This window comes from Alligator mississippiensis, chromosome 1 (assembly GCF_030867095.1).
Source record: "Alligator mississippiensis isolate rAllMis1 chromosome 1, rAllMis1, whole genome shotgun sequence".
Taxonomy (NCBI): Eukaryota; Metazoa; Chordata; order Crocodylia; family Alligatoridae; genus Alligator; species Alligator mississippiensis.
In genome coordinates, this window is record NC_081824.1 from 457512985 (window position 1) to 457585073 (window position 72089).

Below are 72089 nucleotides of genomic sequence, written 5' to 3' on the forward strand. Positions count from 1 at the left end.
CAACACACTGTAATTACACTGTGTAGGAGCAGACTTGATTAATTAACACCAGATTAATCGAGTCTGCTGGAGCGCTCCAGCCAGCCTCCACATCTTGTATATCAGCATCCCCAAGGTTCAAAACACTGTCAGGGACACTTTAATTCAAGATTGTTTGATGAGTTTTAGATAAAGTGCCCCTACCTCCATTTTGACGTGCAGGGATGTTGATACATAAGACACTCCAGCCGCTTTAATTGGACCAGCTCATGGAGCCTCTCTAATTAAAGTGCCCTCCTCCCCCCTTCCCCCACTCCCATTCCTGAAGGATGTTTTAAAATGTCCGTAAAGACTAACAGTATGTAATAAAAATACATCAGCATAATAACCTTTGATATTTGACCAAGGAAACAAGTTAGTAGCCCCCTCCCTGGATTACTGAAGACATTGTTTGGATCCTCACCCAAGTGTCTTCTGATAAAGGTAAGTTAATGAAAACTTAAACAGATAATAATTTAATCATGGGAGCACTACTCCTATGTTTGATGAGTCAACAGCCATTCTTAGGTATGTTTGATGAGTCAATAGACATTTCTGGCTAAAGAATGTCTTCATCAAAAAGCATTAGGAATAGATAAGCAATCAATTCAAATTTACTAAATATTTCTTGTCTAAAGAGAAAAATTAATCATAATGCACTGTTCCCCTAAAACAATATATTTCTTGGTAAAAGGATGTGCCAGGTGTGAGTAATCAATCATCCCCATAGTCATGTCAGTGAATGTACTGTTACTTAAATTAAAGGAATACTTTTCAATAAAGAATGCCTTCCTTTTATGTAGCATGCTAGCATTATTAAGTTACATCATAATAAATAAACCGTGATCCGGAAGTTCAGCAGAAGTATTGGTTTTAAATTTCTATATCAAATTATCTTTACAATAGACAACAGTATTGTCCTGTGTCAGGTAGGTTTTGTAAAAAAATTAGTCGTGCAAATTTGTGCCACTACTTTTTGTCACTGTGCACATTGGCTTTGGTGCAGGGCAAAATGCCCTGCTTTGGGGAAATGTCGATTTCCCTGCTCCTCCCAGGTCCGGATTGCGGGAGGAGCCGGGGCAGAACTAGAGGAGGGGAGATGCTCTGGCCAGCAGCCAGAGCATCTTTCAGGAGGACTGAGCCTTTGTATCTGCTGGCACACACACCTGTGGTGTGCCTATACCACTTTTTTTCAGAATGGTGGTGTTTTTTGCTACTGGGATTTCCTGGTAGCAAATTTTGCTCCCACGCTGCAAATTTGCAGTGCGAAGCATGTTTTAACATGCCAGGCATGCCCTTTGTGGCACTGCAAGGAAGCTTATTCCTGCACATCTGGATTTGGCTCAAAGGTGCACAGAAACCACAGGTGATCACTAAAAGTGAGAAAGTGAGAAAAGGAATTTATTCGTCCTAAAACAGACATAGCAAAGCAAGCGATAAGAACACATGGTGAACGGGTTATGGAATGGTATGGATTACAAAAATAAGAGAACATAAGAACTGATTGTTGTTGTGTATAAAAATGATATTTGCAATAGTTATTTGTATTGACATTATCTTAATTAGACTGTATGAGTTTACTAAAGAAAATGTAGCTTCTTAAAATTTAAGTACCAAAGTTCCAAATACTTGGATGCTTTATGTACAGTATGCTTGATTCCTTGTGTCTAATAGAAATGCATTAATGAATTAGTTGAAATACGTCAAATGAGATAACTAGCTAACAATAGAAAAGCTTGTCTTTTAGATAATTCATGAACTGGAGTTAGGACTATGGCTTCCAATCACCAAGATATGTAAGCACATGTTTAATTTGAATTATGCAAGTAGTTGCACTGGAACCAAGGGAAACTCTTGGTGCTTTAAGTTAGGCCTATATTTTAGGCCTTGATGTCTCCAGATGATGCCTAATCTGCAGTTAGAACACTGTGCTATGAAGTCACAGAGGTGACCCAAACAACCTCTGAGTGAGGGGAGCACAGGACCTGGGTCTCTCACTTCCTGGACAGGTGCCCTAACCACTAGGCCATGTCGCAAGTTGGTATCTCTACCATCAGTATTGACTTCTTGGTGACCTTGGATAAGCCTATGTGGAATTCATTCCTATAGGATGTTGTTGAGGCCAGGAATTTAGAAAGAATCAAAGAAGAATTGGAAATTTATATGCATAACAAGATTATCCAAAGTTATTATAGTAATGCTAACAAAAACTTTGGAAGGGATATAAAACCTCATGCTTCAGGATTTAAACCATTCTTTAACTATTAGCAATTAGAGTTAGATTTTACTTCAGGGGGGAAATATTGCATGTCTGCCTAGTCAGGTGTTTCTTTCACCTTCCTTTGAGCATCTGTCATTGACCCCAGTCAAAGACAAGATACAGGGCTGGCAATTCCTATGCTCCTAACTTATGTTTGCCTGTGTCTTCATCTGTATAGTAGGGACACTTAATACAAGTGTACTGTAAACACTTGAAACAGAATCCGATTTCACTCATGTACCCAGTTGCAATCAGCAAGCCATATAACTGCCATTTTTAGCACTTATGCACAGTTTATTATCCTCTTATATATGTGCAGTATGGACACACAAGCATCCTTCTGGCTACTAAACATATGCAGTAGGTTGTACTCTGTTGAAGGAGGTGCAGGATTTTGACCATTGGTCCTAAAATTATAGCCTACCATATACAAGAAGAGCCTTCCTGCCTTTCAGCCCAATGGCCTAGTGGTTAGGGCACCTGTCCAGGAAGTGAGAGACCCAGGTCCTGTGCTCCCCTCACTCAGAGGATGTTTATGGACTTCGGAGCACAGTGCTCTAACCAGCACACCGCAGACTAGGCATTGTCCAGTCCCTCCTCCAAACCTCTTGGAGTTTGATTATTCTCATTTTGGCCTGCCTGGCTGTTGTCTCTATTGGGGTTTTCTTTCTGAACAGAAAGGCTGCAGACTGAAGCTCACCTAATTTTTCTGAGAAAGTTTTTGTGTGTGTTGAAAAATTACTCCCTTTTTAAAATGAAGAGTTTCGTGGAAGACAGTCATCTTTTCCAAACGTTCTGTTTTCACACATTTTAAGTTCTGTTCCTCCAGAATATTATCAAAATGGTTAGTGGATTTTTATTTATTGCAAGCCTATTTTTTTTGGTAAATGAAAAAAGTCAGTAGATATTTGAATATACATTTGGATTAAAAAAGTTCACTGGAAAAAAACATTGCTAAAAATGTAAACTCCCCCCCACCCCCTCCCCAACTTAGTTTCCAACTCAGAAAAATGGAAACCAATTCAAAATGACCTTGAAATGAAATGTTTGCCATTCATTTATTATAAATATTCTCAGCCAGCATTAATGCTATTTTGTCTTCCATTCAAATTGTCTTGTTATGCCATCACTATGATCAATCTCAACCAATATACCAGCCCTTATCCTGCAGCAAGGACTAACTGACTTTCTGTAAATTAAGCAGAAGCTTAAGCTTTTGCAGGATTGGAGGTCTTTAGTTTTGGAAGAATAATGTACCATCCTCGTCTATATTCTGCACAACTGTCTTGTTTTCCCTCAGGAAATGGGGTAGTGTCAGTAGAAAAATTGGATAGCTCTAGTCTAGTTTCTCTCTCATTTCATTTTTAGATTCCAGTTCTATGAACAGGAGCAACAACAAAATGGGCGTTTCCTAAATTTATGGCGTGCTACATTTTGTAGCTATGGGACTATTCATACTCATTTGTTGTACTGGTATATTAGCATAAAAACAGTTTAGATCAACATAACCATTCCCATATGGGAAAGAGGAAAAACTACTCCAGTGTCACATACAGGTATAACTGCTCTACGGCTTTTACTGATTTGGGGTTTTAAAAAGAAATAAACAAAATGCATGCCATGTTTCTAATCAAAATAGTTACGTTGGTATATTCTTTAAAGTATAAACTGGCCTTTAGTCAGGCAGTAACAGTCTAGAAGGAGAGTTTCTTTTTCTTTCTCTCTTTCTTGGGCTGATTTTTCACATGCTTCTTGAACCACATAAGAGACAACTAATCCATTGCAGAAGGGAGAGAGCTCCTAAAACAAATTATAAAATGAGGGATTCTCCCTCCAGCTGAGAGTGAAACATGGGCAGGGCTGCCGTTCAAAGCCTTCAGCCCCTGTGGTATTGCTGATCCTACAGACATAACTTCACACTGAACTTTGGAGGAAAAAAAAACTTTTGGGAGATACTTAAAAAAAACCTCAAGCCCATCTTTCACTATTGCCTCATCTTCCAGCTGGGCTGGCTGCTGGGCTTGGGTGTTCCTCCTCTTGTGCTAGGGGAGGGAAGTCTCCACCTCCTTTCTCTCTTCCCTCCCTAGTTTTTCAGTCCCTCTCTCCCCCTCAGCCTGGCAGGAGTCCACGGGCAGAGCATGCGATCAGTTCACAGGGAACAGCAGCAGGGAAGATGCAGAAATCTACTCAGAAGGAGCATCTCTACAAACTCCTAGTAATTGGGGACCTGGGAGTGGGTAAAACCAGCATCATCAAGCGCTATGTCCACCAGAATTTCTCCCCCCACTACAGGGCCACCATTGGAGTGGACTTCGCCTTGAAGGTGCTCAACTGGGATACAGATACCGTTGTACGACTGCAGCTCTGGGATATTGCTGGTGAGTACAGAGGAGAAGGGAAATGATAGGAGAAGACTGAATTCCTTGGGCCCATAGCTTTCTGTGTAGTGACAGTACAAAATAATAGCCCCAAACTGGAACTAGTGATATCTTAAAAAGCAATGGGGGAAGGACTTAGTGAGAACGCATAAAAAGCCCCAAACTTCAGAGTCTGACCAACGGACCACCCCAGACAGCTCTTCTATCTGGTGTCCCCCACGTTTTCCCCACCCATATCCCCTCACATGGTGACACAAGCATATTAACAGTCTCCTTTATAACTTGATTTTTTTCCTCTCATTTTAAATGGTTTCCTTGCCTTGTAACCCTAACAGGGTGTGTATAATTGCTTTTTTCTGGTTGGGGAAAGGAATTACCATCTTCATTTTCTGAAGAAAAGAGCCGAGTAGACTTGCTATATTCAATACCTAGAGGAAAAGTTATTGTTAGATTATTCTGGCAAACTTAATTTCTCTTTTTTTTATTTTTGTTTTTAACACCATAAAACTAAATGTTGGATTGTCTAGCACCTTAGTTAAAAATATATATATATTTCTGTTTAAGGAATATGCCCACTTGTTAAATATGTGTTTACTTTTCTAGACAGCTACTGTAATATAAAGTAAAACATGGTGAATTACTCTGCATCAGGAAAAAAGACCAAAAAAAATCATCCTGTCATGCTTGTTTAATTTAAGAAATATATAATAATTCCATATTGCTAAAGCAGATACTTTGAAGGGGAGTGCATTGTCCTATATTTGCTTCTAATTAAAATGAGAAGTTTTCATTCTCACAGGCTCCTTTGTAACTATTAATTAGCTGGCTTCAGTGCACAAAATATAAATGTTTCTCAACAGCATATTTAGCATGAGGGCAATAGCCATTTTTCATTTAGTGTATTTAAGAAAGGAGCCTGAACACCACCATAATTCAAAACCTTTACAGCAGAAATGGAGGTCTCTTAATCCAAATGAATTAAGTTAACTTTTTGAGTAAGAAACTGAAGAGAAATTTTTATCCACTCTCAAGCTAGTGTGCTAACTTGTGACCTATATTGTAGAATTAGTGCCTTACGCTAGAATTACACTTGTTGAGGCCAGTGAAATAAGAAAATTCTTAGCATTCTTTTGGAGTAAGAAGATTGTATTTACTTGTGTGATTGGCATGGACAGACAAGCTAGCTCAGACCTGAGCTCTGAATTTGGCACCGAACTACCAAGAGTTATGCAACAAACACCAGACTGGTTCATGTGAAATCGCAGAACCCTGGATATTTGTATCCATCTATATTGTCTTTTTGGTTTTATGATGCTGCATATATGGTGAGGTCCAGTGGTCCTCACCATAAGTTGAAATGGCTGGGATAAAAAAACTCAGTTTCTTGCAGTTGCAACAATAAAAAACTTAAAATCAAGATTTGTAACAGACTGAACAACACAAGCCCCTGAATTCGCTACAATAGCAGGATTTAAATCCTTTAAACAGATACAGTATTTCTATTGGGTGTTTCAAAACATCTTTTGCCTGCCTTGTTCCAGAGACTGTATTAGACTACTAATCATGTGCTGGCAGATCATATGATGTAGCTTTCCGTAAGGCAGCAGAATGAAAGTAATTACACCGAGTTGTAGTACTCATTGGCTAGAGCAGTCCCCACGATATCACACATGACAGAGAGAATTACAGTGCTGTGTTTGTGTGCATTCATCAAGTGGGTTTCTAATTTCAGACTCATAGCTAAATTTGAAACATCTCAAGGAGGGTCAAGACAGTGGTCAGTAGTAACAGAAGGTGCCATCTGAATTGTATCATCTGGTGTCTAAACACTTTTAACCCTTGATTGATATAAATAGAAAATAAGTTCTGTAAGCAGCACTATAAAGTCAAATCAGCATGATGCTCAATTAAAAGCCATCAGGAATAAAGCATCTGGCTGGTGTGAAAAACAAGCTGCTTGAAAATGAGAGGGAAATAAATTTGATTGGGGATATGCGGAAAACATAAGTGTTTTATTTTCCTTTTATCCTGTCTGTGGCCACTTGCATAGCACAGCTAGTAAAATACAAAAATGAAAATATAAGAGAGAAGTAAATTTCCAGAGTGCTCAAGGATGTGCAGTTAATCTCCTTTGGAAAAATATCTGTATAAGATAATGCAAATTTGCAGATCAAGTGCTGCCCTTTTGTCCTACAAAGAAGATACTAAGTTTGGTTTAGAATTAAGGACAGTATTAATTGGGACAGATTCTGCAGGGGTTTTTGAGCTGAGCTCTTCTATGCCCCCCTGCTTATATTGCCACTGAACTTTCTGCAAAGCATAGTGTTTATTCCCATGAGTAGCTCAACTGTCTGCTTCCCTTAGGTATTGCTTGTGGAGTGGCCCATTCTTAGCCTAGAAGTCTAATTAATATGGGGCTTGATGGTAATAGGTGCTGAGCACCAAACAGCTTCTATTATCATCACACCCCAGGGAATTTCAGAGATGCAGTACTACTGGCAATTCAACCCACTGGGATTGAACTGTCTGGTGAGAAGTATACTCTTCAGTTATGGGTGGCCCAAGATGCTTGCAGACTATATAGACTCAGGGAAGTAAAATGAGGAGAGAAAACTAGTTCATCTGGTACCATGTGCTGCCTTTAAAAGATTATTTTCTCAAGTATATTTTAGTGCTTTTTAATGTAGTAGGCAAAGACAATGAGAACTAGGGGGGAAAAAGCCCCCTTCCTGTTGGATAAATGATTCAGAAGATGAGATAGATTCTCCTTCATCTGATGTCTGCAAAATTAAATTGGATGTTCTTTACAAGCTCCCAAAGTTATGAATATGATGCAGGCATCATGGGCTCAAATTTCCCATGACCTTTTTATACTGGAGCACAGGCGAGGCCATGCTGGCAAGTGCTAAAAGGTTCAGAGAGCTGGGCTTCCCCCACTTCCCTTTGGTGGCTGTTCCACCACCCTAGAAATGAGAAACTTCTTCCAGCTACACAGCTCTAAATTGTCTGTCTTCATTTCATCCCATCACTTCTGTTGTGTTTCAGTCTCTCTCTCAAAATAAATCCTCTCCCTATTTGGCATTCATAATGTTCAAATGTTTGCAGACTGTTATCAAATCCTTCCCTGGTTGTTGATTAGCCACGGTATACAAGTTTTGCTCTTTTAATCTGTCTCATAAATCAGTCTCAACAGTCTCTTATCTTTTTACCTGGTCTTCCCTGACTAACCTCCAGTTTCTCAATATATTTTTGGAAGGTGGTGCTGAAAACTTTAAGAAGCTATGGAATGGAGTTTGAAGCACAGTCTTACAGACAAGTACTGTTATCTAAAGTAGGATGGCATTTTGCAAATGAAGCTCAAGACTGCTTTTGAAGCTGCCACATCCTACCATGCAAATGCATGTGTAATTCTCTCCCCACTGTCAAGAAGGCCTCTTTCAGTGCTGTTGCTTCCCAGGATTCTCCTTCCCACTGAGCCCATATCAACTGAATTATTATTTTCTCAGATAGGTTTGTCCAATGTTGATCTCATCTTATGTTCCACCCATGTTTATCCTTTAGACTGAAGACAGCAACACTGTATAAATTGTGAAAGAGTGGCTTTATTTTTCCATCTCTGTCATTTCACGTTCAGCACAGATATATTCAAACAGTTAAAAAGCCACAAAAAATATAAGAGCATTATGCTCTATGAGAAGTAACCAAGCTGTTCATTAATGCGTTTCACTACATCATCTCTAGTTTATGCCAGGAGCGGTTCATAATAAGATAGTAATAGTGATTTCTCAGGTAAGTTCTCTTGAAATTACTGCTCTATGATCATAAATAAGATGCCATGGGTGTGTCTACATGTTGCCCTATGGCAATGTAGGAACATGCTATGTTGCCGTACAGTGTGCTAAAGCAATGTAGTGATCACATAGGTATACCTATGATCAGCAGCTACATTGATGTAGCGGCGTGCTCCCCCATTTTATCATGCCGCTCTGGCAACATAGTGGAAAAATCTAACCACGTGCCATGTGCATGGTGCAGTATGGGTAGTTACTGTGCCATAGAAACATATAATCAGAGAAAAATAGGGTTGGAAGGGACATGAAGAGGTCATGTGGTTCAACCCCCTGCTCAAAGAAGGACCAGCTGCAACTAGATCATCCCAGACAAAGCTTTGTGTAGTTCGGTCTTGAAAACCTCCAAAGATGGAGATTCCACCATCTCTCTAGGTAATCTGTTCCAGTGTTTTACTACCCTCCTCATGAGAAAGTTTGTTCCTAATATCTAACCTAACTTCCCTTGCTGCAACTTGAGACCATTGCTCCTTGTTCTGTCATCTGCCAGCACTGAGAACAATCTAGCTCCATCCTCTTTCAAACCCCACTTCAGGGATTTGGAGGCTGGTATTAATTCTCCCCCTCAGTCTCCTATTCTCTATACTAAATAAGCCCAGTTCCCTCAGCCTCTGCTCAGAAGTCTTGTGCCCCAGCCCCTCGCTATTTTTGTTGCCCCCTGCTGGACTCTCTCCAATTTCTCCACAACCTTTCTGTAGTGGGGTGCCCAAAACTGAACACAGTACTCCAGATGTGGCCTCACCCCTACTGAATAGAGAGGAATAATCACTTCCCTTGTTGACCTACTGGCAACACACCCACCAATACAGCTCCAGATGCCCTTAGCCTTCTTGGCAAGAAGGGCATGCTATTGACTCATATTCAACTTATTGTCCACTGTAACCCCCAGATCCTTTTCTGCAGAGCTGATGCCCAGCCAGACAGCCCTCAACCTGCACTGGTACATGGGATTGTTCCATCCTATGTGCAGGACTTTTCACTTGTCCTTGTTGAACCTCATGAGATTTCTTTTGGTCCAATCCTCCAATTTGTCTAGGTCACCCTGAATCCTAGCAATACCTGTGCATCTACTACTCCCTGCAGCTTGGTGTCATCTGCAAAATTGCATTATGCACTCTATGCCATCTTCCAGGTCATTGATAAAGACATTGAACAAAATGGCCCCAGGGCTGACCCCTGGGCACTCCATTTGATACCGGCTGCCAGCTAGACATCAAGCCATTTATTACTACTCTATAAGCCCGATGTTCCAGCCAATTTTGTATTCACCTTAATGTCCATTCATTCAGCCCATACTTCCTTAGCTTGTCTGGAAGAATATTGTGAGAGACCATATTAAAAGCCTTGCTAAAATCAAGGTGCACCACATCCATCGGTCTCCCCACTTCCACAGAGCCAGTCATCTCATCATAGAAGCAATCAGGTTGCTCAGGCATGACTTGCCCTTAGTAAATCCATGCCGACTGTTCCTATTCACCTTCTCCTCCTCCAAATGCTTAGAAAAGGATTTCTTAAGGATCTGCTTCATGATTTTTCTGTGGATTGGGGTAAGGCTGACTGCTCTGTAGTTCGCTGGATCCTCCTTTTTCCCTGTCTTAAATATGGGTACTCTTTGCCCTTTTCCAATCATCTGGGACCTCTCCTGATCACCATGAGTTTTCAAAGATGATGGCCTATGCTTTAGTATTCCCAAAAGGAAGTACTAAAGCACAGCATCATAGCAAAGTTGCTGTATGGCCATGTGTAGATGTGCCTCCTGTGTCCCTAAATGTGGTGCTTTTTATTTCATGAGTCACACACATTACTGTTTGGAGTGTGATCTGTGGTCTGATCTATCTTGCAGCTTGTGCAACTCGCTTTCTGAGCTGCTTAAGCCCCATACTGCAGCAGATATCAAATTAATTGCAGGCCAATGGCACCCAGCCCTGAAGCTAAACTCCCACTGACTTTAATGGCATAGATTCTGGCCCAGAACCAGGGAAAGTGTTTTGATATGGAATATAAAAACCAAGCTCCCTATGAAAACCTACTCAGTAGGTGCATCTACACATGCACTTTACTGTGCAATAGACTAAATAGCTCTGCAGGAAAGTGTCAGAGTCTACATGTGCACTGGTATTAGGGCATGGTAAACTAATTAGCCCCCTACAGTGCTATCTTATGGTGGAGTCATTTACTACACTGAAATGCACATGTGCACAGTAACTGAGCTGAGGGCCAGATTCCTGAATGCTACCTAGCCACACAGCTATGCATGTTCAGCACTCTCATGCCCCAACCAGCCCCTCTGCTCCCCAACACTGCTACCCAGAGCCTGGGGCTGACCCCCCAAGCCTGGTAACTGCCCAAGCCAGCTTGTCCCAGCTCAAAGTGCTGGTGTCCTAGGTCCACATGTAGACACTGCACCTGGGAGCAGTGTGCTCCAGCATTTACTGCTTTGCATAAATTGCACATGTAGTTGCAACCAATGTAAGTGGATTTCAGAGCTACCCTTGTGAAGGAAAGCTGTAGACCTGCCCATCTATGTAATCTTTGTAGCTTTTGCTTGGTAGGTGGATGGCTGTGGCCTTCTCTTGGGCCTGGATTACTGTTTTAATACTTACTTGGAAGTGGAGGGAGTGGGAGGGAACCTGTACCCGCTTATGTCTCATAAGAGAATCTATGCAAGAAAGGGAGTCCTGTTTCAGTTAGCTCCAATTAGGGATTCCTATTTCATTTAATTGTCAGACATTTTATTTGAAAAAGAACAGTGTCTTTGGTCAGTGGGACCCTTATGTCTCGTGAGATGACAGGGACAGAGAATTCAGCCTAATAAATCCAGTGGGTGGCCCTTTAAAATGATCTACTGACTTTCTGTTGAATTGCTCATTAAAATAGATTTTCAAAGGGACTTCCAAAAGGTTTGAAAGTCTACCATTGTAGTTTATAGGAATTGGATAGTGTCCAATTCCTGAACTCAGAGAGAGCACCATTAAAGGGCTTACAGAGTATTTAAAGGGATAATACCCAAATCCTGTACACTATAAGTGCGCTTTCCCTTAACTATGTATGTATGAGAGACATTTCCCAGGCTGAAAGAACACCCAAAATGAGCATAGACGTTTCTCATGAAAATCTTTTTTTAGAAATTTACTTAAAACATTATTATTCCCAAATCTCAATCTCAAAACAGTCAGACCTTTCACACTGAAACCATCTAAAAAACTTCAGCACATACCTGGTAGAAGTAGGTTAGTAGAGGTGGTTAGTCTTGTTATTCTGAAGTCAGGCAGAAAGTCAGGCTGAGTGGCCCCTTGGGGCATTTATACACCTACTGGGGGGGGGGGGGGTTGGGGCACTTTAATTAGAGCAGTTCCAAGAGCCACTCTAATTAAAGCACCCAGAGCATTTCATGTATCGGTGTCCTTGTGCTTAAAAATTATCATGGGGCGCTTTAACTAAAGCTCACCAAATGTGCATTATTTAAAGAACCTCCGTTGCCATTTTGAAGTGCTGGGAAACTGATACACGAGACGCTGGAGTCTGCTGGAACACGGTCATCACCACGCTCCAGCAGACTTGGTTAATTACGGCTCATTGGAGCAGCCTTGCTGCTCATGTATGGGCTCCCTTAGAGACTAACTTGATCAGAGAGGCATGAGCTTTCATAGGTGACATTCCTCTCTGAACCAGTTAGTCTCTAAGAGGCCACCCTGCCCTACTTTACACCTCTATGGGGAATTTCTGCAAATGTATGGTCAAGTCTGGTATTACTGGTGGAGCAGAAAGGATGAGGGGGCAATGCAATTGGTAAGACGGGACCAGCTGAGAGGAACACATTTATATCCAGCCCTGAAGGCAAGGAAATAATTACACGTTGATGTGATGAAGCCAGAGAATGGGTTCAAAGTTGTGAGTGAGGTGATCAGAGTAACAGACATGGAAAATGATCTTAACAATGACATTTTACAAGAATCAGAAGGGAATAAAAATAGAAAGTGTCTGTCATCCAAATGAAAGGAAGCGGGTCTGAAAGAGTATTTGGTCATGGGGATAGAAAGGCTGGATTTTATAACCATTATGTAGGAGAAAAGTAACATCATTTAGTGACATCCCAGAAGTGAGACAAAGAAAGGATGAAGATGATGGAGGATGGCACAAGTGAAAGAGGAAGGGTTGAGTAGGGCTGGTTTTGAAGGAAAGAGCAGGAATTCAATTCCCTTGTGATCTGAGTGTTAATTTTGAACATTATCCTCTCCAGGATCATTACTGGTTGGTTTTAGCTTATCAACAGAAATGAAGCAAAATCTGCTTGTTGCAGGGCAGTCTGCACATTGTTGGCCAACAGACTCCTTGCAAGATTGTCCAGGGTAGGGGTCATGCTTACCAATGACATGATGATTTAACAAGGGAAGCCTAACACACATTTCTGCACACTTATTTCAGTTACTACTGGGAACATCCAGCTTAGCACTGTCTGGGCAAAGTGAGAAACATGTTTTAGATGCACACATGTTAGGTCGATTAGAGGACCCCTCTCAGGATGCCTCCTGTTGTGACACCAAAAAACATTCAGTGTTAATATACCAATCTTTACTAGACTCTTGATCCTTTTGCTCCCTGATGAAGGCACGCACTCCCCTAGAAATCCTCTAAGTCCAAATTGGGAACACATCCTCCCAAACTGTCTCTTTGATAAGAAATGTGTCTTTAATGCTGCCTTTCATTGACTCAGCCTCTGATGTCTCCATTGTCTGACTCACTGTAGAGGCAATGCATTGAAAGAAAATTCCAATGATAGTGAGCAGCTTATTACTCAACTTAGTCTGAAGAAATCTACTGAGTGTAGGGGGCAGGGTTCATTCACAAGAGTCTGAATCTGTGGTAAATACCTTGCCTCAGTTTTAAAGCAATACACAAGTTAAATAAATTGACAATTCATTGGGAATCTTGGCTCAAGGATCTTGCAGATTGAAATGTAAAAATTGGCAGAATAGAGACATCTTAGAATTACAGAATCATAGAAAAATGAGGTTTGGAAGGGACCTCAGGAGCCAATCTAGTCCAACCCCCAGCTCAGAGTAGGATCATTTCCAACTAGATCATTCCAGCCAAGGCTTTGTCTAGCCTGGTCTTAAAAACCTCTAGGGATGCAAATTCCACCACCCCACTGGCTACCAAGTTCCAGAGTTTACTACTCTTCAAATGAGAAATATTTTCTTAATATCTAACCAAACCTTTCCTTGATGCAACTTGAGACCATTGCTCCTTGTTCTGTCATCTGCCACCACTGAGAACAGTCTAGTTCCATCCTCTTTCGAATCCTCCTTCGGGTAGTTGAAGGCTGCTATTAAATCCCCTCTCAGTCTTCATTCTCCAAATGAAATGAGCCCAGTTCCCTCAACCTCTCCTCAGAAGTCTTGTGCCCAGCCCCTGAACCATGTTGCCCTCTGCTGGACTCTCTCCAATTTGTCCACATCCTTTTGTAGTGGGGGGACCAAAACTGGATACAGTACTCTAGGTGTGGCCTCACCCGTGACAAATGGAGGGAAATAATTACTTCCCTTGATCTGCTGGCAACACTTCTACTAATGCAACCCAGTATGCATTAGCCTTCTTCACAATAGGGACACACTGTTGGCTCATATTCAACTTAGTGTCCACTGTAATCCTTAGGTCCTTTTCTCCAGAGCTGCTATTTAGCCAGTCGGTCCCCAGCCTGTACCGATATATGGGATTATTTTGTCCTAAACGCAGGATTTTTGCATGTTTCCTTATTGAACCTCACAAGGTTTCTTTTGGTCCAATTCTCCAATTTGTTAAGGTCTCTCTGAATCCTAGCCCTACCCTCCAGCATATATACTACTTCCCCCAGCTTGGTGTCATCTCCAAACTGGCTGAGAGTGCACTCCATCCCATCTTCCAGGTGAAGATATTGAACAAAACCGGTCCCAAGACCAACCTCGGGGTACTCCACTTGATGCCAGCTGCCAGCTACACATGGAGCCATTGCTTAGTACCCTTTGATCCCAATGAGCCAGCCAGTTTTCTATCCATTTTATTCAACCCATTCTTTCTTAGCTTGCTTGCATGAATGTTGTGGAAGACCATAACAAAAGCCTTGCTAAAGTCAACGTATATCATGTCCACTGCTCTCCCAACATCCATGGTGCCAGTTATCTCATCATAGAAGGCAATCACGTTGGTCACACTTGCCTTACCTTTGGTGAATCCATGCTGACTGTTGTTAATCACCTTCTTCTCCTCCAACCACTAAGAAATGGATTCCTTGAGGACCTGCTCTATGATTTTTCCAATGGTTGAGGTGGGACTGACATGTCTGTACTTCTCGGATCCTCCTTCTTCCCTTTCTTTAAAGACGGGCACTAGATTTGCACTTTTCCAATTGTCCAGGACCTTTCCTGACCACCACAAGTTTTTAAAGATAATGACAGTGGCTCTGCAATCACATTAGCCAACTCCCTCAGTTCTCTTGGGTGCATACGGCCCCATGGACTTGTACAAACCCAGCTTTTCTAAATATTCCCTAGCCTCTTCCTTTACCACTGCATGTCTAATTGTTTCCCACAGAGAACCACTAATACGCCCTGCACCTCACCTGGAGGAAATCACTGTTTGTGTCAGCTTTTCTGGTGGGATGTAAGTCTTCCTGGAAAACCCACATCTAGACCATGCTGCCATTTCAGTTCAGGGTATGTCTACACTGCAGCCACTACCTCATTTAGCTTATAGCATTCCAGCTTGACTTCCAGTCATGTCACAGTACAGAATTGAATATTAGTGTAAATTTATATCTGGTATGTCTGCTTTACATTACAGTAAAAAAGTCTATATCTACCTTCAATTCTGGAGATTTCTATTGAGAACGTCAGATGTATTTCACTGTAAACCAGCACAGAGCAATACAGGGAATAGTTATGAATCACTTTGTGCTTTATGCTGCTTTTACATGTGGCTAATTTCTCTGAAGAACCAAGTGCTAATTTTTTTTTAAGTTCAAGTTCTCATTGATCTCTGGAGTCATCAAGTTCTTTGGTTTCCTTTCCCACTTGCCTTATCAGTGGAAGATCTCCATGTAGTGACAGTTAAGGCCATGCTATGGTGACTGTAGTAACAAACTATATTCAGACTTGGGAAGCAGCATAGCCCTATTCCTGGTTTCAGCCATGGGAGGAGAAATTATGGAAGTTGTAGTTCCCAGGGCTGGGAGGAGGTGTAAGCCTCACAGCAGTGAGACTGTTCATAAAGTCGTATTTTCCCCAGTGCAAGAGAATCAGGGGGCAGGATAGGATCAGCTGTGATTTTCTGTACAGGGATAGAAATGAGAAGAGGTCAGGAGCTTTAGATTTCTCTAAAAAGTGTGTGGAAAAAGGTCTGGGAGGGGATTTTGGAGATGCTGATGAAACAGTCTAAAGAGACATACAGAAGGCTGAGTAAAGTACCAAGAAAAAAGTGTTTATGGTAGAGTTAACCCAATAGCCTCAAAGAGACCAGAAGTGGAGTGAATTGGGGATCAGGTCTTACAGCCACTTTATTCTCCCCAGTGGAGCGTGCAGAGAATACAAACTTGTTGATCCGAGAAGCCAGTAGGAGCCGTTCCTGCAGTAATCTGAATTGGAGATACTTACAGACTCAAAAGGCAGGAATTCACACCTGGGAAAGGGACTGGGGAAGACTTGGATATTTGTTTTGGAAGTTTATTGCTCTGTGAGCAGCTGGAGCCAAGCATATTCTTTGTTAGAGGTTATCTAAGCCCTGACAGGAAAACTTTTGAGGCAGGCACGTTACCAGAGAGAAGGGAAAGACACTGTTCTCCCTGTTCTAGTAGGACAAATTGTGAAAAGTCAGGTTCCCCACGCAGATTTTATTAGCTCTATAACAGGCCTTGATACCATTGACTTGAGTATCTAAAGGTTAAATTTGATGGGGTTATGCAGCTTCATTAGAATTGTTTCAACCTCTCGTGTCAAGCTAATCTTAGAGAATGACAATGAATGACTGCTCTTGGGTCTGTGGGTTTCTGCTACCCCTTCTGTTCGTCATGTCTATGAGGCAGGTAGAAAAAGCAGTAAGACAATATGAGCTGCAGTCTCAACTGCATGCAACTAACTCTTACTATTCCTCTCTCTCTCTTTTAACAAAAATCAAAAGTGCATGGATTTGCAATTACAGTAGACCTTCTTTCCCAGTGCCCAGCAAGATAGGGACTTGCATATGGATAAAGTTAAGTTCATGTGAGATGGAAATGGTTTTAGTTGGCTGTGAAAAAGTCTCTGCCCTGCACTATTTGCCTTTGTTCTTGCTCCCCAGGAAGCATGAAACAGGTGCCCTGGAAGCGGGTCTCTGTGATCTGCTCCGGCAGTTGAGATCAGCAGTAGTGCTTTAGTTAGATTCAAGTGTTTGGGAACAGCTGATGGTTCATCTGTTGTGGGAAACCCTCAGTTCTGAATTAAATTCCCCCTCTGCTAGTAGAGTCAAAGTGCTGCCCTTCAGGGCAGGCACAAGCCTGTCTGGTTCTATAGGCTCTAGCCTGATGGGATGATGGATAGAGGTAGGAGGAAACTGAAATACCATCATAAATCTTAGGATAGAGGCTTTTTTTCCCCCCAAAATGTTTGTGTTGATATTTTATTTCAGAGCTGGAGCAGCTACATTGGTGATTTTTAATTATGTTGACAGCACTCAGATACACTGACATAGCTTCAGCTACCTGTATCCTAAGGAGCTTATGTAGGCTGTAATAACAGCTGTCAGTTTTTGATACCCCCTGTCTATTCATGTTGAATGAGCCCCATTGAGATCAACAGGTCGTTTGTATAGTAAAGCCATATTCAGATAGGGTTGGGGTTTTTTTTACATATTAATACTGTAATTATCTTACTTTAGTACCTAAGTCTCACTGCAATCATTTGCAGAGAGAGCAACCATTCAGCATATCTATTAGCAATCTGAATCTAGCACTAAATAAGTAACTAGTGTAGCACCTGTCATTCCACCATGGCATCCTTGAAGAACTTATGGGGCAGAGCAAATAAATGTATCCCATGTTCTGATTGGGATGTTATTTGGGATGAAACATTACATCCTGGTCTCCTTCAATACACATGCAGAAGGAAGCTAGTAAGAATCTAAGGTTCAAGACCACATGTGAAATACTGAGTGCACAGTGATTGTTTGCACTACCCAATAGGGCTCTGCAAAACAGCACCTGTTCTGCTTTGACTTCTGTTTTGACGGAACAGTGTTTTGTTTCGAGTTTTGTTACATTTCAAAAGCACTGTTCTGTTTCATCAAAACTGTTTCACTGTTTCAATGTTTTGCCCATAGGCTATTCCACAGCACCAGCTTCCTGTCATCTGGAAGGCAGATTGGGGGACCGCACCCCTGGGAGCAGTCCAGCACAGCCCCCACAGCTCTCCTGGGGGTGTGGGTAAGTCCCCAATCTGCTTGCTGGATGATAGGAGGCTGATGCTGCCGGTTGAAGCCAGTGGCAGCACCGATCTGCCCGGCATAGGCTGCACCCAGTGCCGGTCCCAGCCGGCAGCACCATCCTCCTGTCATCCAGCAGGAGGGCTGTTAGGGCTGTGCTGGGCTGCTCCTGGTGGTGTGGGCCCCTGATCTGCCTGCCGGATGACAGGAAGCTGGTTCTGCTGCCTGGGGCCAGCAGCAGCCAGGGCCATCCTGGGGGAAGGGAAGAGGGAATCAGGGTTGTTGTCCCAGGCCTTGCCCCTTGGGAGGGCCCTGCGAAGCCAGGTGGAGTGGCTGTGGTGGCTCTGTGCCACTGCTGCCAGCTTTGCATCCGGCCATTTGCTGCTGCCCCCCAACCCCTCCCTTTTTTCTGCAATGAAGAGCTTGCGCATCTGCAAAACCAAGTTGTGGATGCAGTGCCATGTCATGTGTCAGTACGTCACTGGCCCCCAGTGGCAAATGGAGCATACTTTAAGAGCCTTGGCATTAATGAATTGTTATAATTATTAGCAATGAATTACCTCAGCTGTAATTGCATTGCTCAAGAATATATTTTGGGAGGGTTATCTACATTGAAGGCTCCAAATTTAGCTCAAAACTTACTAAAATTATCTCAATAACATTTTGAAATGCATTCAGTGACTGGACTGAGCAAACAGGCCTTATAAAAGTATGTAAAGACCTCGGAAGTCTACTGTTCTGGTCCCCTCAGTCTTGCAGGGTACTTTTAAGTCTTCCATTATGATTCTGGACTGGGGCGATGGTGAGTACCAGAGAAGATGAAAAAGTTCTTTTTGTCACTGACTTAGAAGGCATTGGCTCAGCTAACCATCACTGTTATTAGGTTTTTCATAGGGAACTAGATGTTCTGAAGTACATTTGTAAAAAATAATTTATTAGTGTTTGGGCCTCTACAGCAGTCTCCAGTGCTTCCTTGGCTGAGAAGTGGATAATAATTATAACAATTAAAGCACCCAATTCAAAACAGAATGCTTCAAAATTGTCCAAATTTTCCATTTTTGTTCAAAGCAAAATTCTTCACTATCTACTTGCTGGAATGTGATCCCATCAAATTTTCTCAGGTCTAATAAATAGCATGCCTCCAATTAGCACCAGCAAAGTAGCTGATTGGAGGCATGCTATTTATTAGACCTGAGAAAATTTGATGGGATCACATTCCAGCGAGTAGATAATGAAGAATTTTGCTTTGAAAGAAAATGGAAAATTTGGACAATTTTGAAACATTCTGTTTTGAATTGGGTGCTTTGAGGTATTTTTTTCAAATGTTTCAATTAAAAAAAAAAATCAAATGATTTCACTCAGAATAAACTTTTGGAGGGAATTTCCTTTATGAAAAATGTCAACATTTTCATTTTCCAATTCAGAAGAAAGGAAAAATTTCGAATCTTGATATCCTTCATCAAATGGAGCATTCATTCTTGTACCAGCTTTAGCTTTTATGTAGAAATCAGGCTCAGCTCAAAGTAAGAGATAGGATGGAGTTGGGATAGAGTTCCCCACAGAGATGTAGGAAGGAGTATGCATTGGAGGCACAAGGCCTCCCCTATTTCCTTTGTGTTAAGGAGGATGCAAGTTACTTCTGTCTGTGCACTCATTAAATTATTCTGGCCACTGAGTGAAGGAAAGCAAGGCCAACTAGGGCTATTCTTATAGGGAACATCTGGTGGCCACAACTGCAGTTAGATCAACCTCTTCCAAGCAGGGAACAAATAAGGCAGGAAATCTCCAAGCTTTTATCCTTGGAGGGAAAGAGGCCAGGGGCTGCTGTAGTTTGAAATCCTGTTTGCAGCTTTGCCAGTGACTCCCTGTGTGACCTTCAGAACATCACTTAATGGTTATGTGCCTCAAACACCCCATCGGTATTAGCATTGTAAGATACCACCAACAAAACAGTATTGTAAGATACACTTTTATCTAGATCTTATATAATGCTTATCATAAGGGCAAGCACCTTGAGAGATGTGTAAGAAAAGTGTAAAACATTACAGAGATACAATATACATGAAAAAAATGTGGTTAACGTCTGTCCTAGGACACTGGTCAGAAGTTAACTGTTGTTTGTAGATACCTCACAGCAGAGGGGGAAAAAAAAACCCTTTCTCACAAGGACATTATTGAATACCATATGACTTAGCCTCTCATCTGATTAGCTCACTCAGAGAGATCATAAGACTCCGTTACAAAGAACGGTCATAATGACTCTTCAGGATGACCTTACGTATATCCAGAAATGATATGTTCCCGTTTTATTTTATCAATGGAGAGCAGTGTTAAGTTAAGGTATTAAAAAAACCAAGACTAATTACAAAAAGAGAGATGCCTACTCTTAGTTCCTGTATCATGTGAATGACATCCTCCTTGTTGCACAGAACATTAGCATATTAAACAAAAGATACACATCCTCAATCTGCAATATTGTCTACGTAAGCTGCATTCTCAGAATCCCATGGGCTACCATTAGTGCGGTTGCTTAGACTCATTTCCAAGAGTGGAAATAACGTGTGGGTTGGGACACGGGTCTAGGTTAAGGTTAGGAGTCCTTCAGTCCGAAGCTCTGAACTCTGTCTCCAGCTCTGAAACCCAAGTCCAGAAATGTCCTTAATGCAAAGCTGACCTTGTTTTTTCAGGAGCAGAGAGGCAGAAAGATCTGTACTGTCTCTCATCCTACACTCAGCATTATTCCCATGAATATTTGCTACTTTAATAGTAACTCTTTCCATGGCTAAATGTCTGTAAAACAAACTAAGATCTTTGATGTTTTCATATGGCTAGAAATACACTGGCTTAATTGGACTGGCACTACTAATGCAGAAGTGTGCTGGCATTACCACTTTGATAATTTCATAGATTTCATAGACATTAGGGCTGGAAGGGACCTTGGAAGATCATCGAGTCCAGCCCCACACCTAAAGGTTACCATAGTAAGTTATTACGGTTGCCTTGGACACTAGGCGTATCAAACTCAGTTTTCTAAATTAACCAGTATTTTCACATTAGTGAGTCTAGTGCTCTATTTATTATTGTTTAGATGCATTGTAGTTTTCCAGAATGACCACATTTACAACATTAATCCTAGCTGAAGTAATATTCTGATGGAAAACCCACTGGTGTGTGAAATACTGATTTAGCCCGGAAGTGATGATTTAAATGATTTTTACAAGCATGTTTTTTCCACCTTATCATCGCAGGTCAGGAAAGGTTTGGAAACATGACAAGGGTCTATTACAGAGAAGCCATGGGTGCATTTATTGTCTTTGATGTTACAAGACCAGCGACATTTGAAGCAGTGACAAAATGGAAAGAGGATTTGGACTCTAAGTTGATTCTCCCTAATGGCAAACCTGTGTCAACAGTTCTCTTAGCAAACAAATGCGACCAGGGAAGAGATGTTCTTACAAACAACGGCATCAAGATGGATCAGTTCTGCAAGGATAATGGGTTTGTGGCATGGTTTGAAACATCAGCTAAGGTAATGTTTCCGTTTCTTTCATTTGAAATAAAGAGAATGTTTGAAAAGCATTCCCCTGCTCCTGAGAAATTAGCTATAAAATAGCTTACTCAGTTGAAATATGTACCTTGTCTTATCTCTGCTGAATTAATGTAGGGTGAGTTGAAGCACTTGTAAATTAAAAAACAAAAAACAAAAAAAACCTTTAAAAGACTTTAAAATAGGCCTTTAATCTTACTTTGCAAGTTTTATACAACACTGAAATGAAGGTTTCTCTAAAGTGGCTGGCAGGAGCAAGATAGGTAACCAAGTGTCCTCTTTGGGGAGAAACTGTTTATCAAAGGTGCTACAATATCTTCATGGACCCACAAAAAAAGAGAAAGCATCTCTCTCTATTTATTTTGTATGGCCATAGTGTGCAGGAGCCTTTTTATGGACCAGAAGAGTGTCTTTACAAAAACAAAATAACAAGATGGTCTGCTCTGGCCGTTCTGAGATGCCCATCCTGAGACTTTCCTTCACATAGATCTTTTTTTCCTGAGGCTCCTGATACTCAGGTAGGTCCAGGGCTGAAGTGCTGACCTGTACTCTCCCAGTTTGAATTCCTAATTTGAACAGATTTTCTGGCTGACATTGACCTAGTCTTGTAAGGCTGGATTTTCAAAAGACAGCTAGACTGGATTTCCAAGTGTGTTGCATGAGCAAAATCAGCTCCCAGTGTTTGCAACATTCTTGATAACCCTTGCCTTGATCCCTCTATTCCTCATCTGTCAAAGGCAGGTTGTTATATTTATCACTCACCCTTTTTCTCTCATCTTTATTGAGAATCTAAGCCATTTGGGGTAAAAACTATCCTTTCCTGTGTTTCCGTACAGCTCCTCGTATGAGAGGAATCTGATTTCCTTTGGTGAGTCTCGATGTTACTGTAGTACTAACAATTAGTAATCCATAATAAATGGCAAGGTGCTCAAGTTAATTCACTCCAAAGGAGATCTGATTAAGCTCAGCCTGCTGGAACTGGGGTTTTCAGGAAATATAGGCATTTTTTACTCCTCCTAAAAGGGGCTCTTAATATGACCATGCAAGTGTGTGAAATACGGATTTCACTTGAAAATGGTGATTTAGCACATATCACAGGCTTATACTATTTCAAGCCTGTCAAGCCATGAGCTTAGGGTTGGTTCTTTGTTTCCCTGCAAAAGTTGGTGACTTGACTACAACATGAGTAAAGCATTTTATGGTGATTCATACATCATTTAAATGACTTCTAAAGAGTACATTTTTTCCTCTAAAGTTACTATAAATTGAGTAAAAAATACCCCAAGTCCTAAAAAGCTAAATTCAGACATTTGCTTCCTCTAAGGCAGTTATGAAATTAAGGATGCTGAGAATGTGCATTTCACTTTTCTGTATCTTGTCATCCAAACTTTTTCTGATATTTCAAACAAATCTCTTTGCAATCAGAAGATACATCAAATGGTGGATGACTAAAAGGGTTTGAAATTCATGCAGAGGTAGTACCCAGTACAATCAAAGTCTCAAGCAGTTATTTACATTCATGAAAGTATCTGCGTATTCAGTACTCAGGAGTCCTTGTCTTAACAACCAGGTTATAAAACCAGTTCCTGACTCAGCTGCTTTTTCAGTAGACCACTTTTAACAGAGGTGCCCAAAGACATTTTAAAGTCTGGCTTTTGGTGTTTAGGGCCAAACTCAATTCTGTGATCTGTGCAGTGAAATATGTTAAAAGTGTTTAGATCTATTTTAGGACTGCTTTTTCTCTGAGTGTTGTGGGAAATAAACTGACATCCTCAGTCCAGCTCTGAGCCTCTAGCTGTTGGCAATCTGTCCAGAGTAGCCAAGTCTGTCCTCGTAAGTCAGCCTTCAGCTACAGAGGTGCATGGTGAATGCATCTTTCAGGTCACAGAAGGTCTATGTGTAGCAGAGAGACTTTGGCAGGATTATATGGAGAAGTTGTTCTGGCTGGAGTCTGTAAAAGTGGGCTAAATGGGAAAAAATGGGGTGAGAAAAATGTACCCGCATTTCTTTAAACTAAAATTGCATTCAGTTTTGATTTATTTCAAATAAGGGAAAACAATTCTGTTACTATTTGGTTCTCAAATATCTAAAAGGCTGTCACAAAGGAATAGGTGCAACCATTTAGAGGTATGGAAGAACGACAGTATGAAAATGTTTGAGTCCTGTGGCTAGTGAATTTGTAATAGCTATGAAAACACAAGCCTATCACCTTCCATGATCTTTGAACCTGTGCACTAAAGAATAAAGATCTGTTATTCTGCAGAGTTTCCCCCCACTCCTAATTTTCAGCTAAGACTGGAAACAAATACCAAAATTATCCTGACAATCTATTTCCACACCAGTAGGACAGTTTTAGGTGGTTCATATAGTTCATAGATACTTCACAACCTGTCTTTATGAACCCGACTATTTTGCCTTAAGACTTCATCCTGAGAACAGTTGCTGCCATAAGTAACCCGATTAAATCCAGTGGGGCTACTGATAAGAGTAATGGTTCTCACGTGTGTAATGGCTTATATGTTCAGGCCCTCCAAATACTGCAAATTAGGAACAATTCCCCTGAGAATAGCAGTCACACCGGTATGTACCTAATATATGAGAGACCAGAATTGCTTTGCAGCTTGGCCTAGGTTCTGAGCTAAAATCCATAGTGCTATTTTTTTTGAAGCTGTGATTACAGATTGTTTTTAAATTATTAACTGTAACAAGCCTTCAGGATTTTTCAGCCTAAGGCAAATTAAATCATTGAACTCAGGTGTAAGGAAAACAAAAAAAAATCCTCCTATATTTTCCGCAGAGAATAGGAACTCTTCTCTGAAGTAAAATAATACCAGCTGAGAAACCATCATACTGCAGCTAGCAATTTTAACAGTTCAAATAAGTAATAACTCTTTTTGTGGGATCCTGGTATAATTGGCTCTCCAGAGGTTTTCTGGAAACATGCTTAGCATTGTTATGGTTTTCAGATCACACTGCCTAAGACTTGTATCTTTCTTTTGGGAAAATAAAGGTGATTATTTGTAAAAATGCCTCCTTTATTCCTGGATAGATACTTTATACAAAATTGGGTGTTATATATACCATTAGAATTTAGGCAGTCAGTTGTTTGAAGCTTTCACGTGATGCTGTTGGAGAATTACACAGTTGGACATTGTTGCATCATTTCCTGGTACATTTTTTGTTAAGTTAATGATCTTAAAATCCTAACATTTGGGGCACAGAATGCATTCTCTATGACTGTTTGAGTTCATATTTTGTTTTTAAGGAAATATTTGTTTCAATTTTCTGCTCGCTGTAAAGATTTGAGGATATGCTTTGACATGTAGCCACAAAAAGTACCTTGCTATGCAAAAACACAGCATCCAATATTCTTCATTTATACTTGTTGCTATATCTGCACTTGATGGCCTGGTTTTTCTTTGTGTGCATATCTCCCAGTACTTTATTTGTATAGATTTGATTAGATTTAAAAGACACTGCACATGTTCTAGGTAATCCTATCATCAAAACAGGCCACAGTTAAAAAGAGTAATAATCTAAATCAGTAGTTCTCCTTCCTACCACACATAATTTAATCAACCAAATGACCAACTCAGCCTGAAAAAACAGCCGCACTTTCCTATCACGCACAAATCCATGACTTGACACACACATGCATTCCCATCGCAACTACTGTCCTTTCAAACAGATTGCCTTTACAATTTACACTATGAGGTAAATGATTTTTGGCTTAATAGCATTTTGTAATGAAAGCGAAATATCACTTTTGCACCAAACCAAACCAGGTGAGGCAAAACAATGTATATTTTTAAACCCTGAAATGAGTTGAGAAATATATTGTCAGTTTGTAAAAGTTTTGTCATGTACTATTTTGTTCTAAGTATAGTGTAATTCCTTCTCCATTCCCTGAATAATATGCTGCTAGCATTACAGCTCATACTGGAAAAAATACGTTATCCTATTTTGCTCAGAAAAAATATGTTGCCCATCTATAGGCAACTTTCATCCATAGATCTCAAAGAAGCTTGAGCACATTGATTAATGGATACCTGAAATATTTTAAGACTTAGATGTGAGATATGAAGCTTAGTACATTTCCTAAAATAATATAGTGAATAAATAAATGGAAAATTTCTGAGTACCATATAATTGAGGATGTAAAACCGACAGCCCACAATCCCAGCCACAAAATTCCCCTTCTACTGAAGTAATAAAAAGCACTGAAGTGGGAGCATAGCCTGGTGAGTGAGGCACTGAACAACCACTCCAGGTATCCTTTCCACATTTGTAAAAGAGGGTAACAGGTTCTTTTCCCCATCCCCTTGTGTGTCAATCAGTGGATGCTCCACCCTGCTCACCAGTTCTGAGTTCAGGTACTGATTCTGCTAGTGAATTTGGAGAAGTCACTTTTAGCACATCAGTTTCTCCATCTGTAAAATGGAGATTGTGGTTCTGACATCTTTTGCGAGGCACTTCGAGACCTATGCACAAAGAGCTGTAGTGTAATACATGTAAACCCTAACTTCTTCTGACTAGCTAATACAACAGAACATTAACCAACCTATGGAGGTTCTCAATGGAACAAGTAGATTTCCATAGAGACAAATAGCTTTGGATATGTAGTAGAATGAGTCCGAGACATCAAATCTAACCTGCTCTTCTGTTAACTAAACCCAAAATGTTCTGTTTGAAATTGCCAACATCACCTTCTGAAATTGCTCAAGGAAGTTCCCAACACAATTTGCTATGTAGGCTGTTGCAAAAGTATCAGGTGCAGCCGCTAAAGCCAAATCAGTAAGGAATCAGTTTTCATTTCAGTTACATAGGGACTCTTTAGTGACGTGTCTGCAGAATCTGCTTCCTGAAAATGTTATATGAGAGCCAAAATCTGCTCTTGGATTAGAGTCCACATCTTGGAACCACACAGTGGTCCTCTGGCGTGTTTTTTTAATGTAATATTATTTAGAAGTGGCCCCAAACCTGGAATTAATGCTCTGTAGGAAATTCCAAAGTTCTGTAACAAAGGTTGTTCCATTGTAAAATAAAATAAAAAATCCATTTTTAGATTTCCCCATGAAGGGAAAGAGACAAAGAAGTTTCATCAAAATCCTGCCTGTGTTTCATCAAAGCATGTATATGTCCATAACATACTGTACTTGCTCAAATGGAAGACGACACTTATAAGAGGGCCCCCAATAACTAGATCTTATATATGGAAAATTGTAAATTTGTTATAATTTTCCAGTTATAAAATCCAGTTATTGAAGGTTTGCTTTGCATTTTCCCCCTCCCACTACTACAGCAGGGAAAAATAAATTGGGGGGGGGGGGGGGAGTCAGGAAGCTCTTTACTCTCTGCTCCCTCCCAATGTTTCCCCCTAGCAGTTTGTTCTCCTACCCCCATCCTTACTGTCAGACCCTGCTGTCTCTGAGGATATGGAAGTGAGGAGCAAATTTGAAAATAACAACCTTGAAATTAAACACGACTGTAGCAGTTTGCATATAGTACTCATTTACTTACTGGTAGTTTACCCAGAACTGATGCTGTGGGGATGGTGAAATGACCTGCTGGGTCATTTCAAGCTGTGTGCAGGGTTCCTGGTTGCCCAGTGCAGTGTGACTCCAAGCTACTGCCTGCCAACATGTGCCAACTTGCTTTGGCACCCTCTGGCAGGAAACCATGCACACAGCTAAAATGACCAGGCAGATACCGGCTGGGCACCATCCCTGCAGCACAAGGTTTCTGGCCATCATGTGCTGAGCTGCTCAGAGCTGCTGCTCAAGCAGGGGGTGCAACCTGGCAGAGAGAAAGGGATCCAGCTGGCACCTGTTGCTGGGGGAGCAGCTCAGAGAGACTCAGCACGTGCTGGCCAGAAGCCCTGTACTGTGAGGATGGTGCCTGGCCAGTGACTGCCAGGTCATTTTGAGCTCTGTATACAGTTGGCCAGCCAGGAACCCTGCATGCTGAGGGGAGCCTGGGCACCCTTTGCTCACTGGCCATGTGGTAGGTGCTGGGCTGTGCTGCCTCCTCATTAACTTTGCCAGCCCCTATGCATTTTCCAAGTTCAGGTAAGTTGTATGTAATTATAAGATGAGGCTTGATTTTTTTCTCCATGTTAAATGGGGGGGAACTTCATCTTATAATCAAGTAAATATGATAGCGTGTTTTCAGTGAACTGGGATTTTCAAAATAAAATCCCTTCCCTCAGAAATTCCCACCAGTTCCAAGTATAATTGAGTGTAGTTGAAAGCTAGGAGCATGGACTCATGGGAGATGAGTCTCTGGATGCTCCGACACTCCAGTCACTGTAGCTGCCATAGAGATATCCAAGCTACCTTTGAACAGGCTAATTAATTTAAAGGTAGGCCAGGAACGTTATGCAAGCAGCAGAAGTGATAAGGAGGAGCAGTCTGAAGAAGAGAAGATAGGAGAGGAGATCAGTCTGAAGAAGAGGAGATGGAGGGGAGATTGGTAACAGTCTTCAAATACCTGAAGGGCAGTTGAAGAGAAGACGGAGATGGGCTCTTCCCTGCGAATATAGGGGACAGAACTAGCAGCAATTGCCCCAAGCTGCAGCACAGAAAATTCAGGTTGGAGATTAGGAGGAACTCTCTCTGAGGCTTATGAAGCATTGGAACAGGCTACCTAGAGAAGCTGTGGAACCGCCATGCCTGGAAATTTTGAAGAGGGACTTAAACTGATTCTTAAACTTAAACTGTCTGGGATGTTTGCGTTAGGGGTGATGTTTGAGTTAGGGGTGATCCTGCCTTGAGCGGGTGAACTAGATGATCTCATGAGGTCCCTTCCACACTACTTTCCTGTGATCCTGCGATGTAGCCTAAGTCAGGGTCTGTGTAATTTGCATGACTTTCTGCACTGATGTAAGTTGCATCAGGATCTGGAACAATCAGACATTCAGCTCTTCCAGACTGGTTGGGCACAGTAGGCACCTATTACTACACCTTGCTACAAGCTGTAAGGAGAGCAACTCATACTCCCTTTTCCCTAAGCAAATAGCTACACTCTGATAAGCTCTGGACACATGATGCCTTCATTGGTGTAATTTGCACCATTATCATTTTACCCGTGATTGTTCCCAGGGTAATTCTACACTTTCAAGTTATACTAGCATAGAGCTGTACATCATGTGCCCAATTCTTTTTTACTCCAGTGTAAGAGGAAATTACACTGTAAATTTACCATGTGTCCTCAGTTTGTTCCAGTGTTTCATTCAGGCAAAATGGCTCTACTTTTGAACTACTTAGAACTACTTTTGTCTTTCTGCCTTTTGGAGTAATACAAGATTAAAGTATGAAGATGCTCAGAAAGTTTTTGCCTGAGTAACTCACACTAGGTGCATGCAGATATTTGTTGCCATCTATAGACTGAAGGTTTAGGAGTCTGTTAATTACTGTTTAGAAGTGAAGGAATACTGATGCTCTTTGACATGCACAATAGAGGCTTTCACTCTTATGTCTAAAGGACTATGATTTAGGCTCTACTGTTAGCCCAAGTGGGCTAATAGTTATGACTGCCTATTTGCCATCTATGGATCCCAAGAAAAGATCCGTAAGCAACAAATTTACAGAAAACAATGTTACTATGGAAATTGCAGAGAAGTTTTACACCTAAGAACAACTAGAATAATAAATCTGAGCAATCTGCATGGCAAAGAATAAAATGTTTCATTTGGAAATGTGAGAGGCCCATAAAACTAAGAAAGGTCTTTTTTCATCAGTAGCAAAATAAAAAGCCAGGCTAGTCTGAAGGGATTTATTTCCAATATTAAAACAGAACACTCTAAATGTTAATGTTTTTTATTTGTGTTCAAATTAGATGACAGATAAGGAGGAAAGTCAGTTGGGAATACTAAGCATCATGCTGAGATTCTGTATTGCTCTGACACACATTCAATAAAGTGTTTATTTTCTCTCCAGTTTAATGTTGTATTTCTAGCCAATGACATTAGTTCCTATACCAGTATAATAAAAGAGTTGTAGCTCATGTTAAAACCCAGAGAAAGCAGCATGCAGAGGTGCAGAATTCTTTCTTTAAAACTTTCCATTTAAGAGCCATGTTTAAAGGTGAACTTCAAAGCCAACTTACATTTTACTCGTATCTTTTACTGCCATTTTCCAGTGTTCAAAGATGTTTTAAAGTTGTTGTTTCTCTTTGTTGTTCTAATCCTAACATTAGAAGTAAGGGATATCAGGTGCTATTTTTTTACTTGTATACTTTTTTGGTGAACTCCAGAGGAAGGCTGGTGTAGTGATTACAATGCTAGCCTGGGAGCTAAGAGAAAACAATGTTTCCCCGTTCCAAAAAACACTCCCTATATGACCCTGGTCAAGTCACTGAAGGTTGGAGCCACAGAGACTTGAGCAGCTGCATAAGGATTCGGTGGTAGTGCGGGGGACACAAGCCCTGGGTTTCACCTAAGCAGGGCAAGGGAAGAATGGAGGGGGCACTTCACCCTCCTGTCCTGCAACATTAAGATATCACCTTCTTTTTCTGCTAAAAACTAGTGATCATTTGGCTGCTTGACACAAATTAGAGTAAAACAAAAAAGAGGTGACATATCTGTCAACAGCAGCAAACCCCTCATGCAAAAGCCAGGAGGCTGTGTGAGAAGATGCTTGACCTAGCCAGGATTAATTGCAGAAAAGAAGAGTGGGTCTTATGCCTACACTCCTCAGAGGTACACACCTTAATCTGGGCAGTAGGAAGGTGCTTCCTTCCGCTTGAGTTTCAGCCATGTACCCTTCCCTATACGTTAAACCAGCCCTTTCTCATACAGTACATCCTGGAGCAGCTGCCACAACCCTTTCCCCAACAGCTGAGTAGTTAAAGCATTCTCCCAGGATCCAGGAGACAAAGATTTGATTTCCTTCTCCGCCTGAAGTGACTTGTGTCCATATTATGTCTCACCTACCAGAAGAGTGCCTAGTCACCAGTCTTTGAGGTATTCTGGGGTAGCAGTGTTTGGGAACCAGGGGGGAGAGAGAAAGAGAGACTCTGTAAAGTGGTGGTAAGAGCACTTACCCGAGATGGAGAAAACCTTGGGCCCACTCCCCTCAGGCAGAAGAGACAACTGAATCTAGGTCTCCCGCATCCTAGGTGAATGTCCTAATTGCTAGGCTACTGAGCAAGGTGGCACCACTCCTGGCACTGTTTTACATGTTTTAAAGGTACTATGAAAATCCCTATCTGAAAGGGCCATGCCAGTGAGAAAGGCAGGGGACTCCCTAGTTAATGAATCCTCTGAGGTTCAGGTATGAGGTAGGCACCTAGATGCTCAGCACTGTCCAAATATAGGAAGTTTTATGCTTGCCCAATGTGACCCTTAGCTCCACTTAGAAATGAGCTGTCCTTCTGGAAGCCAGTCACTGTTGTGCTAGCAGGAAGCAGATCCTATCTCAAAAACAACTTTAAAAACAGCAGGGCAGAGGGTGACAAGCTGTTTGCATAGAAAGGGTCTTTGTCTAGACAACCCTGACTCCTGCCCCTTCCAGTGCTGGTATTCATGTCTACTTTCTTATTCCTGACTTGTTCCTATCCCTGATGTGAGCTATGATGCCTGACTCCAACTTCCTCACTTTCCCTTGACTTTCCACTACCTGATTCCTGTTTTTGTCCATTTTTTTGGCATTCAGACTCTGATTTAATCAACTAATCCCACCCAAAGCTATGACTCTGTCCTGACTCTGGACTCAGTTTCTTGGCCCCAAGCCCACCATGCCTTGATCATAACCACCAGAGAGGGAAGGTCTATCTAAGACTAACAGCTCATTGGGCTAGTGTGGTTAAGGCACATAAATTTCTTAACCAATGGCACACATGGAAGTGATGTGGCCAGCATCATCTCTGGCTGCCTTTGAGTCCCCAGCCTGACAACGGAGTATTGGCAGGCATGAACTGTGATGCTGACGTTGCATAGTTGTAGCAATGAGCTACAGCATAGTAGGTCACTGCTACTGTGCAGTAGGGTTGGAAATGACCCATACACCACTGGGACTGTGCAGTAATAGCATATACTGCACAGTCATTTAGTACTTGCTAAAGCACATGTAGATGCACCCCCAGAAAAAGGCTTGACTTAATGTCCCTGAAGTCATGTCAAGACATGTTAATCACTCTGTCACTGCACCCCTGCTTGGGACAGCTAGCAGCAAATATTTTGATACTGGGGAATTTAACTAGTGGAAATGGATGCACATGAGGCACTTGCATGGTGCACAGCAGAAAAGTTGAGGGTCTAAGTTTGGAGCTTGGGGAACCATACTTCAGGTGCTTAAGTTCTTTTTCTGCCTCTAAACTGAGTCTTTCTCAGCATATCCATGCTGACAGTTAGGTGCTGGCTTGAGATCACTGGGAAGTCCAGATCTGTGGACTATTTTTACCATATAGCCATAAGCTTGCCTTTTGGTGCTACCTGTATTTGAGCTTGGAAGCCCTCCTGAAATCCAGAACCTGAGTTTAAGCCTGCTTTTGCCCTTCTCCCCACAACTTCCCACAGTGTAGTTGTAACCTACTGGGGAACGACAGAGCACATTCACAGGAAGTCTGCCAGTGCCATCCAGCTATTCCTTTCCAACTCTTCCGCAGCTCACCTTCTGTCTCTATTTCCCAGAGCAGATTTGTTCTGTTGATTAGCATTATTTTCCTCCAGTTCTACCCAGGTGCATCTGTAGTGGCGCTTAGCAGCAGCCACAGCAAGAACGATCATCACATCTGCTGGCCAGAGAGCACAGACACATACTAGTAATACAGGAGGGGGTATGATTTCATCTGCAGCTCCAAGAACCTTCATATTCCTAATACAATATAATTTCAGAGGCACTGAGATTTCACTGAACTGAGGTCCAATGGCAGGATCATGTTAGGTCACTGAGGTCAAAATAACTTGGCAGAAAACTACAACAAACTGGATGTCTTGATTGCTCGCTTAAATGCCAAAGGACCCTTTTGTCTCAGGCTAGCTGTGCAGAGAGATTCATGAGCACTTGTCATCTCTGAATGCCCCCACAGCAGATCCATGGTTGATATATGCGCCAGTGGAACCGTGCCAAACTGGACAGTATGCACAGCAATAGCAGCAAATACCATCCTGTAAGTGTTCACATTGTGGTTTCTAGCTTCAAGGTTGTTGAGGAGATGCAAGTGGTCTGTAGCCTGATTTATAGAAGGATTCTCATGTGGAGCAAAGGAGACATCTCGCAGACATGCTCAGAACTTAAGTGCAGTGTAGACAGATTTTGTACAAGTTTAAAGATGTGAAAGGATGGATCAAGAGGCTTGGGGTGATGGTAAATAAACTCCAGGGTGGACCTGTTAGCATAGAGATTGCTTCTGTTGTCTCAATTCCCTATTTGGCAAATAATAAAAATAACACTTCCTCCTGTGTAGAATATTAATAGCTGTCCACAACCTTTGGTGGACCATAATAATAATGGCAACCAGAGAGGACACTGAAACGTGAGCTACAGAAAGCCAGAGGCCGGTGTTGACAGATGGCTAAAAATCCAAACACAAAGTAACAAAGGCATAAAATGCAAGGAAAAGCCCAGGATTGTTTGAATTATATTCAGAACTGTGATTCCTTTGGCCTGCATCATACAAAAAAGAACAATCAGTTATGAAATAAAAAGGTCTTTTAATAGGGATGTGATCATTGGAAAGACATAATTTCAGTCACTCATTTTCTCTACTTAAATTTTCATTATTTCTTTGGAAGATAAAGAATGTTGCTTTTTCGGGTGATGGGAGCTATTTTCATGTTGCAGTTTCAGTAGTATGTATGGCATGTGTGATTTTCCTCACACCTTGGTCACCACCTACAGCTGAGTTTAGGGTTTTGTTTTTGGGGGTGGTTTTTTAGAGCTTTTCATTTGCTTCTTTTAATCTGTTCTTTCCCAGATTATCTTTCAGCACTCCCTACCCTCTAAAATCACCCAATGTGTTGGGATAACAGATCAGCTTCTATAGTCTGCAACTGTTTTACAGTTGAGTGGAATATTGATTTCTGTGAAAAACGCACTAAGGGGGAATGGTGTAGAAATCAATATTTCATTAGGCAGACCAGAGTGGCAGCGGTAATACAGCAATGACAGATCCACAGACCTGAGATACTGGGTCAGACACCATGAAATTAGAGCTATAACAAAAGCTGACACAAATATCAGAAAAAGTAGTGCAGGTACAGAGCTGGGTTCACTTCCTTGCCTTGTTACTATAGTCTCAGGAGCACGTGTTCAGTGGGAATACTACCCTTGTACTTCATGGAAGTGATATGAGGATAAATTCATTAATGTTTCTGAGGTAAGTGATAAAAGCTGGACAAAACTCTGGGTGACCTGATTGAATAGTTTCAACCAAAAACAGAAAAAAGATTTTGGAAATGTTTCATATATGTTGATAGTTCCAAACGAAACAAAGTCCAATTTTAAGAAAGCGTTTTAAATGTATTAATCGAGAAAAGATTCAGTTTTGGATTGAATGAAATCATTTGGACAGCAGAAAACACTATTTATTTCCAATTTTTAGGCTAGGCCACTAAACTGAAACATAATTATAGAAAACAAGCGCCCAGCCACAATAGCGATGAAGGCCATGGGAATAGTTGGGTCCAGCTAAGTAAGACAGTGGTTTAAGGGATCCTTTGTGGAAACTAAAGTACTGTAGCAATAAAAAGATTTTGAAAAATGTATTTGAAGACTAAATGACAAGGTGCATGAGAGTTCTTGCATTTGTCAAAGTAAAGTGAGCTCGCTTATGGGCTAGGGGCAGAAATTACACATAAACCAGTATAAGTGATCGGAAACTGGTTTAAACCTATAATAGGACAGAAGTTCAATGCACATAAACCAGTTTGAAAATGACAGAAACTGTTTTAAGTTAGACCTGGACGGACATAGTAGTATCCAACTTAACTGATTTATGGTAAATTGGTCTATCAAACTTTTGTCCCAGATCCCCTCCTGACTCATGTTACCTCTCAGTCACCCAACATCCCAGGATGCTTTGCACCTCCCCTGCATATTGCAACCCCCTCCCCTGTAGGGTGGCCAACTGGAACATGTCTCACTCTGCTGCTCCAGCCCAGCGCCTAGCTGGCCTCCCCCCAGGCTGTCACAGAGCTGAGGCAGCAAATCCTCCCACTGCAGGACAGCAGAAGGGGAGGCGAGGAAACAGAGCCCCCGCCCCAGCCCCTGCAACCAAGCCCAGGTCTGCCATCCTGTGGGGAGCTGAGAGGAACCCCCCACTCTTCAGCCGGGTACCTGCTCAGATCAGCTGGTTGGAGGCGGGGGGGAGCAGGTCCTTTTCTGCACCCCCAGAGGAGACCCACTTTGAGGGTCTCCTCTGCCCCAGGGTCCACCAGCCTGCCCTACCCCAGGGCATCAAGGGAAATCCCCACCCCCCTGGACCTTTCTCTCGCTGCATGACTCTACTGGTAGGCACCTGGTCCAGGGGACTGCTCCCCCCTCCCACCTGGGGCAGCAGATGAGCTGAGCAACTGCATGGGGGAGGGGATGGAGGGGGAGGAACAGCCCTCTCCTCCTGTGGCACGACAGTCTCAGGCTGGAGGACCTCAGGATGGGGGACCCCAGACCAGAGCCTGCTCCGCTCCTTCTACATGCAAGGGTGGGCCTAAGCCACAGCCCTGCCCAGCTGCATAATGGGAGGAACCTCCTCCATGCCCACATGCCATGGCTTGCAGGATCTATGGCTGGGGTGGGGGAAACCCTGAGGTGGGGGCTTCCCCCTATATGGACCAGCATCTGGATGGGGAGCTCCTCAACCCTTGGGGGGACACAGAAGGGGGTAGGCATCCAATCAGGGATGACCCCCACTTGGCCTGGCTCGGCAATGGCAGGCAGGCTGGGAGAAGTGCTGTAGCACCCCCCTGGCTTCTGGCCTGGAACAGTGCAAGCATCTGGCTGCCTGTCCCAACTGGAAAGTAAACCTCAGTTCAGTTCATTTTCAGTCCAATTTATGCAGTTTAGAGAAATCTGCAAAGATTGAATCAATTCTGCCTCAGGCTTTTTAACTGTCTGTACTTAGCCTTAGCATTTATACACTTCTCAAGCCAGACCGTGTAGTTAACAGATGTTACTACTTTCACCCCCTCACTGGAATTCAGAGTTATGAAGACCAATGTTGTAATGGGAATAAGTGGTAGCTAAGTGGTATGTTTGAAATAAAATGAGACACGCACCATGGTAGTGAAGCCTCTCTAAAACATGCAGTACCTATCTGGTGTATAAATTGTAGGAATAGAATAAAGGATCACCATAACATCAAAAACTCATTGCAGTGCAGGGGAGTCCTTCCAATAGCTTTGAAAGACTTTCTATTTAGTCAATAAGCAAAATACAAGATTCAAATGCTTAGGGTCTGATTTGATTCTTATTCATCTTGATTCTTGTGGATGCTTTTCCACAAATAGGTATGGAATAACTCCAGTGAAAGCAGATGGGCCCATAGATGGACTAACCCCTGGCAAGTAAAGCTGTCCTTCTTTTAAAAAGCTGGAAACATATAACACAGCCTTTAAAAGAGGTTTAGCTTCAACACAATAGGAACAAATGTGCCCTTCGATGAATCAGGGATAAATTTGTCACATTTCCAAATGCCTGCTTTTCTATCCTGAACTTCTTATTTCTTAGGCTTTCGAATACACAGACTACTAAACTGTGCTCAGCGGCCCTGGTACAATTTACTCCAGATGTATGCCTTGAGCTTCACTTCTTTATTTATGTGTCTATAGCTTGAAGCTTTGGCTACACACAAAGGCTTAGCTTACACTACAGTCAGTGCTGTCAGCAGAAATCAAATACTCTCAACAACACTTTGGGTGACATTCTGTTTTTTCCTGATCAGCTAAATGGTCATTTTTTAGTTGTCTACAGGACATTTTTGGTACCCTATGTCCCCAGTAGGATTCTGTTCTTGGACACACACCCCAGCACACATGGACAACTATGTATACATCCAGACTGGCCAACAGCAAGAATGAGAGAGGATACATTCACATCTTTTCCCCATATAGCTCAGTGGCTAGGGCAATCTGCTGCCAAGCTGATGGCTGCACCTTTCTCCCCAACCACTGAACTATAGAGAAAAAAGGGATACACACATACAGCCTTTTTCTGGTCCCGAGGCTAAGTCTGATAGTCAAGAGCTTTGACCAACACCATTTTTAGGTGTCTAAGGTTGCTACTGCACATATTCAGTCTGTCTGACTGTGGTCCCACAGAGTCATTCATGTGTGCAGGGTCAGACATTCAGGCATAGCATTCCTCTGGGTATGAATGCCAAAAATGCCTTGTAGGCAGTGCCACAGCAAGGGGGTGGGGTGAGTGGGGCAACTGCCCTGGGCACCAAAGCAAAGGGGCGCCAACAGGCACTGCCCAACCAGGGCAGGGAGTGGGATGGAGCCGTGAGCAGCTTGTTTGGTGGGCTGCTGCTGCCTGCACTTCCGGGCAAGAATGGGGGTCATGTCTTCCCAAGACCTGCGCATGGGACAAGGGCGGGCTACCACTGCGGGCTTTGCCCCGGGTGCCAAACTTCACTGCTACGGCACTGCTTGTAGACAACCAAATATGGTCATTTAGACAAATAGAAAAGAACAGAATGGCACCTTTTCATTACATCTACACTTCTTGACAGCAAGCCCGCTCCCTCCCCACCCCAGCTGTCTTAAGTGGGGAAAAAAAAAGTCTTCTGCCATGGCTGGCACTTGGTGAATGTTGACACTTTGGATCTCTCACTCCAACTCCTTCATAGCCCAGTTTTTTCTTCCCCCTTTTCACCTGCATAGAAAGCTTACTTTAAGTACGTAACAAGTATTCCACTCTGCATGCAACTACAGATAGATTTGAGCTAACTTTGACATAGCTGCTGAAGCATCTCTTGAACACCCATGAGGCTGGTCACAAAGGTGGGCTGATGTGGGTATGTGTAATGTTTACCGCCTCATTAAAGGCAATAAACAGAACACAGCAGAAGGATAGTGCATTATTCAGTTGTCTTGGAGTATGCATACTTTTAAAACACTCTATTTAATCCTCTGTTTTCTCACCAGTGCAGTGAGATTATTTTCTTGTTGTCTACTTGTTCTAATTAAATTTCACAGTGCCTGGAAAATGACTTGCTGCACAGCTGAGGAATTTGGTAGTGTAGTCTCGGAGAACCATGTGATATGCCAAAGCCCTGAAGTGGGCAGGTTATATTCATGTCCAGTGGGGTATCATTCCTTAGCTGTGAGGTTTGCAAATGTCTTGTGTGAGGATTTGTTCATTTACTATCAACTGAGGTCAAAGTTTAAATATTTCATCTCCAAGTGCATGTATGTGAAAAATCCTTAACATCCAGAAACTAATTAAAAGATCAAGGCAGCTCCCAAGATTTCAGCTCTTTGTTAAAGCCCTAAAGGACAGTCCATGGAGATTTGTTATCGATCGCCAGGGGATTAGGACTCAACCCAAAGTACCCATATCCTTGGAGTCTGATCTTTCATATACCCATGCTCAAACCTAACAGGGTATATATTTAATATATTCTTAATATGCCATTTTATGCTTTTAGCAATTTGAGGTACAGACTGCCTCTTACTGTGTGTGCCTAGTGTATGAGGCCCCCAATTCAGATAGGAATCTTAGGATGCTATCGCAATGCATCTAAATTAATGTCTGTATTATTCTCGGGAGTATGCACCTATCCATTATGTATATAGAGTCCCTAGGACTCAACCTTTTCATTTTTTTTAGACTCAAGGCACCCCCCCACCCCCCACAACTTTTCAACATTTCACAGCAGCCCATTTAAAATGAATATTCATATGTTATGAATATTATAATCTAAATATAATTGCAGTGTTCATTACTACTTGATTATATCTTAATAATTATGTTATACTTGCGCCACTGCCACTGCAGCCAGGCAATCTATTCTTTGGTGGGCATTATGTAGGTATATCAACAAAGAGAAAAAAATGGATCCACATAGTGTATTAGAGTTCACTTGAGCTAGCAGAAGCTCAAGATGGTATATTCACAGATTTATATCACCCTGAGCTCCGCACAGCAAAAACTAACTAACTAACAAATATGGGAAAAGCCCTAAAATACAGGCAGCTATCTACTGAAAGATGTAGCTGCTGGTGCAAGTAAAACACTTTTGAAAAATCAGGCTCCTTATCATGCATTTAAATACAGATTTAAGAACCTGTTTTGGGCAGCCATTAACATCCCTGCTGTTTTGTTGGTTGTTTTTTTTTTTTGGGGGGGGGGGGGGGGTTAATTTTTAAAAGCAATACAAATGATCCACATTTTTATAAGGCTATATCCCATTTCTATACCTATTCCAATAGAAATCTGAGTTATAGGCAAGAGTCCTGGTTTATATATATATATATATAGAGAGAGAGAGAGAGAGAGATCTCCTATATAGAGAGATATATAGTGATGTTTCATTTTGATCATGGAAAAATGTGGATTTTACTCTTTTAATCTAGAAATTGGGGATTATTTTTTTTTTTTATCAGAGAAAACCAGGATACATGGTAATGGGTAATACATAACAAAATATCTCTACAAAGTATTATTAAATGCTGTCAATTTTTTTCAAAATAGTTTTTTTTTTTTTAATAGGAAAGTAAATATTAGAGGTTTCCTGAAAAAAGGCTGAACAACAATACAGAGAATATGCAACCATGTGTGTCTAATATTTTGCCTAATCAACTTCTCTCTCTCTTTCACTTGCAGGAAAACATAAACATCGATGAAGCTTCCAGGTGCTTGGTGAAACACATAATTGCTAGTGAGAGTGATTCAATGCAACCCATTGAACCGGATATTATAAAACCACACTTGAATTCTTCCAAGATTGTCACTTGTTCAGCTTGCTTTAAATCCTAAGGGACTTCCAGACTATTCCCGGATACTTGAGCTGAGCAAGTAACTCACAAGGAATGTTTTCTCCAGCACATACAGATTATTCCTCTGCTCACTGAACACCCATGAGCAAATTGAGATTTTCTCAAGTGTATTTGATATTTAAAAGTATTCAATGATTTTTTGACCCCTTGGCTTGAGTATGAATGCTCATATTCTTTATGAGTACTTGATAGTAACTACTAAAATTGTCTCAGTTTGGTGTAATTGGTCAGCTAGGTCACATAAGGCTGTTCCTGCTTTCTGATGAAGTGTCCACCCACCTCTGTAATGAATATTCTGACTGTGATTTAAAATTTGGTTACTGCAAGTACTTACCCCAAGGCTTGGCAATTTGCTTTCTAAGAACATTTCTCATTAAGCAGCTGCGTGAATGTTCACTAAAAGCAAATACAAAAGGTGACAGGAGCCAGTATTTTTTCAGGTTTTGCCAGGCTCTATTGAGTATATATTACAAAAGATCACACTAACACATGAAACATCATTTGTGGTAGTGCAGAGCATTGAACTGGCAGTCAGCAGACCTGGATTCTTTTACCAGCTTTGCCAATGACCTCATGTGGGACCCTGAGCAAGTTACTAACATTTTATGCACTTCTTTTACTCATGCAACCCTTGACTTATCATACCTTTTTTTTTTAGACTATAAGCTCTTTGGGATGGGGAGAGAGGCTGTCTCCTACAATGTGTTTATTCAGTGCCTAACACAGTGGGCCTCGTTGGGTCTTCCAGACACTACTGTAATATAAATAATAATTTCAGTGAATGGCAAGACAGATATGAACAGACGATACAGAGAGAAGCTTTTGGGGAGTTTTTGTATGGGGAGAATCCGGTTCTCAAAATCAAAGCATCTCATAGCTGAATCTGCTACTAAACCGCTTGCACTTCAGAGCAGCAGAATCAAGGACACTGTCTTAACTAATCAAAGGCTGGTATATACTGCTTGAAACTCCAGGTTGTAAATATATTTTTGTCACAGAGTTTCAGAGTAAGAGACAAAACAGAAGTCATTACTTTAAAACAAGCAGGCAAACAAAATGTGCCAATGACAAAATGGGCTCACTTATCCAGCTGGATGTATTCAGAGAAAAGTGTTTTCAAGCTTAGGGAACTCCTGATTTTTAATTTAACCTCTGACAGGCTTCCACTGTGCTCTGGGTCAAGTCACTTAACTTTACTGTTCCAGTTTCCACGTCTGTAAATCAGAGATACTGGTAACTGTACTTGCCTACCTCACAGGGTTTTTTGCAGGTTGATAGTTGTGTGCTGCTGCAAGATTAAAAGCATTGTACAAGTGCTAAGTACTACTATTGCTCAGATTGAAATAGAATGACCGAGAGCCCTATAGCACGGATACACGGCCCTCTGATGTCTTATACTTTTTAACAGAGAAAGGGCTAATCTTCACTGTTAACTTAAGTTACTTCTCTTTGAGTGTTGCATCGCTGTGATCACTCTCTAGGCACACCGAATGATCAGATTAGTACCTGACAAATTGTGCTAATTCAAGCTGTAGCTGCATTCTCACTGCTTTCATTAGCATAGATGTCACCATAAAGGTCCAACTGACAGGCTAGCACAATCAAGCTTAACTCTAGCTCAGAATCTGTGTGTGTGGACAGGAGTTGGGTTAAGGATAACACTCAGGTTAGACCTTGAGCTAACACTACAATGAAAACAGCATATTGTCTCACTTTCCTATAAGCTAACATGTCTCAGACTTCTGCCAAACTGTGTTGTAACCTGGTCCCCAGGTTATTGATGTCTTTTAACTGTCATCATAAATAGCATGTCTTCAGATGTTTCCAATCTGTGTTCATTAAGCAGTAAGGTAATTTCCTCCCACAAATAACTGTTTGAGAGCTTTGCTTCACTAAGGACGTAGGCAAATTATTTGCTTGCTAAAAAGAAGCAAAAATAAAACAGAGAAAAAAAAACGTTATTTTTCCTCCTCAATGTACTGTATTAATGTTCCAACCATCCTGCTTTGGCTCTACTATGGGACCTTTACCACAACCAAGGATTCAGACCCAACTTTCCATGTTGGACAAATAGAGTTCCATAACCAGGGCCGAATTTGGCTCTGACTGGATTGCACAAGATGTACTGAGGCTACATTGCTTGATCGTCACACTTATCAATGCATCAATGCAGTACAATACTGGTCTCTTTTAACTTATGTAATAAATTACATAATTCCAGAAAACTTGCTATTGAGCGCACACAGTTTTTATGCTGCAGAAGTGATGACCAACTTTCTGGGTACTTGCAATAAATCAATAAATACAGGAATGACACCTGTGCTGTGAGTTAATGGAGCCTCAGCAAGCTGCACTCATTTGGGGACTCCAAAGTAAAAGCTCTATAATTAAGAATTAAAGTAATTACCTGTGGCCAAATCCTTTCAGGGTAGATTATAAAAGGTAGCTGTATTATTTGAATTCCTGCATGGATAGAATTTCCTTATGTCATTCAGGATAATCTCATGAGGTTCAACAAGGACAAGTGCAAAGGCCTACACTTAAAATGCAAGAATCTCATGCACCAATACAGGCTTGGGACCAAGTGGCTAAGCAACAACTTTAAAGAAAAGGACCTGGGGGTTACAGTGGACAATAAGCTGACTATGAGCCAGCTGTGTGCCCTTGCTGCATTAGTAGCACCGTTGCCAGAAGATTGAGGGAAGTAGTTATTCCCCTCTGTACTCCACTGGTGAGGCCACATCTAGAGTCCTGTGTCCAGTCCCCCCCGCTCAACTACAGAAAAGATGTGGAGAAGTTGGAGAGAGTCCAGCAGAGGGCAACAAAAATGTTTACGGGGCTAGGGCACATGATTTATGAGAAGGGGCTGAGGGAACTGGGTTTATTTAATCTGCAGAAGAGAAGACTGAGGGGGGATTTAATAGCAGCCTTCAGCTCCCTGCAGGGGGGTTGCAAAGAGGATTAAACTGGACTGTTCTCAGTGGTGGCAGATGACAGGACAAGAAGCAACCATCTCAAGATGCAGCAAGGGAAGTTTAGGTTAGATATTAGGAAAAACTTTCTCACTAGGAGGATGGTAAAGCACTTTCTCACTAGGAGGGTGGGTTACCTAGAGGGGTGGTGGATCCCCATCCCTTGAGGCTTTTAAGGCCTGGTTCAACAAAGCCCTGAATGAAATGATCTAGTTGGGGATGGTTCTGCTTTGAGCAGGGGGTTGAACTAGATGTGACCTCCTGAGGTCCCTTTCAACCCTAATTTTTTATGATTCTATGATATAGTCTATGCCATCTTGCTATCTCTGTTGTTTACAAGAGTGCGGTTTTTCATTCTATGGACAATGTAAGTCAAAAAGACTTTTGTCCTGGACTCCTGGAATATCCTTGACCTTGTTATGGGAAGATATAGGGTATGGTTCTCTAAAGCAGGCACCTTGGCCGCATCTACACAGGACGCTGACTGCACAGTTGTTACTGTGCAGTCATTTAGTACTTGTAAAAACATGTATAAACTAGGGGTGTGTGAAATGGGCCATATTCGATTTGGATTTGGATTTGGCCCAGGGATACTGATTTGATTAGTTGATTTAGATCATTGTCCCTGATTCAATTTGGCCAAATCTGAAGATTCATTGCTGATTCGGAGAATCAGGGATTCAGCCATAGATGCAGCTTTAAATATTATTTCTACATACCTCAAGGTACCAGGAGCAGCCCATGAACACTGTGATGCTGAGGTGGATGGAGCATCCCACAGGAGTGCAGGGAAGTATTTCTGGTCCACTTCTGGGTCTACCGGGCAGCACACTGGAGGGCCCCACCACATCCTCCAGCTCGGTGATCAGCTACAGAGGGACTGCAGGTGCCCACCCCAGACTCAGGAGGCACCAGTCGTTGAGCTGACGGGGTGCAGGGGGGGGCCCATGTGCTCTCCAGTGGACCTAGAAGTGGACCAGAAGTGCTTCTGGTCCACTTCTGGGTCTGCTGCCAAGTGCACTGGGCTCTCCCCCCATGCTCCTGTGGGACACTTCATCTGCCCCACCATTGCAACATTCATGAGCCACCTGGTACCTTGAGGTATGTAGAAAAAACATTTAAAGCTGTGTCTATGTCCAAATCTCCGAGTCTTTCTGAATCTCTCCAAATCAATTCGGAGGGTTTCGATTCGATTTGGAGAGATGAAAGGGTCTCTTGGTTTGATTCGGATTCAGAGATTCAGCCACCAATTGGGCCAAATCTCCACTGAATCAAATCAAAGACCGAAGCTTCACACAGTCCTAGTATAAATGAGTAGTAAATGCCTGCATAGTAACCTGAGTTAGTGCCAACAAACATCCTGTAATGCTACTGCACACTAGCCTAATACTACTGCTCAGTAGTGTTGCATCATGGTTTTTGCCACGTGATGCTACTGTGCAGTCAGCGTCTCATGTAGATGCAGCCCTTGTGTATTTGATTCTAGGGGGAAGTGAACAGAAAGTGGACTTAAAAATTATATCAGATCTGAATTTTTCAAGGTATCTCACAGTATCTTTGTACTGGTAATGAGCCTGCAGACTGATAGGGAGTGGGAAACCAGGACTGAAACCTCTTGAAAAGGAGACATTTCTTTTCTTTTTCCCTAGTACTCTGGAAACATTTTGATACTTTAGTGCTAGGCTTTCCAAGCCAAGGCACCCACAAGTCTAGCAATAATAATGCCAGTTTGCATTTTTATATTATCTTACATCTTTGGCTTCCTGTACAAAGACCTGACTTTTAAACACTCCCTGAGAAACAGGTAAATATTATGAACTGAGCTTTTCAGATGAGAAACCTGGCACACAAAAGAGCACATTCTTCTTTACTGAACCTGAAAGATCACAATGAATCTGATGGGGCTGGCTTCCATGAGAGCTCCAGGCAGCTGGCCCCTCTTATGAACCGCCTTTATGCTACTTCTGCATTGTTTTTGTAGACAACAAAGTTTTCCTGAAATTTTTCCAATCAGAAATCCACTTATTTCCAGTAGCAGCTAGTCTGAGGATCACGAGTTGCTTTGCATGTACTTCCTTGATTATTTATTGGACAGCTGATCTTGTTTTGGGTGCCTTCCTTATTTTTATAACATAATCAGACTTGTTATATTTTTGTACAGGATCTTGTCCATCTGGATTAAATGGAACTTGTTAAATACATTTTAATGCAGGGAAATGCAATTTGTGTCAATTGCTGAGAGACAGTCAATGCAAATATTTTACTGCACCACAATTTATGCATGTGACAGAAGGTCCTTATTCATATTTTTGGCAGAACATAGAGTATATATGTTTTGTAAAATGAATTCATTAAACAAGTAAAGAAACCTTTGCTATGGCCCCATGCAAAATTCAGCTGTTCTTTTATGAAACCCATCTTCAATTCATGCTTTTCTTTTAGAATTATTTTGATTGGTGATGTTAAATATAATTTGTCCCTTCATCTTGTGAGAAGATGTGCTTGGCATTAATAAAAATGTTACATATTTGAACAAAAAGCTTTTTCTTGCCCCTTAATCATTTCTATTTTAAAGGTAGTTCAAGATGCAGTTTACAGGCCCAACATCTGAAAGGGCCTCATTTCAGCCTCTCATTTTTACAGGCAAAATTTTATATCCACAAATAAATGCCCAAGCACTTTTGTGCTGTAAGTAGCTGTATGCTCAGCTCATGATATTTAGATGGGCAAGAAGCTGACTGCTTGCTGATCAGATGCTTAGATGTCTATGTACGTCTAGGAATTTGGAATGTCTAACAACACCCAGGTCGTTCACAGCAGCAGGGCATACCCCACCTAACTAAAGTGAAGCCCACAATAACACTACACAAAGATAAGGAATAAATTCTGGGAGAGCTGCAGCAAACTGCTCCCCAGAGTCAAAATTAAGTTGATGCATATATCCCGCTTGGTAGGTTTGTCAACAGCAGCAGAAAAGCTGGTGTGAGCTGATAGCTGCATGGTTCCCTGCATGCTGTGAGCTGATAGCTGCAAGGAATATATCAGTGGTTTCAACCTAATTCTTAGTGAGCTATTGACAACACCAACTGGAGACAACTACTGCCACTACTTGCATTTTGCTTCAAGGGTTTAAAAAAACCTAGAAAACGAGCCACCCTTTCCTTGAGAAATAAAGGTTCTTAGTAAGGCTGCAGAGTAGTTCAGGGAGTTTGCCCACAACCGTGCTGTGTCTTGTCCACATAAGTGGGGAATTTTAGTGAATGCCAATTGTGTCAAAATGTTAGACTAATGAGTCTGCATCCTCCTAGTGAATCTAAGCCTAAATCTCAAATATTTCAATCCAGCATCTTTCATTCCATACATTTCTCTCTTTATTCCTTGGGCTTGCAGTAGTCTCACAAAAAGAAATGATCACAGGAAGACATTAGCAAGGTAGGTGAAGGCTTCCACCATGGTCCTTTCACAGAAGAGATAGATAATAGGTCCAGGATGGCTAGACCAAAAGAAGTGGCTCAAATTACAAAAGTCCTGTAGTAGCGAGTAGGGCTGTGCAAAACAGCACTGTTTTGTTTCAACTTCCATTTAGCCATTTCAAAAGGACAGTGTTTTTTTTAATTGTTTCATTTTTAAGCGCTGTTCCATTTCATTTTGTCAAAACTGTTTAGTTGTTTTGATGTGTTTTGATAGCCCATAGGCTATAATGGGGAATCATGAAAATGCCTATAACTTTGTCATTTCTTGCCTGATTCAGATGAAAATTGCAAGCGACAGCATGCTGCCGCTGCCAGTTGGGGCCAATGGCAGCACCAAACTTCCTGGTGATCCGCACGGGCTGCACCAAGCGCTGGTCCCAGCTAGCAGCTGCAGCATGCTGTCATCCCACGTGCAGATCCAGGCCCCAGCTGGCAGCGGCAGCCTGCTGTCATCCCACGGTCAGATCCAGGGGCCCCCACTGCAGCAAGCCTGGTTTCAAAACTTGAAACCTTTCAAAACTTTGGAAATGTTTCAAGTGCCCTCGTTTCGTTTTGAAGCTATTTCAAAGCCTTTTGTTTTGTTTCAGTTTCACTGTTTTGAGCTCAAACCAGCTTCAAAACAAAAAAACTTGTTGAAATTTAGCATAGCCCTAGTAGCAGGTGAACATCAAAACTAAGGAGAAAAGGTAAGTAGCGATAGATGAATTTTGACAGTAGGGGAGGAAGCCTGAGCTGTATACAGGGAAGGCCAAAGTGAAAAGCAGAACTCAGGGGATGAAGAATTAGCTTATAATTGACATCAGATTTTTTTTTAGTGAATTCTCACTTATTAGGAAGCTGCTCCAAACTGCTCTCAGGTGATTCATGATTCATTGAGCAGAGCTGCTCAATATATATTATCACTGAACTATTATCTGCCATTATGCAGCATTGTGGCAACCTTAAATGTCAGCTCAGAAAACAATGGCTGACATCACAATCTCTGAAAATATAATGTATGATGACAGGGTGCCTTAAAAGATAAGAGCACTGGACAATAATATAGAGTTCTATTTAAATGATATCTACAAGTGACGCTGTAGTTCAACCGCAAGCTTGTGGACAAGACGCAGAAATCATCTAGGGGGATTTTGGCCTGTGTTGTGCAGAAGGTCATAGTAAAAAGCCTAGGAAATAGCCAGGGCATATCACAGCTCTCTACTCTGAGCAACTTGCTGTCTTATCCATGATATCCAAGAAAAGCTTGCTGTCCTGATGAATGTATGTTGACTGCCTTTTATCTCCTTCAGTCCCCCTTCACTGAAGATGTTTTATCAATCCTATTAATGTAATGATTTATGTGCTGTCCTATGCCCTCCGCATCTAGACAGTGTGTCCAGGCTCACCCTACTATTCTGCATTCACAATGACAGTCAAGATCACAAATACCTGATTTACACTGTATAAATGGAAACCTCTTTAAGACAGTTCCACAGCCAGTCTGCAAGCAAACAGCGGTGCTGTAAAGCCACCCCTAAATGCAGATGGCATGAAAAATACACTAAGTTTGAGAATGAGATGCAGCTAAAGTGATGAGGGTCCCACAGACTTGTGCACTGCAGTCTATGAGCTATGTTCAGACAGGGGATAAGTTTTATGGATTGGTAGAAAAGTTTAGGCCCACTGGCTAACTAAGGAGGATACACAGGGAAACAGGTCACAGCCAGCATGCAGGGAAATAGATTCATGTGTATAAACAATATAGGCGGTCCTAGTTGTCCATTTTGTTTTGATGGATGTTTTCTTTCTTTTATTATAGTGACCCTCCAACAATCTTGAAGTAAAAAGGCTCCATCTCTGATGCAGAGTATTTTGATGAAGGTGTTATATTTAACTGAGTCTTGTGCTTTCCAGGGATAGATGCAAGTAAAAGGTGTTATTGCTAGGAAAAATAAATCCTTAAGTGGTCAGTTATGTAATATAATGTGAAACCCATTGATTGTTAAAAGTAACCTGCCTTCTAGTTTGCTGTAAGGTGACTATGGGTTTGTTATGCAACATTGTGCTCAATGACAGTCTCAGGTAGCTTGTATGTCTCTTTTCACTTACAACCACCTTATAATGAAAGCACAGAGTGAGGTTGGGTTTTATTCCTGATGTGACTGACTGAGTGTATCTACATGTGTGCTTTACTGTGGAGTAGACTAATTAGCTCCACAGTAAAGCATCATCATCTACATGTGAGCTGATGTTAGGACACAGTATGCTAATTAACTCCACCATAAGATAGTACTGTCAGGGAGCAGTACTATCCTATGGTGGAGGAATTAACTGCACTGAAATGACCATGTAGACGCTGACTGAGGGTATAAATTGCACTCAGTCAGCCCAGCCAGGCAGATGCCTACTCCCCCCCCCCCCCCCCCCCTCAAATTGATGCTGTTCCAGGAGCATGTGTAGATGCTGTGCCCAAGAACACTTTACTCTGGCTCAAACTGCTCTGGAGTTTACTGCTTCCCATTAACTGTACATGTAGATGCACCCACTGAACCTGAATATCATCTAACAATACTCTGGGATGAAAATGTAGCATAGTGGCAGAGTGACCATGATGTAGCTGTCAAGTCTATGTGTGACTAGGTGGATAAGGAACATGAATTAAGAACTCTGCTCCCTACTAAATAAACAGACTGTTAGTTCCTCTAGTCAATCTCATTGCATTCATTTTTTTTCATATATTAGAAAAAAATAATTATTTGGGTGAGGAATTGAGTAGAAGCCTCTCCCAAAAAGGAGGACTGAACTGGCTAAACAGAAAAAGAGAAAGTCTGCATCAGCTTTTACATGTTGCAGTGACAGGGACTGTGGAAAAGCAACAGATGAGGTGATTTCTAGGTTCATCTTGTCTACAGTGTATCCAGCATTGTTTTATATGATGTAAATAATGCAGATAAACTCCACAAATTATTGAGGTCAATGGCATGGGTAAATGAATGAAATTACATGGCCTGTACTATACGAGGTGTCAGATTATGTGATATAATGTTCCTTTTTGCCTCTAAAATCTGTGATTCTGTCATAGCAGGACCTACTACCATTGACCAAAGGTCTCTTCACTAGTTCTAAAATGACATTATATAATATGGGTCATCTGGGGACTAGAAAGGGAAAACTTAGGCATAAGTGACTCCCTCAAATAAGGCAACTTATTAAGGTGCCTTTGGAGGGCAACAACAATATGTCAGCTACTGAGACACACAAGGTAAACAGAATCAAACGTGTTTGGAATGAAGGAAGAATATAAATGAAGAACACATCAAAACAAATGTCAAGAGGAAAAGAGAAAAAATTGCAGGTCAAATGAAACTGTTTTGTCAGAGTGGCTGATTGACACCCACTGCTTATCCAATTAGAAAATTGATGTTCACATCACTCACAGAAGTCAACCATGCCTGTCAAACTGAGGGATGCTGATGGGACACTTGGACTTCTTGGTCATTTGGGGTCAGATTGTTCCAAGTCAGGCCTACCTAAGGGGCAGTGGTGAAGGGTGACATCTCAAGAGGTGTCCCAGGTCATATTGCTCATCTCAGCAACTTTCTGACCTCCTAGAAAGCACAGATCCAGTGTTGTGCCCCAGAAGAACCCAATCCTTTCTGTTACAGCAGGCCAGGTCTTTCACATGAAGAAAGCAAATGAGTCAAATAATCTGTAGCCAAGCCATCTGAGATATCATGTCATGGATAAGCATTTTTGGGTCCAGTCAGTATTTGGAGAGGAAACATACCAAGAAAGCCCAAGGTAACACAGGAAGTTCCTCAAGGTGTGCAATAGTCAATGTATTAGCTGTGAGCCAATGACTTGGCTTGGTGTGATAGGCCACCATGATGAGAAATGCTTTGTTGATGAGAAATGTCAGGATTCTTCTGGTAGACCATTTCAACACTAGGGAGACAGAAAGGTCCCCCAAAGGTCCCTTGGACTGTCATGTGTATCAGCGTCCCTGTGCTGAAAAATGGTGGTGGGGGGCACTTTAACTAAAGCTCATCAAATGAGCTCTAGTTAAAGCACCCCCACCACCATTTTTCAGTGTGGGGACACTGATTCTCATGATGCTGGAGTCTGTTGGAATGCAGCAATTACCACGAGTAATTAATCAAGTCTACTCCAACATGCTGTAACTATAGCCTTGCTCTATGTATAGGTGCTCTGCAGTACAGCTTGAAGAACGATTAAAAGAAACTACAATGGATAAGGAGTACATAGGTAGAAGGAAAGAAAACCAACACAGAGGGAGCAAGAGGGGCTAGTAGAGGGAAGATTGGTGGGGGAAATAAGGTTGAAGAAAAAGATACAAGAAAGTATAGTAAAAAAAAAAGGAAAGATGGAAGACAGTGACAGAGCAGATAGCAAGAGAGGCATGGTGAATGATTTAGTGTCTTATTTAATGGAGATTAATGTCAAAATATTTGTGGTATATACGTTCATGCCCATATTCAAATGCTGTTGGGCATGCTTATTGACACGCATTCAGGTGCACATTCCCTCATTTTCAGGCTTTGGCAGAGGTGGAGCAAATGAGAGTGTGTGGGGCTTGCTTTACAGCAGTGCTCTTGGACACACCATGGATGTGATGTGGATATGACTTAAGAGCTTGTTACCTATTGTTGTTCTCAACCAATCAAAGAGAGAGATCCACAAATCATAACCACAGTGACCATAGCAGCTTTGGACCTATTTCAGTTTGCACCTTAAGTGTGTGGTGTTTAGCTTACCTTTGGACCACATTTCTGTTGTCTCGTATAACTGTGGATGCAGTTTTGCCATAATTGTTTGGATTTATAATATGGGGCCAGATGCAAAAAAAGGGACTCTGGTGGGAGTTAGAGGGCATCTTCACCGATGCAGAAAATTGTGATCCTTAAGATCCCTACTCAAGTGCATGTTAACCCCTAAACATCCCAGATGCCTTAGTTTCCAATGTTAAATAACCCAAAGTTCTGTTCCTAAGTGTGCTGAAATGCCTTAATTTGCACAAAAGTGAGTAGTTTGGTATCTTCAGGACTGGATTAATGTATAGGCAAATTAGGCACATGCCTAGGGCCCTGAGTTGCAGGGGAGGTCCAGTCCTTCCCTCCGCAGCAGTGACACAAATGGCCCCATTCACCTCCCCCTCCCTCCTTTCTGCCGGCCTTGCTACTGCCACAGTTGCTTCCTAGATGCAGCTCCAAGTCCCATTTCCTGTGGGTGGCAGCGCCAGGGTGGGGAGGAGGGGGTCTTGCCTGGCCTGGGACCCACAAGTTTGTTTGCCTCAGGCCCACTAAAGGGTTAATCCAGCCTTGGATACCTCACTTACATCTAAGCTCAATCAGGATCCACAAATGAGCAGCTGCATGCCATCTACCTCCCCTGAGGGTCTCCAGTCAATAAGCATTCTTAGTAGCTAATGGAAGTGGTCCATGCAAATAGCAGCAGCAGCCACAATTTTTACAAAAAAACATCATCATGGTGGTGCTGTTGCCAGAGCACCTTTGTCTCATATGCAACAGCTCACTAGTTAGGGATCCCACCCACCTTCCTCCTGCCTCTGCTTGAGTGGATTTAAAACCATAGTTTCTGTCTTCCTGGAAAGTAGTCTAGCCATAAGGCTATTCCTAGCCAGAGGGAGAAAGAACACAAGGGAAAATGACTTCTCCTAGTTTCTCTAGGTGTTTCTCCATGCAGCAGGCTGTTGTTGTGGGTCCCGTTCTTAGACACTTAGACACCATGTGTTCAGTGTATAGGGGGAGTGGAGGCACCTTACACATTGTTCTGAATTTCTCTATGGGAAGCCAACAAATAAAAGTAGAGCACTGCAACGTTTAGCGTTGCAACGTCTGTCCTTTTTTTTAGGCTGCAGCCCAGAGACATCTGAGTATCTTACTGATTCACTAATCAGTACTGATGTACATATTTGGATGTGTAAATAATCTAAATGAACTCACTACTAATTGAATGTACATAGCTGCGCTCAGTTGTGTGCAGCAACAACTTACAGGTATATAATCAGGGGTCAGGGATTGAAAATCCTGAGTGTATCTTTCTCTCCTTGTGTCTGTTTTCATAATGGCTGTGTGTGTGAGAGCAGTATTATGAGTATAGTGCATTTATAACAATTAAATGGCTGGCTCCATTTGCATTGTACCCAGTTTGATTTAAAAGCTACAAATATACTTGGAAACACATAGGCCTCCTGCTCTATTCACAATATAAGAATGTGGATGTGATTTAGCACCTAATAAGGAAATTGAGGGGAAAACTGAAAAATGGAAATGAGAAAAGGCAGACTGGGACAAATTCATTACAAAATGTCTTTGAAATGTTAAGGAAGATATAAGAGATTATCCTACAATGGAGAATCATAAAAAGATACTCTCATTAAGAAAACAATTACAAGTGGGAATAAATGTATATGTCAAACAGATGGGGCTGTCAGCAAGAGCAATGTGGAGTGATGTGTTGAAATGATTAAAGAAAAAACTAAGGGAAGTAGGAAAAAAAACAAGAATAAAAAATATTTCAGGTTGCATGGGAGAATTAGACAGCCATACAGAACCATAAAGGACAGAGAAGATTTTGGAGAGCTTACTGTAAAGGACTGAATAACTGTATAAAAGTAGGTGCAAATTACTGTGATCCTGTGATATTTACATGAGGAGACACAAATTGAAGGGCTTGCGGAGGGCTTTGAATAGTACCTAGATCAGCTTGCTAAAGGCACTATCTTACAAGAGATAGGAAGTATTTCCTAAAGTTAAGTATCTGAATCCATGTTTATGTATAAAAGCAGCCAAATTTGTAGAAATGCAGGACACCCACAATTCCTACTGAAGATATTAGACACTGCCTTATAGAAAAGGAATCCTAGCATATCTAACTTCACAATATTGCCAACTCTAAGTACTTCAAAGCCATGAGTCCAGTCCCCAAAATGATGAGATTGATTTAGTGAACATGAACTTATGTACATATGTGTGTGTGTGTGTGTGTGTGTGTGTGTGCACGCATTTCAGGTTTTTGAGAGGTTTATGGCTTCCCACAGTCTTTTTATGGCTTTTCTCAGCAACCACAGTGGTTGGACTATACTTTTTATTTTACCGAAAAAGAAGGAAACTTGAGATTTTTGTGAAATTGCATGATTCCCAGATCTGAGGCTTTAAAAGAATCCAGCCTGAAATACTTACCTGTACAAAAATAGCCCTGGTGTAGGATTGCACATGTATTCTAGCCCCCTATCTGGAAAGCTGTGCAGATAAGCTATCCAGCCATGGGAATAGAGAGCTGCACCCTAGGTCATCCCTGCCTTTAGAGAGCCCATTATTGATAGATAAATGGCTCATCTTTCCCCATTATTTGACACCTGAGCCCATTTATTAATATAAATTTAGGAGGCTGCCCTCAGAAAACCATTCTGGGTTTCTAAGATCATAACTGTATAACATACAATACAAAATAAAAACTGATTCCTGTTGGTTTAGTCCAGAGCTTTTTAAAGGTGCAGTTCCCCATATTGAGATTAGATGATTTAAAGATTGTTTCTGGCCTTAACATTTCGGAACCTGTTTAGTAACCATCTATAAATAGCTATCTCAAGTAGCCATCTCATCAAGTTTCATTGTCCAAATGTAATAATGTCCAAGATGTACCAGATAAATGTAGAAAAGTGATTAGATATGAAAAAGCCTTTCAGTTTTAATAATTTCAGGTTAATGCTAATTGGTAGAAAGTCAATTTTCAATATGATTTTTTTCATCTCGACATCTTCACTATGATCTCTGAAAACTACATTTCCCTCTAAGACAATTAATTTATATTTCTATTTTATTATCTGTTTATTCTTATTTTACCTTGGTACTTTAAATAACTTGATTTAGCTGCATCCATTTTGATACCTTTTTTTAAACTGAACATAAGCTCATTAGCTGTCTTTTACCATAATGTTTATGCTGCATGAAAGTCAGTGATGGCTACTGACAACAAACTTTTTTAGCCACCTAAGGAAAAAAAACAACAAAACCTTTAGCCAATAATTAGGCACTATAGTGAACATTTCCAAGGGCCATACATACTTTTGAAGGTTAGTGTATTAACTCTTCTGAAAACTCATGTGTGTATTAAACTTCACATAATATAGGAATGATTGTATGGCCAGTCAGTCAAAAGGTCGGTCCATTAAGTAACATTAGCTCTTCACGTGTTGCATTCTGTTTTTCCTTCTCTGTTTCGCTGGTCCTCCCCTGTATATTCCTGCACAGTTTTGGCAATTGGTGCTTGACACCATTACATTGGTTTAATTGATGACTGCCTGAATTATGATGACACAACAGGTGCATTAATCAACATAACACATCTGACTCAGTTTAGCATATTAGTCTTCTGGGAAATGCGTTAGCACATTATATCCACATGTTAATCTCCTTTGAACAGTCAGTTCACTTAAAGCCTCAGCCACCAAAATCCATTAATTTTCTGTAGAAATCAGCTTCCTAATTTAAAGTGACTTAGCCTTTTATTCTTCACCAGGTGGAAGCCAAAATATACTTATAATTCATCTTCAGAGCATACTCATTGTAGTGGGGAGAGTGGGAGAGAGGAAGAGAATACGCATCTCTTTCAAATGTTGTTTATAAATTTTTGTTTCCAAAAAACTTTACTGAAAGCATTCAAGCATGAAGAGCATTCTCATTCTTAATCTTCTCCAGGGATGATCTAAACAGTCAGATTTATCTAGATGAAACCAAGGCTGTAATGTTTCATCTTTTCCATGAAATCTCTTGCTATCTCCGTCTTACCTTATATACTAGATTCAAAACCAACAGCCTGAGTAAGGATGAGTGAAACAGTCCAGATTACATGAGTCAGGGCTAGAGTCGATAAAATACTTAGATGCCTATAAGTTAGATGCTATGATGCCTACATTTGTGGCATCAGGCCACTGGAGAGGAAGACAAAGCCCAGAGTTGGGTACTTAAGTGCATGGATGGTTAGGCTTCTAGGAAGGCAGATTCAAAAACTTACAAGCTAAGGATTTGCCTGGAGCTAGCCAGTAGGGAACTCTAAACACTGGTGTGTGTCTTAAGTGCTCAGCTCTTATTCAGAGTTTATGTGCCTGGGTCAGGACATCAAGCAAGTGCCTGTATCCACTTGGGATCAAATACCCAGAGTCCTCCTTTAGGGCAAAGCTCACTGATTTGCTTTCAAGGATGGCTGGAAAAGGAAGGAGAAGAGTAAGTATCGGTAACTCTCACCTGGCCTATAGCCTGGGGAATAGGGGCATTTTCCTAAAAGGTGGGAGGTGTGCGCTATAACCCCCTCAGACTGAGAAAAGTATTGAACACAGGTCTTCCACTTTCTGGGAAAGTGCTCTCACCACTAGGCCAGAGTTACTCACCTTGGGAGCTAAGATCTGATCCTCCTCTGAAGCTGGAAAGCAGGAAGGAGAGGGTGGGTGCTGAGCAACCCAGAGCAACACACCAAAGTCCCACTGGTGCTGAGTGACCCACCAAAGCCTGGCCCCAGCCCAGCCCGGTGTTACTCGGACCCGCCTCAGGGAGAAGTGGGCAGGGCTTCAGTGGAGAAGCCCCAAAGAGCCACAAAGCTGTGCTGGTGAGCTGCATGAGGCTCATGAGCTGTGGTTTGGCCACCATTGCACTAGAGATTTAAATAGAAGTGGGCACCAGCAGCACATCACAGCCACTACCCTATCTGTGTTTTAAAAAGAAAGCAGCTGCAGCTGTATTTTGTGAGGAGCATGGTGTGTTAAGCATACTCAGAGCACACCCAGTGGATCATGTACTTTAGGGGCCAGAGTTTCCTCCCCTCCTAGTATCTGGTTCCTCGTAGGGCTATAGGCTAGGTGGCTACAGGCTAAGACAGAGGCATATCTAGACATACATGAGAGCAGGGCTGTAGGTGGCTTAGAGAACATGCAGATAGGTCAAGGTGGTAGCAAGTGAGTTTTACTTCCTCCAGGGTTTGAAGGCAACTAAGTTGCATATTTAGACAGCAGTTTTGGACTTAGGCACCTTCAGTCCAACTAAGACCTGCTTTAAGCATGTGGGGGCTTGTCTATGCTCTAACAGTGGTGGATTTTGGGGAGAAGACTGAACACGTTCTGCCCACTTGAGTACACTGACATACCACACAGCTGGAAGCCAACTTCTCATCTCCAGCACCTATTCTCAGACCTGCAGGTGCTCAAGAAAATGCAGTAGGGAAGAGCCCCGAGCAACTTCGCTGGTAAACTTCCAGTGCACCACTCAGCAGGGAGTGCAATCCTGCCCCACTCCAAACCTACTAAGCCATTTTTTTTCCATCTAGCTCTAGTTCTTTTTTGTCTCTTCCATGAACAACGTTAGAGGTCTGATTTTTTCGAACTTTTTTGCAGCTTCTACAGCTCCCTGTGCAAATTATTTAGTTGTCATTTAGATACGTAAGTGCGCACTGCCAAGATCTGATTTGCATGGTTAATCAAGATAAGTACACATGCAGATGAGGTACAGAACTTGCTTGTTCCCCTACAGGCAACACAAAATCTCTGCACTACTTATATGCTTAATTGGTTCATAATTCTGGTGCTGTCTCTCTTCAGAGGAATACATTTCCCATCAGTTGCCATGTTAGCAAACAAAGTCCTAGTATCATGATGCAAAGCATTGATACTAGTGTGACTTTAGCTGAACGTCAGTGATAAAAACTGCCCTCCATCCCTGCGTTATTGGTGCTGGTTCTTTGTTTCACTTTGACCCAGATGTATAGGGAGCTTATTCAGAAGCTCAGGTGAGGGGTATGCTGGCCACTGTAGAGGAGGGTATGCGTGAGGGGAAGGGCAGTCCTACCTGCACCAGCTTCCTGCTCAGCAGTGGTAGTAGTATTCCTCTGGTGCAGGCTCCCTAAGACCAACTCCTAGGGCCCCGTTTGCTCTCCTCCTCCTGCTCATCCACCAGATATGCTCCTGGATATAGGGCTGTGCCTGCTGTAACAAAGACCCCCTCCCCACCAAGTTTCCTCAATACACTGCTGCATATGGGGCTCCTATGCCTGGGCAGTCATGCCATGGCAAAGACTACCCAGGGTTAGGGATTCTGCTGCCCCCTCCAAATTGGCACCCAGGGTTAGTGCCCTGCTCATCCTCTCTAATTACAGTACTGCTTTGACCTCAAAATGGCTTCTTTTTAGTATAGTTGAATGACCGTGTGACATTTTCATGAAAGGCTCTGTGTAAACATCAAGTATCCTGAATTAGATAGAAAGAAGATTGGCTCTGGGCTTTTTAAATGGCTGTCTCTCTGGAGAAAGACTTCTGTGAGTCATTGCTGAAGAAGAGTGGCCCTGGGGGGTCCCCATATATACATGCCATGCCTACAGATATCTCAGCACATCTCTATTGGCTGAAGTGAGTAGTTCTTACATGGACAGCACGATGGAATATTGTAACATTTCACAGCAGTAAGTGAAGTGGTGTTGAGATCCTTTGCTCTTATGCGCCTTATCCTAAATACATATGATAGTAGCCCCTAAACGGATAAATTGACAATTATAGGCCCTGTCTAAAACAGCTTACAATCTAATTATGGGAAAGACATAAATAGGAGTTACAGAATGTATGAAAGCACTCTATTCTGCCTCATAGATGTTTAAAATGTAGCTGTTGGTCACGTCTAAAGCGTGTTCCTGAATCAGGAGAACAATCTACTCTGCCCAAGGAGGCACAAAGCTCTCCTGCTCTCTCAATGGGAAACCTCATGCACTTCCAGCTTGCCAGGATTCAGGTCACTCAGAGGGGTGATGTCTACCTGAAACAGTATTTCTAACTGACAGCAGCACTGATTTCAGTGTAAAGCAAATCACAGTGTGAGGAGGAGGACCTACCCACCCTTTGCCCAATCTCCAAGTGGACAGGGTACTTGTACAGAAAGCAGCAGACCTGTGTCCTAAACCTTACTGAACCTGGAAAGTTTCAGTTCACCTCATTTATTTCCCAAGAAAGTATCTTCACCATCAGGCTACAGGCTAGGCAAGACTGGGGGCATCTTCCATCCTCCTACTGAAGCTGGGCTGTTAGGCAGCCCAGATGAATGAGAACAGAGGGAGATGAAGCAAGGAGGAGTGTGACTCTGCAGCTTAGTAAGGTAGGAACTGCCCTGGGCAGGAGGGAGCTCTTGTTTCGAGACCCTGATCCTAATTCTCTTTATATGTTTATCCAATGGCTCTTTCATGCAAGGTGTATAAACAGCACTGGGAGCAAAACCCAGAGCCCAGGGATCTCACTTGACAACAGAATCAGATCCCCTCTAGCTTGGCTCTTTTTCAGGTCCTGAGAACACTTCTCTAGGATCCAGGGCTTTCACATCCTGGGCAAGTGCCCTAAACACTAGGCTACTGGGCAGAAGGTGGATGGAGTCTCCTCAAACAGTTAGGCAGATGGCTTTATTTATCCATAGAAGGAATTAAGGAGATTCCTTAATTCTTCTTAATTCCTTAAAGTCCCACCATTCACGCACGTTCCTATTCTGCATACAGGACCTCCAACTGACGCAGGAGGTACACGGTCTCACTAGGGGGAATGCCTTACTGGACCTGGTATTGGCAATGGGGGATGATCTGGTAGGGGACCTACAGATTGGTAGTCACCTGGGGGACAGTGATCACAAAATAATAGAATTCACCATAAGACGTTGAGTGGGTAAGGTAACTAGTAGGATGAAAGTGCTAGACTTTAGCAAAGCTGATTTCAATGAGCTCAGGCAATTAGTCAAGGACGCACTGCAGAGTAGGAGTTTTGAAGAGATGGGAGCCCAGGAAGGGTGGCTGTACCTTAAGGAAATGATCCTTCGGGCACAGAGGGAGATGATCCCGATGTGAGAAAAAAGAGGGAAAGGCTTCCTTGGCTGACCAGAGAAATCCAGGGCAGCCTGCGGAGTAAAAGGGGAGCATATAAATAGTGGAAACGGGGAGAGATTACCAAAGAGGAGTATACCTCCTCTGCTCGCACTTGTAGGGAGGCAGTTAGATGGGCCAAAGCTACCATGGAGCTGAGGATGGCATCCCAAGTAAAGGATAACAAAAAATTGTTTTTTAGATATACAGGGAGCAAAAGGAAGGCCCAGGGTGGACTAGGACCCCTACTAAATGGGCAGAAGCAATTGATGACGGACAGCGGGGACAAGGCTGAACTCCTCAATGAATTCTTTGCCTCAGTGTTCCTAAGTGAGGGGCAGATCAAGGCACTCACTGGGATTGTAGAGAGGCAGCAGCAGGACGCCAGACTACCAAGCATAGACCCTGAGATGGTGCAGGGTCACTTGGAGGAACTGGATACCTTTAAGTCAGCAGGCCCAGATGAGCTCCATCCGAGGATACTGAAGGCACTGGCTGACGTCACTGCGCAACCACTGGCGGTAATATTTGAGCAGTTGTGGTGCACGGGCCAGGTCCCGGAGGACTGGAAAAGGGCCAACGTGGTCCCCATTTTCAAGAAGGAGAGGAAGGAGGACCCGGGCAACTATAGGCCAGTCAGTCTCACCTCCATCCTAGGCAAAGTCTTTGAAAAAATTATCAAGGCTTCCATTTGTGAGAGCCCGGCAGGACAAATTATGCTGAGGGGAAACCAGCACAGGTTCATAGCAGGCAGATCATGCCTGACTAATCTAGTCTCTTTTTATGACCAGGTTACAAAACACCTGGACGCAGGAGTAGGGGTTGATGTCGTATACTTAGACTTCACGAAGGCCTTCGATACGGTATCCCACACCATACTGGTAAACAAGTTAAGAGGCTGTGAGTTGGATGACTACACAGCTCGGTGGGTGGCGAATTGGCTAGAGGGTCGCACCCAGAGAGTCGCAGTGGATGGGTCGGTATCGACCTGGAAGGGTGTGGACAGTGGGGTCCCGCAGGGCTCGGTCCTTGGACCGATACTCTTCAATATCTCCATCAGCAACTTGGACAAGGGAGTGAAGTGTACTCTGTCCAAGTTTGCAGATGACACAATACTGTGGGGAAGAAGGACATCTTTAATGGACTGGATGACGCCAACATCTTAAGGGATAGCCAGCACTGGTTTGTTGTGGGTAGGTCTTGCTTGACCAATCTCATTTCCTTCTATGACCACGTGACCTATCACCTGGACAAGGGAGAAGAGATTGATGTCATATATCTTGACTTCAAAAAAGCCTTCGATCTGGTATCCCATGATCACCTCTTGGTGAAACTGGCCAATTGTCACCTTGGGTACAACACGATCCACTGGATGGAAAATTGGCTCCGGGGTTGGACCCAGAGGGTAGTAATTGATGGAAGTCACTCATCGTGGTGTCCTGTGACCAGTGGGGTCCCCCAGGGCTCTGTCCTTGGACCCATACTGTTCAACATCTTCATTAATGATGTGGACACTGGAGTCAGAAGCGGACTGGCCAAGTTCGCCGATGACACCAAACTTTGGGGCAAAGCATCCACACCAGAAGACAGGCAGGTGATCCAGGTTGACCTGGACAGGCTCAGCAAGTGGGCGGATGAGAATCTGATGGTGTTCAACGCCGATAAATGCAAGTTTCTCCACCTTGGGAAGAAAAACCCGCAGCATCCTTATAGGCTCGGCAGTGCTATGTTGGCTAGCACTATGGAAGAAAGAGACTTGGGGGTCATCATTGACTACAAGATGAACATGATCCTGCAATGCAATGATGCGGCTAGTAAAGCGACCAAAACGCTGGCTTGCATCCAGAGATGCTTCTCAAGCAAATCCCGGTATGTCATTCTCCCCTTGTACTCAGCCTTGGTGAGGCCACAGCTGGAGTACTGCGTCCAGTTTTGGGCTCCACAATTCAAAAAGGATGTGGAGAAGCTTGAGAGAGTCCAGAGAAGAGCCACATGCATGATCAGAGGTCAGGGTAGCAGACCCTACGATGACAGGCTGAGAGCCCTGGGGCTCTTTAGCCTGGAAAAGTGCAGGCTCAGGAGTGATCTGATGGCTACCTATAAGTTTATCAGGGGTGACCACCAGTATCTGGGGGAACGTTTGTTCACCAGAGAGCCCCAAGGGATGACGACTAGGTTGAACGGTCATAAAGTACTACAAGACCGTTTCAGGCTGGACATAAGGAAGAATTTCTTTACTGTCTGAGCCCCCAAGGTCTGGAACAGCCTGCCACCAGAGGTGGTTCAAGCGCCTACATTGAACACCTTCAAGAGCAAACTGGATGCTTATCTTGCTGGGATCCTATGACCCCAGCTGACTTCCTGCCCTTTGGGCAGGGGGCTGGACTCGATGATCTTCCGAGGTCCCTCCCAGCCCTAATGTTTATGAAATCTATGAAATCTATGAAGTGGACACACTGGAGGGCAGTGAACAGCTACAAGCAGACCTGGACAGGTTGGACATATGGGCAGAAAACAACAGAATGCAATTCAACAAAGAGAAATGTAAAGTGCTGCACCTAGGGAGGAAAAATGTCCAGCATACCTACTGCCTAGGAAATGACCTGCTTGGTGGCACGGAAGCAGAAAGGGATCTTGGAGTCCTAGTGGACTCCAAGATGAACATGAGTCGGCAGTGTGACGAAGCCATCAGAAAAGCTAATGGCACTTTATCGTGCATCAGCAGATGCATGACGAACAGAACCAAGGAGGTGATACTTCACCTCTATCGGGCGCTGGTCAGACTGCAGTTGGAGTACTGCATGCAATTTTGGGTGCCGCACTTCAAGAGGGATGTGGATAACCTGGAGAGGGTCCAGAGAAGGGCCATTCGTATGGTTAAGGGATTGCGGGCCACGCCCTATGAGGAGAGACTGGGGCACCTGGACCTCTTCAGCTTCCGCAAGAGAAGGTTGAGAGGCGACCTTGTGGCCGCCTATAAGTTCATCACTGGGGCACAGAAGGGAATTGGTGAGGTTTTATTCACCAAGGCACCCCCGGGGGTTACAAGAAATAATGGCCACAAGCTAGCAGAGAGCAGACTTGGACTAGACATTAGGAAGAACTTCTTCACAGTTAGAGTGGCCAAGGTCTGGAATAGGCTCCCAAGGGAGGTGGTGCTCTCCCCTACCCTGGGGGTCTTCAAGAGGAGGTTAGATAAGCATCTAGCTGGGGTCATCTGAACCCAGCACTCTTTCCTGCCTATGCAGGGGGTCGGACTCGATGATCTATTGAGGTCCCTTCCGACCCTAGCATTTATGAATCTATGACTCTATGAGATTTGACTAAGTTTATGAGCTTCCCAAAATGAAATTGAATAACAGGGGGAGCTGGACACTAGGAACATGTCTACATGAGATGCTGACTGCACAGTAGCTCATTACTACTCTGCAGTAGGATAGTGCAGTAGGAAGCATGATGCTACAGCATAGTAGTAACAAGCTATTGGGCAGTCAGCATCACCTAAAAGCCGTTCAGTAATGCTACCGTACAGTAACTCCAGTTTGTACAAGTACTAAATAACTGCAGTAACGACAGTGCAGTGAGTGGCTCATGTAGACGTGGCCCAGGTGACCCTTCTAAATTGCTTCTGAGAATGTGTAGTAGCCCAAATCTCAGCATCTTAGCCATTTTGTGGCTTCTGAGCAAGATGAAATGGGATCAGGTTTAGTGACTTAGATGTCTACAAGCCGTTAAGTTGTCTTAGAGAAGTAAAGCAAAGCACTAAAACAGGTTACCCAGAGAGGTGGTGGAATCTCCATCCTTGGAGGTTTTTAAGACCCAGCTAGGCAAAGCCTTGGCAGGGATGATCTACTTGGGAATAGTCCTGCTTTGAGCAGGAGGTTGGACTAGATGACCTCCTTAGGTCCCTTCCAAGTCTAATTTTCTATGATTCTATGAATAGGATGTGGGCGTCAGTGCAGTGCTGTGAATGTCTCCATTATAAGCCTGTTGGGTTTTGTTTTTAATAAGTAATTTGATTATTTTGTTCTGTTTATCATGTTTGAATTTATTCTGAAGGAGCTATTTGAAAGAAGAGAAATAATTTAGTCTTCTATAGATAGAAGAAACTTTTCATTCTCCTCACTGGGGCTACATATGCCAATTTATCAATCTGGATAACTCCCTAGACAATTTATTCAGCTGTACTATTCCTCCTATGAAATCTTGAAAATGGCATAAAAATGTTAGCTCAGTATACTTTATACTAATAAAACAGCTCTGTTCATGTCTTCATGTCTTATGTGTAGTGAACCAGGAAGGATTAAGAAATGTCTGCATGGCAGCATTTCTGCACTTGAGTAAGCATAATCAAATCCACTGTTGTAAAATTTAATGGCTTCCTCACTCAGTAAGACAAAGCTCATGTTTGCAGACCTTGATGATAAGTGCATACTAAGAAATGCTGACAATGTAAATGGTCTAATAACTTATATTAGAATCTTAATGGTTTTAACTCCCACAGTGCTTCATGGCTAAAAACCTAATCGGAGTTTTTACAAACCTTCTCATTAGTGTATTTGTCAGATTAGTTACTTTAAGAAGTTTTCTTTCCTCTCCTTGCTAAACTGCAAATAGGGATGTTTTCACACTTGCACTCTGGGCCGCATCTGCAAAAGAATTTAGGCACCTCAGACCCACCTAACATCTGTGCTCACCAGACCCACCAGATCCACCTGTGATCACCAAAGAATGAAACCATATATGATCCCATTCACGTGGGTCATGATCATACTTTCCTGCATAGCAGGCCATCTTCTACTGTATGTAGTCCTCCATCAAGGGACCAATGTATCACAAATTGTTCCATCTCCTTCTCTTGGGTAAAGTGTCCAAACTTAAAAAAAAGAAAAAAGCTACATCCTGACTGGGAACCTGAAGTGCTTGGCTAAGGACATAGGCAGAAAAGGAACCTTGTCTGCCTATGTCCTTAGACCAACATGGCTACAACCTAAACCTCTAGCTAGGGACAGACATTCAAAAAGCCTTATCCTGAATTGATTCAATTTTTGCAAGTTAGTTTAAACTGGGTAGGTTAAATCAGTTTTGTAACCAGACAGACATCCCAGAAAAGCAGGCACATGCCTGCAGTGGCTCAGGCCAGAAGCTGGGGGGTGCTAGAGAAGCCCTCCCTTCCTACCAGAGTGCTGAGCTGAGGTGGGGCATGGCCAGGCTCATGCAGGATGCAAGTATTTATCACCCAATTAAGAAAACAACAGTGGGACCTTACCAGCTACCTGTTGATTCTGCCTGTTGATTCAGCACAGACCATAACCAGCATGTGGTCTGCTAGCTAATACACAGATACCTCTCCAAAAGGCAAAGGGGAGGGGGGAATTCCTGCTAAATAGGGAGTGGTAAGGAAGAGGTGAGGAGCATCCCACAGTCTGTGCCAGAGCTGCAGCCAGGGAGCAGAGGAGAGGGGCCAGCCCTACTGTGGAGCAGAGAGCCCCACCCAGCCCAGAGAGCATGCCAGGATGCTGGGGTGTCTGGTTTATCTTAAACCAGCAAGGAGTCTGGGACAGACATTGCATAAACTGGTTTGACCCAAATCAGTTAAGTCTGATACTATATTCAACCAGGTTTATCTCAAACCAGTTTCAGCCATTTTCAAACTCGCTTATGTGCACTGAACATGTGTTCTGTTACAGATTTAACCCAGTTTCTGATCACTTAAACTTGGTTATGTGTAATGTCTGTCCCTAGCCCTGAAGGACATCATTAGAGCCAGTGTCTGTGAGCCATCTTTTGCCCGTGAGCCATTTCCTATGGCTCTTCAGTATCTCTATCTTAGTCTGAGCAAGACTAGAGAGGTGAGAGATGTATGTTTGAACCTACTCTGGCTGAAAAGGGCACAGCACCAGGTTCTCCTGTATCCTGGACCAGTGATCTAACCACTGAGCCTTTACTTAAACAGTGACTATGCTTTGTTTTGTTTTTTCTTTTTTAAGAAAACATTATGCTGAACACAATGCTCTCAGTGTGTTAGCAGTGCTCTGAGCACACCTACTGTCTCATGGGACTTTGGCAGATCTGCAGAGGGGTGGTCCTTTGGGGTGCTAAAAATAGCCTGGTCAGGGTGTGGGGGACAAGGAACAGCACAGCCCTGGGCCTGGGGCTGGGGCAAGTGGCTGAGATTTCCCAGCTCCGGGGCTGTGCTGTGAATGTGTGAAGGCATTTGCCAGGTCAGGTTAACCCTTTGTAGATTGGGTTAACCCTTTATAAATCTAAAGTTTGTTCACCACCTGAGCTGAACTAACTTAGACTGGAAACACTATTTTGGTGGTGATTAAAGTCCTGTGAATTCCTGAACACCCAGGACCTTGGTTAGGTCAATCTAAATGTAATGGTTGTATGTACTCTTAAGTACGTCTGTGGATCTACACCTGAGACTTACAAGCATGTTATCTAAAAGTACATAAGACCTGCAGTATCTCTTAATGTAAAGGAGCATAAGGAAATAGCAGTCATCACCAGGGATCCGGGTTTTCTGTTCACCACAGAAAAGAATGGCAAAACCCAATTTTCTTTTTTTAAGGAGAAAAACCCAGATTTTCCCTTTTTAAGGAGAAAAAATTGGGAAATGATGGGTTTCCCCTTGCAGAGTTCCAGCCCATGGGGAAGAGGGAACCAGGCTCTGTGCTCCACTCCACTGTAATAGCTACTGCCTCCCACAGGTGGCAGCTGGGGCTGGGCCACTGCTGGGGAGGCAGGGGTCTGTGGGCCTAGGTCCCTGGCCCCATAGCCCTGGCAGCTGGGGACCTCCTCCAGTAGAACTGGTGGGGGTGAGGGGCTGTGGGTCAGGAATAAGGGGCACTGGCAGCCAGGAGGCTGTGGATTGGAAGTGAGGGGCACAGGCAGGGCCAGAGGGCTGTGGGTCAAGAGTTAGGAGCACCAAGCAGAGCCCAGGAGGCTGTGGGTGGGGAGTGAGGGGCATGGGCAGGGGTGGCGGGGGGCTGTAGGTGGGGAGTGAGGGGCACTGGAAAACCAGGATTCCTGTCATCACACAGATGATCTCAACAGCAAACACTGCCAAAAACACTAATCCAGCAATACAGAGAGCAGTTAAGCATAGCATAAGCGTCTGAATGGGACATCATTCCCCAAGTACACTCAGTCTGCACTTGTCCAAGTGGAGGAATAGCTCCACAAGGAACTATATACAGATGCTAAGGACAATAGACTACAGTAAGAAATGAAAAGCCATCCATGACCAATTCTAGCAAGAACTGCTGCTCTCTCTAAACCAATGTTTCACCTACCATCTAAACTGCTGAAATACACTGCTGTGCAAAAGGCCGGCACGAAGCAGCACTCTAGTTCTACTGGGGGAAGTTATTCCTTTTGACCCAAGCAGCTATTTCTAAAAGTTGCCGGCTACTCCAGTTAGAAGGAGAAACTGATGATGGTGTCAGCTTCTGTGGTAAAATTCTGTGTATTTACAAAATTGTCCAGAGTCCTGTTTTCTTATACGTAGGAAGAATCAAGCAGTAGGAAGCAATTTCTCTGCTTAGCACTTCAAGCCTCTTTCAACCAGCACTCTAAACCAAATGTTCTCTCTTTTCTAACTTGCACTCATCATTCTTCTGTGACTGTTTTCTGATTGCCTTTCTGTGTGCTGTCTCTGTTCTACCCACACACATGCACATGCATGAAACAACACACATGCAAATCTCCTCTCAGACCACTGGAATTCCTGAGAGGACAAGTCTGGGTCCTGGGTAGAGACACGTGCCCATAGAGACCATCCCATAATTCAAGTACCTTCATCAAAGACAACTCACAGCTATCTTTTATGAAAGATGCTCAATGCTATCTGTGAGGTTTAAATCAATCTATGACACAGGCCAATCCACAAACTGGTGCTGAGGCCAGGTAATTGAAACAAATGGTGAGGAGGTGTGCAGGGGGAAGGAGTCGGAACAGTATCCCCTCTGACTGCACACACTCCATGAAATGGCTGGTGAAACATTCGGTAAGAAGTAGTGCAGTCTAGCTGATGGCTAGAAAATGTTATTTACAGGTTTGTTTTGGGGAACTGGCTTGTAGGTAAAGTAGATACACATTAGAACAACAGCAAGGGTCCAGGGCAACAGCAAGGGTTAATTGATTTCTAAAAGTCTGTTTGTGACAGTTTGCTTCCAGGCCCACTATGTTTGACACAGGCAAGCAGCAGCAGACACACAGGCTGGGAAATTGAAGACACGTACCACATCATTGCATAACATGAGATTAGGGACTCTACTGCGTTGGCCAGGTCACAATGCCCAGCTGCAGAGCCCTTGGGATTTCTGGCTTTGGCAAATGGACCAAATTAGGAAGACACCAGAAAGAAACAAATTAGGATGTGTGCATGTGATGGGTTTGTGAGACAAATAAATATGCTGACAGGACAGAATGTGGACAGTATGATGACTACAGGGAGAACACTTAACAATGCCCAAAAATGAAGAGTCATCAGGAGAGGGAGAAGGATACAAAAGAAGGATTTCAAAGCAGCAAAGGGTCCCTGAGAGGGGAACCTGAGGCCACCATGGACAGAGGGCACACCACCAGCCTGCTTCATCCACCCCACTGGAGGGGAGAGTGGGGGGTCTCAGCCTCCAATCTCCCAGCTACTGACATGCCATTCAAGAGAGAATCTCAGAGTGAAGCTCACATAGTGGCCAGATGTACCTTGACTCTGTGCACCCTGGGACCGGTAGATATAGAACTGTTTGCATTATTCTTATCTGCTATCACTGTGTATCAATAAAATTCACCTATTATCAAATGGAGAGGTCATGGTCAGTCTGAGGGTTTGGATCCACCCAGAAAAAGGTATCTGGGTTATAAATCCAGTGCCAACATTAGTGGCTGACACAACAGAGCTGTTCTATTGTCAGGAGACCTCCAGAGACCCGTGGAGGTGTGTGTTAGATTTGCTCCTTAATACAGAGATAATATGAGCCACAAGTAGTCCTCAGGACCCTTTGAAAGGGTCCTGAATTGGCTGAATGTAGCTTTGGAACACATCTTCAGTGATGGATTTTTTTTTACTAGCAATGTGGCTAATGAAGCAGTAAGTATTTGGAGGGATTAAGAAAACAATCTTCACAAGCTGAAGGGATTTATCTTCACACTTATTGTGTCAGAATTGCATTCATTTTGCTTATGATACTATAATCCAACAACTCTCAAACACCATCAGACTCATAAAAAGAACGAATAATGGCTATAAAAAATGGCAAAATTGTGAAACAGCGTAAGAGTTACATTGTTTGGGCCCTCTAAAAAGCAGAGTACTTTTACTTGGGAATCTAAATATGAACAAAAATCCAATTTTTAGTGTATTCAGGTCTGACAAATTTGACCTAATAAATGTGACAGTTTGGATTGTAAAATCTACACATAAAAATGCTGCCTCTTATGTATTTTGCTATACATGTCAGTTATTCCTTTACCTAGAAGGAAAATTAAAACAGGAGAAAGGATACATGACTACCAAGTGCACATGTAACCAATACATGCCAGTTTATTTTTCCTGGGGAAAGTAGCTTCTAAAAATAATTTTCCTCAATTAAAAAGCACAGCCCTGGAATAGGACATAATTGTGCCAGGGACCATACAAACATAAAACAAATAAGCAATCCCTACCCACAAAAAGCTTACAATTTGTGTATTAAACAAGAGAAAACAGGTGGTGAGTATAAGAAAACCATGTCACAAGATACAAAGACCTGAAAACAAGGCTCCTGGCAGATGTTCATTTGAAGGTGCAATGGGATCTATTCTGCCATGCCAATAGTCAAGTCTCCTACCATGCCACATGTCCATGACAGGAGGTGCGATAGTGGGATCAGGGATTACATCCTAAATGTACCATATTGCTGGGATCCTGAGGCTTCCCATGATCAAGTTGGAAGCTCAACAGTCAGCTGATCATCAGCAGGCTCCAGAGCCGGACTTAGGGGTGAGTGGGATGGGCGACCACCCAAGCTGCCTTGGTGTGGGGTAGATCTGCAGGCAGAGGTGGGGGTGGGGCAGCAAGGTGCAGTTCTGGTATTACTATTCAGGCAGTTAAGGGAGTTAATCTCATCTCCCTGGTGGTCTAGTGGTTAGGATTTAGCACTCTCACTACTACAGCCTGGGTTTGATTCCCAAGCAGGGAATATTTTTAAGTTCATCACAGGGGTACAGACGGAAATTGGTGAGGTTTTATTCACCAAGGCGCCCACGGGGGTTACAAGAAATAATGGCCAGAAGCTAGCAGAGAGCAGATTTAGACTGGACATTAGGAAGAACTTCTTCACAGTTAGAGTGGCCAAGGTCTGGAACAGGCTCCCAAGGGAGGTAGTGCTCTCCCCTACCCTGGGGGTCTTCAAGAGGAGGTTAGACGAGTATCTAGCTGGGGTCATCTAGACCCAGCACTCTTTCCTGCTTATGCAGGGGGTCGGACTCGATGATCTATTGAGGTCCCTTCCGAACCTAACATCTACAAATCTATGAATCTTAAGGGAGGTGATTGTTTAACACCTGTGAAGTAAAGAACAGTAGGTCAATAAATAGGCCATTAGCTGCTTGAATAGTAATACATTCCAGAGCTGCACCAGGGTAGGGACTGGACGTATTTAAATCAGCAGGTCCTGATGATCTCCACCCCAGAGTGCTGAGGGAATTAGCAGAGGTCATTGCAGGACCCCTGGCATGGCTCTACGAGCATTTGTGGTGCTCTGGTGTGGTGCCAGAGGACTGGAAAAGGGCCAATGTGGTTCCCATTTTCAAAAAAGGGAGGAAGGAGGACCCAGGGAACTATAGGCCAGTCAGTCTTACCTCGATCCTGGGTAAGCTTTTTGAGAGAATTATCCTGGTGCATGTCCACGAGGGGCCAGCAGGGGATATTATGCTTAGGGGCAACCAACACGGGTTCATCAGAGGCAGGTCCTGTCAGACCAACCTGGTGGCCTTCAATGACCAGGTCACAAAATCCTTACATGCAGGGGTAGCAGTGGATGTAGTCTTTCTGGACTTCAGGAAGGCCTTCGACACTGTCTCTCACCCCATTCTCATTAAAAAACTAGGGGACTGTGGCATCGGCACCTACACAGTCAAATGGGTCACTAACTGGCTGGAGGGCCCTACCCAGAGAGTGGTGGTTCATAGATTCATAGATGTTAGGGTCGGAAGGGACCTCAATAGATCATCAAGTCCGACCCCCTGCATAAGCAGGAAAGAGTGCTGGGTCTAAATGACCCCAGCTAGATACTCGTCTAACCTCCTCTTGAAGACCCCCAGGGTAGGGGAGAGCACCACCTCCCTTGGGAGCCCGTTCCAGACCTTGGCCACTCGAACTGTGAAGAAGTTCTTCCTAATGTCCAGTCTGAATCTGCTCTCTGCTAGCTTGTGGCCATTGTTTCTTGTAACCCCCGGGGGCGCCTTGGTGAATAAATCTTCACCAATTCCCTTCTGTGCCCCCGTGATGAACTTATAGGCAGCCACAAGGTCGCCTCTCAACCTTCTCTTGCGGAGGCTGAAAAGGTCCAGTTTCTCTAGTCTCTCCTCGTAGGGCTTGGTCTGCAGGCCCTTGACCATACGAGTTGCCCTTCGCTGTACCCTCTCCAGGTTATCCGCATCCTTCTTGAAGTGTGGCGCCCAGAATTGCACGCAGTACTCCAACTGCGGTCTGACCAACACCCTATAGAGGGGAAGTATCACCTCCCTGGACCTATTTGTCATGCATCTGCTGATGCACGATAAAGTGCCATTGGCTTTTCTGATGGCTTCGTCACACTGCCGGCTCATGTTCATCTTGGAGTCCACTAGGACTCCAAGATCCCTTTCCACCTCCGAGCCACCCAGCAGGTCATTCCCTAGGCTGTAGGTGTGCTGGACATTTTTCCTCCCTAGGTGCAGCACTTTGCATTTCTCCTTGTTGAACTGCATCCTGTTGTTTTCTGCCCACTTGTCCAGCCTATCCAGGTCTGCCTGCAGCTGTTCCCTGCCCTCCGGCGTGTCCACTTCTCCCCATAGCTTTGTGTCATCTGCAAACTTGGACAGAGTACATTTCACTCCCACGTCCAAGTCGCTGATGAAGACATTAAAGAGTATCGGTCCAAGGACCGAACCCTGCGGGACCCCACTGCCCACACCCTTCCAGGTCGAGACCGACCCATCTACCACAACTCTTTGGGTGCGACCCACCAGCCAATTCGCCACCCACCGGACTGTGCAGTCATCCACATCACAGCCTCTTAATTTGTTCACCAGTATGGGGTGGGATACCGTATCGAAGGCCTTCCTGAAGTCCAGGTATACGACATCCACCCCTCCTCCTGTATCCAGGCGTTTCGTAACCTGGTCATAGAAAGAGACTAGGTTGGTCAGGCACGATCTGCCCGCCACAAACCCATGCTGGTTTCCCCTCAGCATAATTTGTCCTGCCGGGCTCTCACAAATGTGAACCTTGATAATTTTTTCAAATACTTTACCAAGGATGGAGGTGAGACTGACCGGCCTATAGTTGCCCGGGTCCTCCTTCCTCCCCTTTTTGAAAATGGGGACCACGTTAGCCCTTTTCCAGTCCTCCGGGACTTGGCCCATGCACCACGAGCATTCGAATATTCCTGCCAGTGGCTCTGCAATGACATCGGCCAGTGCCTTCAGCACCCTGGGATGGAGCCCATCCGGGCCTGCCAACTTAAAGGCATCCAGTTCTTCCAAGTGACTCTGCACCACCTCAGGATCTACGCATGGAAGTCTGGCGCCTTGCTGCTGCCTCTCTACAACCCCAGTGAGAGACTTGTCGTGCCGCTCACTTAGGAACACTGAGGCAAAGAACTCATTGAGGAGTTCAGCCTTGTCCCCTCTATCTGTCACCAATTGCTGCTGCCCATTTAGCAGGGGTCCTATTCCTCCCTGGGCCTTCCTTTTACTCCCTATGTATCTAAAAAACAATTTCTTGTTGTCCTTTACTTGGGTTGCCATCCTCAGCTCCATGGTAGCTTTGGCCCGCCTAACTGCCTCCCTACAAGCACGAGCAGAGGAGGTATATTCATCTTTAGTGATCTCACCCTGTTTCCACTTTTTATGTGCTCCCCTTTTGGCCCTTAGGCTGCCCTGGATTTCTCTGGTCAGCCATGGAAGCCTCCTGGCCCCTTTCCCTCTTTTGCCTCGCTCGGGGATCGTCTTGCTTTGTGCCCAAAGGATCGTTTCCTTTAGGCACAGCCACCCTTCTTGGGCACCCATCCCATCAAAACTGGTGGATGGGTCATATTCGACCTGGAGGGATGTGGGTAGTGGGGTCCCCCAGGG

General features: G+C 43.0%; 1 protein-coding gene across 1 annotated transcript; it reads left to right on the forward strand.

The window, feature by feature from the left end:
- The first annotated feature begins 4327 nt into the window (after positions 1-4327).
- On the forward strand, positions 4328-44929 carry RAB38 (RAB38, member RAS oncogene family). The gene is made up of 3 exons (XM_006273023.4): positions 4328-4656; positions 21182-21462; positions 39246-44929. The coding sequence occupies exons 1-3, from the start codon at positions 4452-4454 to the stop codon at positions 39396-39398; spliced, it is 639 nt and encodes a 212-aa protein (XP_006273085.1). The 5' UTR covers positions 4328-4451; the 3' UTR covers positions 39399-44929.
- Positions 44930-72089: the final 27160 nt, after the last annotated feature.

Excerpts from the sequence above, each read along its gene's own strand:
- RAB38 (XM_006273023.4), top strand. The coding sequence starts at position 4,452 with ATGCAGAAATCTACTCAGAAGGAGCATCTCTACAAACTCCTAGTAATT. Across the intron at positions 4,657-21,181 it reads GCAGCTCTGGGATATTGCTG|GTCAGGAAAGGTTTGGAAAC; the intron begins GTGAGTACAGAG and ends TTATCATCGCAG. Across the intron at positions 21,463-39,245 it reads GGTTTGAAACATCAGCTAAG|GAAAACATAAACATCGATGA; the intron begins GTAATGTTTCCG and ends TTTCACTTGCAG.